Source organism: Ipomoea triloba, chromosome 14, assembly GCF_003576645.1.
Source record: "Ipomoea triloba cultivar NCNSP0323 chromosome 14, ASM357664v1".
Taxonomy (NCBI): domain Eukaryota; kingdom Viridiplantae; phylum Streptophyta; class Magnoliopsida; order Solanales; family Convolvulaceae; genus Ipomoea; species Ipomoea triloba.
In genome coordinates, this window is record NC_044929.1 from 2,883,584 (window position 1) to 2,955,672 (window position 72,089).

The following is a 72,089-nucleotide window of genomic DNA, read 5'->3' on the forward strand; positions in this document are numbered from 1 at the left end:
AGTGCTGTGTTTATCTTCCTCCTCCCATCTCTTTACCCATTTTTAATCTTCTTATCTTTTCTTCATTATTCTCCCCCCTCTCTCTATTTTTTTTTCTATACTGACTTGCAAAGAAAATTTGTTCACTATACTTGACGACGCAAGCAGCAATCCGGCCGTATTCTTGTATTTTCAGTTCCCAGTCTGTTTGTTTTTTTTAAAACCTTTTTTCCCAAAATAAAAAAAAAAATAAAGTTGCGAGTTCATTTTCGGATTTTTTTAAAGATAGTGCAGTAAATTAAGTTCTTAGTAGGAACGTTCTTCGGTTCAATATGGGAGACGAATTCTTCGGCCGACGGAACTTCGTTGAATGTTTGAATGCGAAGAGATTATCCACTTCCATGTCTCGCGGACCTCTACAGTTTCCAGTTTGCTTATTCTTGTATATATAGAATACCAGTATTTTATGTGAAGATAAATAAATTGTTTATTGAAGAAAGATTAACAGAGGTGAAGAAATGTAGAGATGAGATAAAGAAATTCTTTACTGGAGGAAGATGAAGAAATGCATAGAATGAGATGGGAAATTGCAAAGTTGTCAGGGCGTTTGAGGGTAAAAACATGGGAAATTGCAAAGTTGTCAGGGCGTTTGAGGGTAAAAACGTAAAGAGGGAGAGTTTCTTTTAACTGTTTGAGGGTAAAAACGTAAAGAGGGAGAGTTTCTTTTAACTGCCTTAAAATGCGTGCCAAAAGTAACTAAGACACATAATTCGGGACTGAGGGAGTATTAATCATTGTGGCAAGATGCATAGTATCGCTAGTATAACTAATAATATATAGTTTTAACATTTTACAATCACAAGCCTTAATTAAAATCAAACATTATTTTTTTAGTCTCATCAAATCAAGAAATCATTGAAATGGATGCAAATATGCATATAAACATATATGGTGCTTTGAATATCAACTTTTCCCTATAAACATAAATATCTCCCATCCAACATAAAGGATGGCCAGAGTTTGATTCACTACGTACTAGCCTCTTTATTACTCAATGCTTTAAATTAATATCTTGTAAAGTTGATACGATGGTGGTTCGTCAGGGTTTGAGCCCTTCGGAACCAACCTCTTCATTGCTGCATTTCCCATATTAAAATTATGTTGAAATTGATGATGGTGGTTGACCAGGATTTGGACCTATAGGAACCAATCTTTTCATTGCATCATATCTCATATCAAAATTATATGTTGAAATTGATGATGGTGGTTGGCCAGGATTTGGACCCGTAGGAACCAACCTCTTCATCACAACAATTGATGATGGTGGTTGACCAGGATTTGGACCTGTAGGAACCAATCTCTTCATTGCATCATATCTCATATCAAAATTATATGTTGAAATTGATGATGGTGGTTGGCCAGGATTTGGACCCATAGGAACCAACCTCTTCATCGCACCATATTTCATATCAAAATCATCTGTTGAAATTGATGACGGTGGTTGACCAGGATTTGGACCCGTAGGAACCAACCTCTTCATCGTAACAATAGATGATGGTGGTTGACCAGTATTTGGACCCGTGGGAACCAACCTCTTCATCGGTCCATATCTCATATCAAAATCATCCGTTGAAATTGATGATGGTGGTTGGCCAGGATTTGGACCAGTGGGAACCAACCTCTTCATCCCTCCATATCTCATGTCAAAATAACCTATTGAAATTGATGATGGCGAGTGGTCAGAATTGGGACCACTAGGTACTAGCCTCTTCAGTGCCCCATATTTTGAATCAATATCCCTTGTCGAAGTTGATGATGGAGGACGATTGGGTTTTGGACTCCTAGGAGCAGGTCCTACCCTCTTCACCATCCTATATCTCCCATCAATATTCTCTAACGAAGTTGATGATGGAGGGCGATTGGGTTTTGGACTCCTAGGAGCAGGTCCTACCCTCTTCACCATTCCATATCCCCTATCAATATTCTCTGACGAAATCAATGATCGTTGGAATGACAAGCAATGGTGGATTCTCTTGAGTTGATAACATATAATAATATCAGAGTCTTGATTCTTATGTGGATTATCATTTGTAGGTGATGATGAAATAAGTACAAGTAAGAGAGAGAATGTAGACAAATGGAGTTGATATTCAAACTTCATTCTTGAAGACCAAGAGGTAGATATTTTAATGGTGGGTTTTCGAAAATATAACAAAAAGGTTTTAGCTTTGCTGTGGTAGTTACAAGCACCAAAAAGTGCCCTATATATACACTCACTTGAATGGGCATTGAAATGCGTAGATATTTGTTTTTATGAATTTGATAAGATTTATTTACTTTCTTGAGTAGTATAGCAGGTACAATTAATCCATATCAATGGAATTGAATGATTAAAGATCAAATAATAAATCGTAACTATATATGATTCTTAAATGGCTGCCACAGCATCCTTTTTAGAAAATCCCAATAAAAAAAATGTATCTCAATCAATTTCCTGGATTTTCATTATTTCATTATTTAAAAATTTTCTATTTTGTACATAAATTTCCATTTTGTTCAGATATGGCAAATTATGCTGTGGACCCAGGTCCACCTTGCAAGGTGGACTTGGGTTCAAAACTACGTCGTTTTTATCTCTTTTTTTTTTTTTTTTTTTTTTAAATTAGTAAACATATTGCTGAATATAGAGTTGTCCAAAAATGTGTGAATGTAGAGGTTTCAAAGTGTGAATGTAGAGTATAGGAATCGTGAATGTACAGTTATGATTGTGTGAATGTAGAGTTGCCCAGAAATGTGTGAATGTGAAGGTTTCAAATTGTGAATATAGAGTATAGAAATCGTGAATGTAGAGTTATGCATGTGTGAATCTGTAATAGAGTTAAGAAGTTCTAGCAACTTGTAGCCCTGTAATGTGTGAATGTGAAGTTTTCAAGTTGTGAATATGGAGTATAGGACCTGTGAATATAGAGTTTTGAATGTGTGAATGCATAACAGTGTTAATATAGTTACTAAACATATAATCTTGTAATGTGTGAATGTGGAGTTTACAAAGTGTGAATGTAGAGTATCATATAATCATGTAATGTGTGAATGTAGAGTTTACAAAGTGTGAATGTAGAGTATAGTGTATGTGAATGTGGAGTTTACAAAGTGTGAATATAGAGTATAGTGTATGTGAATGTAGACCCAGGTCCACCTTGCACGGCATAACAATCCTTCAGATATCTCTCCTTTTTCTTTTTTTCTTTTCCAAAATTCTCCATTTTCAGCATTTTCCATTTTTCGTTTATTAAAAAGTTTGTTATTTTCACTCTTTAGTCATTAATGGGTTGGGTCCATTATTAATTTAAATATTTCATTATTCTACATTCTTTTCTGAAATTTATTTCTTTTTTCAATTTTCTTTATTTCAGAATATTACTTCCTGTTTTAAATTTATTTGATTCCGAAAAAAATTAATATATAATTCTTATACACAACTCATTTAATAAAAGGTATATATATATAAATTGGGTAACACTTGTGTGTGACTGTCTCACGGGTCTCAGTCCGTTAGACGGGTCGGATCATTATTTAATGGGTCAAATCTTTGATTAATGGGTCGAGTCTTTGACTTCATTAATCAAAATTCTGACCCGTCTCACGGATTGAGACTCGTGAGATGGTCTTACACAAGTTTTTGCCATATAAATTAGTGTTATCAACATTTTACAGAGAAACAAGAAAAAAAGTGTTATCCATTTTTTAAAGAAGTGTTGATAGTAAACCAAACTTTTCTTTGGGTGATTTTTCTTAACGTATATATTTAAAAAGGGAACTTGTATTTTTGTCCTTCAATTATATCCGTTGTACAGACTCAATCCTTGAGTATCGTGTATATATATATATATATATATATATATATATATATATATATGTATATAAACAGGTCAGGCCTTTGCATATTGGTTTGGGCCTATTTAAGTAATAGGCTTAGGCTTGACATTTTTACTAAACAAGCCAGGCTATAGGCCGCTATGGAGGGGTCTGGCATATTCTCACCCCTAATTTACAGCGGTGCACACGACCGCCTACCCATCCTGGCGAAACTACCCACCAGACGCTCAGTCAGTAGAAAAAGAAAAAAAAAACATTGTCACCTACGTTACCTATCTCCATTGTTGCACTCTTCCAGGGTGTATGACGGTTTGTGAATACTGCCATCCTGGATGCAATCCTACCATAATTAGAACTTCTACAAACATGAAAAATATATTGAATCAATTTTAATACAATTAAAATTCCTTTCCCAGTTTCTTGGGTGCCCCCTTCCATTAGATCCAAACAATGAACATTATATTTTGAAAAATGACTCTTAAATCTAGTGTATATCTCAAGAGGGTTTTATCAGTAACTTGAAACAATTTCCATTACCATAAATAATTATGTGCTTTGAAGTTATAAATTTTCTTTTTGAATTGATCTAGTTTTTTAAAATTATTTTCGCATTAATCTTTTTCAATATAGTCATCATTATTGTGTTGCAAAAATAGATATTAATCATTGTGGCAAGATGCATAGTTTCGCAATAACTAATAATAGTTTTAACATTTTACAATCAAAAGCTTTAATTAAAATCAAACATTATTATTAGTCTCATCAAATCAATAAATCGTTGAAATGGATGCAAATATGCATCTAAACATATATATTGCTTTGAATATCAACATTTCCCTTTAAACATAAATATCTCCCATCCAACATAAAAGATGTTCAGAATTTGATTCACTACGTACTAGCCTCTTTACTACTCAATGCTTTAAATTAATATCCTGTAATAAAGTTGATATGATATATGGTGGCTCGTCAGGGTTTGGGCCCTTCGAAACCAACCTCTTCATTGTTGCATTTTCATTGCTGCATTTCCCATATTAGAATAATGTTGAAAGTGATGATGGTGGTTGACCAGGATTTGGACCTGTAGGAACCAATCTCTTCATCACTCCAATTGATGATAGTGGTTGGCCAGGATTTGGACCCGTAGGAACTAACCTCTTCATCACTCTATAACTCATATCAAAATCATCTGTTGAAATTGATGACGGCGGTTAACCAGGATTTGGACCCGTAGGAACCAACCTCTTCATCGCTCCAATTGATGATGGTGGTTGACCAGGATTTGGACCCGTAGGAACTAACCTCTTCATCGCTCCATATCTCATATCAAAATCATCTGTTGAAATTGATGATGGTGGTGGGGAATTGTTGCCAGGATTTGGACCCTCAGGAACCAACCTCTTCATCACTCCATATCTCATATCAAAATCATCTGTTGAAATTGATGAAATAAGTACAAATAGGAGAGAGAATGCAAACAAATGAAGTTGATATTCAGACTTCATTCTTGAAAACCAAGAGATAGATATTTTCATCCTAAATTTTTGAAAATATAACAAAAAATATTTTAGATCTTGTAGTTTTAAGCAACAAAATGGTCTCCTATATATATACACCCACTTGAATCGTATTGGCATGAATATGTAGTAATTTTATGAATTTGGTAATAATATTTTTTTACTTTATTGAGTAGAGCTGTTTATAGTAAGTAACTTGAATCGTATTGACAAGAATATATAGTAGCTTTATGAATTTAGTAAGATTTATTTACTTTATTGAGTAGAGTTGTCTAAGTAACTTGAATCGTATTGACATGAATATATGATAATTTTATGAATTTAGTAAGGTTTATTTACTTTATTGAGTAGAGTTGTCTATAGTAAGTAACTGGAATGGTATTAACATGAATATATAGTGATTTTATGAGTTTGGTAATATTTATTTACTTTATTGAGTAAGCTGTCCATAGTAAGTATAATCAATATTAATGAAAATGACAAATTCAAATCAAATAATAAATATTACTATATATATGAATCTAAGACCACGTTTCGCACAACATCCTTTTAGAATATATACCAATCATAAATATATTTCGATCACCATCGTCCAACGTAGAAGTTATTTTAAGAGAATATGAATATTATTTCATTAAGAATTTAATAAACAATGAATAGAGTACAAGTTCAATTCCATTGTTTAATTTACTAAAGGATATATGCTTCAAAAATTGTATTCTACATTTGATTTTTTTTAAAATAAAAATCATGGAATAACATTACAAGTTATACTAAAATAGTTTACATATGCGGATAAATAATAATAATAATAATAATTATTATTATTATTATTATTATTATTGTTATTATTGTTAGTGGTGTTGTTTTTAAAAGTTAGCCTGGTGCCAATTTTATGTGATTGTAAGCTCAGAACAATATAGAAAGGAAAAGGAAGAAGAATAAGATGAAGTCAAGAATTCAAGAATCGCCCTTTCATAATATAGGATAATGGCCATAACCCATATTTACAAGCATGGTTGCAGTAGGCACTAGGCGCTAGTCGGACGGTAGATTAGCGCCTAGCGCCTAAGCGGTGCCTAGGCGATACCTAGGCGGCGATCTATAAAAACAAAAAAATAATGCATATGTGTGGGTGTATGCCATATTATATATATATATATATATATATATATATATATATATATATATATATATATATTACTTCTCTTATTTATATAAATAAATAAATTTAAATATATATAAATATAATAAAAATTTTAACAAGGTCGATTCGCCCAAGTTAACTCGGCCGCCTTACCTAGGCGGACGCCTAGGGAGCAATTTGTCTCTGTCTAGGGGCGCTTAGCGCCTAGGCGGTGCATAGGCAGCCTACGGCGGGGACTTTTGCAACAATGTTTACAAGAACAACACAACAATTATTATTATTACTAATTTTACATGCACATTGCACGAATGGGTTAATGCACAATGTTTATATTTAAATAAATATTTAAAAGTATATTAATATAAGACTATATTGGAGAAGTTTATACATATGTAATTGAATGTCGAATTTGTTTATTTAAATATGTAACTCAAAGTATATGAATCCAAGATAATATAAGAAAATCATTATAATTGTAACTAAAATAAATGTTTGCAACTTTGTAAAATCGATAGTCTAAATAAATACTACTTTTGGTTTCAATTTTTCTAATAAGTATTTTTAATTCTCTTTGGATCGAAGTAACATTGCCATTGTCTTCATCTTCACTATTTGTCGTTTCCTTTTTGTTGGTAGTGTGTTATTTGGAATTGAGTTACTGTTGGTAGCATAGATGACAATGCCACATGCTCAACTTCGGCTTCCACCTCCGGCCTCCGGCCGAAGCTCTAATGGAGCTTTGAGCTGGCGGTTTTGGTCACCTTCTATGTTTGCTCTTGCTCTTCTTCCGCCCCAACCACCATCGCAGTTCCGTCCGCCTCCGACCACCGCCACATATCTTCTTCTTTTGTTTTCTCTCCCTTTGATTAAAATAATAGTAGGTAGGTATTGGGTTTGTGTTGGTAGTCTTGAACTCCCAACCCTACTTTGACTTTACCCACTTTTTATTTTCTCTATTATTGTGTTTTCCTCTCGTTAGTTTCACGAGCTTTTTTCCTCTCGTTAGTTTCACGAGCTTTTTTCCTCTCGTTAGTTTCACGAGCTTTTTTCCTCTCGTTACTTTCACGAGCTTTTCATTTTCATTAGCATAAATCGTTTAGTTTGGTTTCGACAAGTGTTGATCTTATCCTGGGCGAGCAAAAAAAAATGATGACGAAGACCCAGATCTTTGATGAAGCTTTAAGCTCCTTGAAGAAACATAGCTTCATAGTTATAAAACAGTCTGCGATTCAAGTTTCCTATAGCATAGTTAGAAAAGTTGTTTCTATGTCTGACTGTAAGGAATGGTTTACCATTTATTGATCATTGATGTAAACGTTTTATGTTATGAATTAATGGAATAGCTACGTTTACCTTCAAAAAAAAAAAAGATGACAATGCCATACAATGTGATTATGATGTAGAAAGCTATGAATTTTCCTTTAGGTGTTTTGGTCGGGGTTTATTTGGTTCAACCATTATTGTTGAATGAGTTATATTGGATAAAGAAATCCTTAGTTTAATGGATAAGATTAGATAAAGTAGTAAAAATTTGAACATTTTAAATATGATGTAGTCCAAAGATATTATGAAGTAGTTTCGCGCTTCAATTTGTTGGGGTTATTTGAATACTCTCATTTTCAACAAATTCCCCAAGTAGCTAATATATGATTGGCTTCAAACTATTATTATTATTTTTTATTTTTTTTCATGATATTAATAAAATACTTGGTAAATAAATATATAACATCATTTTGTATTATAACTTTGATATTTAATTACAAGATAGTGTAAAAAGAACACAATATACAATGTAATGAATATCAATTGATGAATTTGAATGCAAAGAATTTTTGCATTAGAGAAAATAAAGACAATATAACTAATAAAATTATTTTTCTTATTTAATTTATTGATAATGAATACATTTTTTAATAAATAAAGGTATTGTAGACACATAATTCTAAAATAAAGAAATGCATAAGTATCATTTCTTGTTGTAACTACTAATTTATTTAATTTAATTTAATAAGAGTAAAATAGAGTGATCCCGCTCCAATTTGTTGGGTTATTTGAATACTCTCTTTGTCAACCAATTTCTCAAGTAATTAATATAATTAGCTTCAAACTATTTTTTCTCATGGTATTAATAAAGTACTTGATAAATAAATATATAACATTATTTTGTATTATAACTTTGATATTTAATTACAAGATAAAGTAAAAAGAAGATAATACAATGTAATGAATATCAATTGATGAATTTGAATGTAAAAAGTCTTTGCATTGAAAAAAATAAAGACAATATAACTACTGAAATTATTTCTCTTTTTTAATTTAATTTATTGATAATGAATATTTTTTACAAATCAAGACATTGTAGACTTTAAATAAGAGTAAAATAGGATTTCAAATATTGTGAAATATCCTTTTAATTCTTGTGTTAAAGTGCGGTGCACAATATCTTTAACACTAATCTTGTAGAGAATTCGACTGCAATGAAAGTTAGGTCGGCATTCCAAAGCCCCATATATCTCACCATGTAACTTCATTATTCCTCTATGAAAATAGGAAATTTGAGGCACTAGATTGCTTGGGCCTGGTTGAGAGGTATAGAGATAGCAAGTAAATGCTTTATTACGAGGAAGAAGAGAGCTTAAATAGTCTGTACACAACACAAATAAAACTAAACAAACTGAACTAATATACACTACTCCTTTACAAGAGGATTGATGCATCATGACAATGGGACAATCCTCGCCATTCAATTCAGTACGTCTTGCATAGATCACGAAAGTGGCATGTTAGCCCCCGAATTGGCTATTGGTAATCTCTGAACTCAACATTGAGTTTATCTCTCCTTAATCACAGGTCATGGCATGTGAATCATGCGGTACCTCATCCCAAGTCTTTAAAAAAAAATTGCAATTTATTTATGTTGATTGATATCCTCCAACTTCAAATTATTGCTTAGCTTCAGCCGGTTTTCTTATCCTTGTGTCTAGATTCTTTTCATGACCATGTCTAAACTTCATCCTAATGAATGATAAAAACAAAATTTTTGGTTTGATTATCACCCGGATCAATGCTCCAAAGGTGAGAGATCCAAAAAAAGTCCTAAAGACATGTTTACAAAAATTAGTCAATTTTCCTTAGATTAAAATGTAAATTTTCTATCAACTTCATTTTCCATAGTGAACTAAACAATGAACATTTTGAAAAATGACTCTTAAATCTAGTGTATATCTCAAGAGGGTTTTTATCAGTAACTTGAAACAATTTCCATTACCATAAATAATTATGTGCTTTGAAGTTATAAATTTTCTTTTTGAATTGATCTAGTTTCTTAAAATTATTTTTGCATTAATCTTTTTCAATATAGTCATCACTATTGTGTTGCAAAAATTAGATATTAATCATTCTGGCAAGATGCGTGCATAGTTTCGCTAGTATAACTAATAATACATAGTTTTAACATTTTACAATCACAAGCCTTAATTAAAATCAAACATTATTATTGATCTCATCAAATCAATAAATCATTGAAATGGATGCAAATATGCATCTAAACATTTATGGTACTTTGAATATCAACTTTTCCCTTTAAACATACATATCTCCCATCCAACATAAATGATGGTCAGAGTTTGATTCACTACGTACTAGCCTCTTTACTACTCAATGCTTTAAATTAATATCCTGTAAAGTTGATATGATGGTGGTTCGTCAGGGTTTGGGCCCTTCGGAACCAACCTCTTCATTGTTGCATTTTCATTGCAGCATTTCCAATATTAGAATAATGTTGAAATTGATGACGGTGGTTGACCAGGATTTGGACCCGTAGGAACCAACCTCTTCATCGCTCCAATTGATGATGGTGGTTGACCAGGATTTGGACCCGTAGGAACCAACCTCTTCATCGCTCCAATTGATGATGGTGGTTGACCAGGATTTGGACCCGTAGGAACCAACCTCTTCATCGCTCCAATTGATGATGGTGGTTGACCAAGATTTGGACCCGTAGAAACCAACCTCTTCATCACTCCATATCTCATATCAAAATCATCTGTTGAAATTGATGACGGTGGTTGACCAGGATTTGGACCCGTAGGAACCAACCTCTTCATCGCTCCAATTGATGATGGTGGTTGACCAGGATTTGGACCCGTAGGAACCAACCTCTTCATCACTCCATATCTCATATCAAAATCATTTGTTGAAATTGATGACGGTGGTTGACCAGGATTTGGACCCGTAGGAACCAACCTCTTCATCGCTCCAATTGATGATGGTGGTTGACCAGGATTTGGACCCGTAGGAACCAACCTCTTCATCACTCCATATCTCATATCAAAATCATCTGTTGAAATTGATGACGGTGGTTGACCAGGATTTGGACCCGTAGGAACCAACCTCTTCATCGCTCCAATTGATGATGGTGGTTGACCAGGATTTGGACCCGAAGGAACCAACCTCTTCATCACTCCATATCTCATATCAAAATCATTTGTTGAAATTGATGACGGTGGTTGACCAGGATTTGGACCCGTAGGAACCAACCTCTTCATCGCTCCAATTGATGATGGTGGTTGACCAGGATTTGGACCCGTAGGAACCAACCTCTTCATCACTTCATATCTCATATCAAAATCATCTGTTGAAATTGATGACGGTGGTTGACCAGGATTTGGACCCGTAGGAACCAACCTCTTCATCGCTCCAATTGATGATGGTGGTTGACCAGGATTTGGACCCATAGGAACCAACCTCTTCATCACTTCATATCTCATATCAAAATCATCTGTTGAAATTGATGATGGTGGTTGACCAGGATTTGGACCCGTAGGAACCAACCTCTTCATCGCTCCAATTGATGATGGTGGTTGACCGGGATTTGGACCCGTAGGAACCAACCTCTTCATTGTTCCATATCTCATATCAAAATCATTTGTTGAAATTGATGACGGTGGTTGACCAGGATTTGGACCCGTAGGAACCAACCTCTTCATCATGCCATATCTCATATTAAAATCATGATTTTGGTTTGTAGGTGATGATGAAATAAGTACAAATAGGAGAGAGAATGCAAACAAATGAAGTTGATATTCAGACTTCATTCTTGAAAACCAAGAGATAGATATTTAGATCTTGTAGTTTTAAGCAACAAAATGGTCTCCTCTATATATACACCCACTTGAATCGTATTCGCATGAATATATAGTAATTTTATGAATTTGATAATAATATTTTTTTACTTTATTGAGTAGAGGTGTTTATAGTAAGTAACTTGAATCGTATTGACATGAATATATAGTAATATTATGAATTTAGTAAGATTTATTTACTTTATTGAATAGAGCTGTCTAAGTAACTTGAATCGTATTGACATGAATATGTAAAAATTTTATGAATTTATTTAGTAGGATTTATTTACTTTATTGAGTAGAGCTGTGTACAGCAAGTAACTTGAATCATATTAACATGAATATATAGTAATTTTATGAGTTTGGTAATATTTATTTACTTTATTGTGTAGAGCTGTCCATAGTAAGTATAATCAATATTAATGGCCATAAACCCATATTCACAACAACACAAAAATTATTGTTATTACTAATTTTGCGCGCACATTGCACGAATGTGTTAATGTCCAATGTTTATATTTAAATAAATATTTAAAAGTATATTAATGCAAGATTATACTGGAGAAGTTTATACATATATAATTGAATTTCGAATTTGTTTATTTAAATATGTAACTCACAGTATATGAATTCAAGATAATATAAGAAATTCATTATAATTGTCACTAAAATAAATGTTTACAACTTTGTAAAATCGATAGTCTAAATAAATATTCCTTTTGGTATCGATTTTTCTAAGTATTCTTAATTCTCTTTGGAGTAACATTGTCATGCATTGTCTTCATTTTCACTATTTGTCCTCTTTCTTTTCGTTGGTAGTGTGTTATTTGTAATTGGATTACTGTTGGTAGCATAGATGACAACGTCATGCAATTGAGATTATGATGTAAAAAGCTATGAATTTTCCTTTAGGTGTTCTGCTCGGGGTTCATTTGGCTCAACCATTATTGTTGAATGAGTTATTGTGGATAAAGAAATCCTTAGTTTAATGGATAAGATTAGATAAAGTAGTAAAAATTTGAACATTTTAAATATGATGTAGTCCAAAATATTACGAGGTAGTTTCGCGCTTCAATTTGTTGGGGTTATTTGAATACTCTCATTTTCAACAAATTCCCCAAGTAGCTAATATATGATTGGCTTCAAACTATTATTATTATTTTTTATTTTTTTTCATGATATTAATAAAATACTTGGTAAATAAATATATAACATTATTTTGTATTATAACTTTGATATTTAATTACAAGATATTGTAAAAAGAACACAATGTACAATGTAATGAATATCAATTGATGAATTTGAATGCAAAGACTTTTTGCATTAGAGAAAATAATATAACTAATGAAATTATTTTTCTTATTTAATTTATTGCTAATGAATACTTTTTTTTTTTAATAAATAAAGTCATTGTAGACACATAATTCTAAAATAAAGAACTGTGTAAGTATCATTTCTTGTTGTAACTACTAATTTATTAAATTTAATTCAATAAGAGTAAAATAGAGTGATTCCGCTTCAATTTGTTGGGTTATTTGAATACTCTCTTTGTCAACCAATTCCTCAAGTAATTAATATAATTAGCTTCGGTATTAATAAAATACTTGGTAAATAAATATATAACATTATTTTGTATTATAACTTTGATATTTAATTACAAGATAAAGTAAAAAGAATATAATGGACAATGTAATGAATATCAATTGATGAATTTGAATGTAAAAAGTCTTTGCATTGAAAAAAATAAAGACAATATAACTACTGAAATTATTTCTCTTTTTTAATTTAATTTATTGATAAATAATAATTTATACAAATAAAGGCTCTGTAGACATATAATTATAAATTAAAAAATTACATATGTATCATTTTTTGTTGTAGCTACTAATTTATTTTATTTATAATTTAATAAGAGTAAAATAGATGAGGAACTTAAATATGCTAAATTTGATTGGGTTGTGGTTTGAACCAAAGACCTTTCTTATCGAAATCAATGAGTAAGTTAATAATTAAGGATAAATTTGAAAATCTTAATGAAAAATAAAAATCTAAACAAACATGAACCATCTATTTTTTTTTTTGAAAACCAAAGCAAATACTTATATTAAACTTCAAAGAAATCCGAAATACAAATTTGGGGGTGGAATCTCAAACATTCAGAATAGAAGAAGAACCAGTCGCCCGTGTCAATTCATCAGCTACCTGATTCGTTGATCTCTTGACATGACGAACAGATACATTACCAATGTCCCTAGCAATGTCACGACATTGCTTAATAATAAGACCAACATAAAAAAAATCACGTTTAGCAAAATTAAAACTATTACAGAAATTAAGACAATCAGTTTCCGCAATGATGTTATTTGTACTACGACCCTTGAGTCAGGTTAATACCTCCTTTATTGCGATAGATTCGGCTAGATAGGAATCTCTTTCACAATACAACCTTCTACCAAGAGCGGCCACAAAATGCCCTTTTGATCTCGTAGAACAGCACCAAACCCCATCGAGTTTGCAAGCAGGGATGCATCGACATTGCATTTGACCAAACTGTCCTTCTCAGATCTTCCAAACTCCACACCTTGTCATTCCATAAACGATCATTACAAGCAGACCAAAAAAAAGGTGTCTATTTGATTTAATAATGTGTCTGTCAACTTCAATAAATTTTTTTTTTTGTTTAAACAAAAAAAATTGTGTCTGTCAACTTCAACGATTACATTTAAAAAAAAAAATTGACAAAACAAACTTCACATTAAGATAGTAAATGCGAGATACAATACGAGAGAACAAACTCCTAAAAGGAATGATCAAACTGAGAGCTAGATGATCTAAGACATGAACAACCTGGTTCGCAGACCTATTGATAAAAAGACAAGAACTCCTTTGAAAAGACGACAAAAGGATACGACAATCAGCCGTGACAATTTCTTGTGTGTATAACATATTAAATTTCATTTTATATACACTGCAGTTCTTTCAACACGTACAACTACAGTTTCATTCGATATAACTACAGTTTCATTCGACATTATACACTCAAATATGTGAAATTGTTATTCAGTTTCATTTTATATACACTGCAATTTCCTTTCAACATAATTACATTTTTCATTTTGATATAACTACAGTTTAACTTTGAGTACCTTCCACTTTTAGTCATCCACTATTATGACAATGTTACATTTAGTCATGTGCTTTTAATTTTGACGTATTACATCTATTACTTTCATTTGATTGCTTCCATTAATATTCGATCCGTTACCATTATTTTACCGTTAGAATTGACAAATAACAAAGGAAAAAAAATATTTACACAATCGTAACTTACATTTCGAACACATTAGAAATATTGTAAATATCAAAGGATGTAATATCGTAACTCATAGAAATATGAGTTACGATATGTATAAGGATTTTTTTCCATTGTTATATGTCAATTTAAGGATATCACTGTGTTTCAATATCGTAACTTATATTTCAAACATATTTCTAATTTGTTCAAAATATGAGTTACGATATGGGTAAGAATTTTTCCTTTGTTATTTGTCAATTCTAACGGTAAAATAATAAATTTTTAACGGAAGATTAATGTTGCAATCTAATGAAAGTCATGGATGTAATATGACGAAATTAAAAGAATATGACTAAATATGGCGATGCCATAATAGTCGAGAACCAAATATGAAAGTTGCTCAAAGTCATGGATGTAATATGGCAAAACTAAAAGAATGGGACTAAATGTGACGTTGCCACAATAGTCAAGGACTAAAAGTAGAAGTTGTACAAAGTCTGGGATGTAATATGATATGACAAAATTAAAAGAATATGACTAAATGTAACATTGTCACAATAGTCGAGGACTAAAAGTGGAATTTGATCTTTATATTTTGAATATTTTTTAAAAATACTCATGATTCTTAGGTAGTATATGTTCTATTTTATAATTTCTCAAACATTTTTAGCCCAAAGAATCTAAGCCCCTGCCCCCACCACCGAGATTAAAACCTATGATCATCCATTTAGAATGGTAACCGAGATATCATCATACTAGCTACATTGGTAGTTGGCTATTTTTTCAATATTTATTCCATTTCATCCTTAAAACAATCAAATATATAGTACAGAACAATTTTTGAAATCTATATTCTACAAACAATCAAACAATGAGATACGATGCTTATTATATTCATTGTTTTTTACAATTAGAAATAACATTTATATTCTTTACATTTATATTCTTTTAAAATAAGTTCTATGAACCAAACATTCCACGAAACTAATAAAAATATACTTTTGATTAGTATTTCCTAAAAAGATGTTGTGACAACTGTCTTAAAATCATACATATCTAGTGATATTTAATATTTGATTTCAATTTCATTAATATCAACTATAATTACTATATACAGCAATACTCAATATAGTTATATAGTAAAAAATAATCTTTTCAAATCCATACAATTAACTAAATGACCATATTTTCGTTTCAACACCATTAACGTGACCGTAGAATTGTGTGTGCGCGCGTGTATATATAGGAGAACATTTTGTTGCTTATAACTACAAGAGCTAAAATTTGTTTTCATTATATTTTCAAAAACCCACCATATATAAAAATATCTACCTCTTGATTTTAAAGAATGAAGTCCCAATATCAACTTCATCTGTTTACAATCTCTCTCCTATTTGTACTTATTTCGTCATCACCTACAAATCATAATCATTTTTATATGAGATATGGCGTGATAAAGAGACCGGCTCCTGAGGGTCCAAACCCTCGCGAACCACCTGCATCGATTTCAAATGATTTTGATATGAGATATGGCGTGATGAAGAGACCGGCTCCTGAGGGTCCAAACCCTCGCGAACCACCCGCATCAATTTCAAATGATTTTGATATGAGATATGGCGTGATGAAGAGACCGGCTCCTGAGGGTCTAAACCCTCGCGAACCACCCGCATCAATTTCAAATGATTTTGATATGAGATATGGCGTGATGAAGAGACCGGCTCCTGAGGGTCCAAACCCTCGCGAACCACCCTCATCAATCTGAACAAATGATTTTAATATATGATATGGGTGGTAAAGAGATTAATTTCTATGGGTCCAAACCCTCATCAATCACCATCGTCAACTTTAGAATAGTAAAGTACCTAGTACCTTGTAGTTCTAACCTTGACCATCCAATAAGATGGAGGGGAGATAACGTTTAAATGAAAGGGAAAAGTTAATATTCAAAGCATTATATATGTTTCAATTAATGCATATTTGCATCCATTTTAATGATTTCTTGCTTTGATCAGAACAATAATAATATTTGCATGACCTCCCATATGGAAATGTCGCTACGTGCCATTTGAACACAAGGTGTTTAACCTAATAATTGTGATTTTAAAGTATTAAAACTGTTATTAATTATACTTGCAAAAATATGCGGCTTGCATGAAAATTAATATATATTTTTCCAACACAATTATGATGGCTATATTGAAAAAGATTTAATGAAAACTAAAAATAAATAGATCAATTCAAAAAAAAATCACAAATTCAAACACATAATTATTTATGGTATGAAAATTTATAAATTTCAAGAATCTCCTCCTGATATACACTTAGGTCCCATTTGATTGGACACTTTTGTACCTTACTTTGCCCGGAAGGCTGGAAACTCTTTATGTTATGGAAGGCTGGACACTCTTTAGTTTAGAACCCACTGGCACGAAAAAGGTTTATGTTATTCCTTTTTTTTTTTTTTTTTTTTTTCTCTCTCAAAATGTTAAACCCATTTTTGGCGGGAAGCATAAATTGCAAATGTTTGTTGTCGGATTTGCGATGAAGAGATAGGATTAGGCATGGGATCCACGATCCCATTATTCGGCTCTTACCGTTGCAACTGCCGAATTCTAGCGAATTATACATCGCCTTTGATTTTCTTCTTTCACTGTTTTCTGACATCTTATCCGCGCCCCATCTCTCTGTCACCTTCGCAATTTTGTTATTTCTTCGAGATTTATTGATGTAATCAGTAACATTTCTCTCGAAGAATCGGAGTTCATAATCGTATCCGATCGATCGACTCGAGAATTGCCTGAAACTATGATTGGTGTTCGGAATCCAGTGGTTTTGTGCTGTGCGTTGAATCTGTTTGCGTTTTTGTCTGTATGTTCTTCGGACGTTTCAATCTCCGTTTCTCCGAAGACTTTGTTGAGATCTCGTGATCCGGTGGCGATATGGTGGTCCGGCGTGAGTTCTCCGTCGAAGCTCGATTGGGTTGGGATTTACTCTCCGGCCAATTCCTCGCATGACGATTTCATCGGCTACGTCTTCCTATCGTCCTCGCCCGGGTGGGAAAACGGGTCGGGTTTCATCTCCATCCCTCTGATCAATCTCCGGTCGAGTTACCGGTTCCGGATCTTCCGATGGAACGAATCGGAGGTCGACGTGACTCGGGTGGACAAGGATCATAATCCGTTGCCGGGAACGGAGCATTTGCTGGTTGAGTCGGAAGAGATTGAGTTCAAACCGGGTCGGGGCCCGGAGCAGGTGCACTTGGCATTGACGGGTAGGGCTGGTGAGATGCGGGTCATGTTTGTGACTAGCCACGGAGAAGAGAGTTTCGTGAGATATGGGTTGGCCCGGACCCGGAAGGGTTTGGATCAGGTGGCGGGTACTCGGGTCGAGCGGTACGAGAAAGAGCATATGTGTGGCGCTCCAGCTAATCAAAGTGTTGGTTGGAGAGATCCGGGTTACATACATGATGGCGTTATGATCAATTTGGAAAATAAACAGAGATATTTTTATCAGGTAATTTTTCTTAAATACAAATATATGATTATGTGCATAAAGTTTATTATTTGAACATGTATAATCTGATAATTGAATGTTGATCATTTAGACATATATATATTATATATTCTAGACTCTAATTTTCATGACATATACTATTAGTCAATAATTTACATTGATGACTAAATTAGATATTAATTAACTCATAGTTAATATATAGTTGATTTTAGAGTTAATACTTAATTCAGTCCTTGACTTTAGTGGGTTTTCTTGATTTAGTCTTAATTCTTAAACGATTTTTTTGTGCTTAATTAGGTCATCGACTTCGATGGTTTTACCAAATTGAATCATCGGCCGTTAGAATCAATGACTAAATCAAAAAAATTAGATAAAATCACTATAGTCGAAGACTAACTTATATAAAATTACTATAGTTAATGACTAAATTGAGTATTAATAGAAGTGAAATTACTAAAGTTATCTTAACAAATTACTCAATTGCGTAAAATAATCAAAGTCAAGAACCTAATTAAGCACAAAAAGTTCTTTTAGTACTAAATCCAGAAAAATCACTATGATCAAAGACTAAATTAGGTATTAAGTTCGATGAGTTAATTCCAGCAATGGTTTTCCGACTATGTTGATTTTTTAAAATTAGTCCCTGACTTTTAATTTGGACAATTTAGGTCCCTTGACTTTCAAATTATTTCCGATGTTGGTCATTTCGTCAAATTTTGATTAAATTGAGGTCAAATGAAGGGGTAAAATTGTCTGTTCACTTGTATACTCGTATTTCTTCTATTCTATACGCTATATATATGAATATAATATCAGTCGAAAAGACATTGACTGAGATTATATGGCTTCGATTGAGACTTCGACTGAGATTATATTCATATATACAGCGTATAGGACAGGAGAAATACGAGTAATAATACACTAAACAGGTGAACGGACAATTTTACCCCTTCATTTGACCTCAATTTAACGAAAGGACCATCATTGGAAAGAATTTAAAAGTCAAGGGACCTAAATTGTCCAAATTAAAAGTCGGGGACTAATTTTAGAAAATCAACACAGTCGGAGGACCATGGATGGAATTAACTCTAAGTTCGATGATTTTATTTGCAGGTTGGAAGTAATCAGGAGGGATGGAGCAATATTTACAGCTTCGTCTCCCCAGACAGCAACTCAAATGAAACAATTGCCTTCTTGTTGGGGGACATGGGGACTTTCACACCTTACACCACCTTCCAAAGAACCCAAGCTGAGAGCAAATCAACCATCAAGTGGATCAGCCGCGACCTCCGGGCCATCGGCGACAGGCCGGCAATAATCTCTCACGTCGGAGACATCAGTTACGCCCGAGGCTACGCCTGGCTATGGGATACCTTCTTCACCCAGATCGAACCCATCGCCTCCGCCGCTCCCTACCACGTCTGCGTCGGCAACCACGAGTACGACTGGCCATCGCAGCCCTGGAGACCGGACTGGGCCGCCAATATATACAAACAAGACGGCGGCGGCGAGTGCGGGGTGCCCTTTAGTCTCAGGTTCATGATTTACCGGAATCCCGTGAACTTATGATTACACTGATGAAGTTAGACCTAAGTAATTTTTTTAAAATGGCCAAACAAGTCCATGAACTTTATCCGAAAGTTGATTAAATCTTTATTGAAGTCCAAAAATAGATTGATGACCTGTAATTGTTGGTCACTAGGGTTCCAGTGAATCTCCAACCAATTGCGGAAATTGATCGGTGGTTTGAATCTTAGTGACCTGCAATTACAAATCACCAACTGATTTTTTGGTTTCCATGCTTCAAAATAAAATGTTCATGGGCTTAATTATAACTTTTGAAAGTTTAAAGATCTAATTGACCTTTTGAATAGCGTTGAGGCAGTCGTTATACCGTGGACCATGGTCCACAATGCATTATGGATCATGGATCATGACTGATACTGCAGTTGTGTTGAAAGGGAACTGCAGTTGCGCAGAACAGAGTCAACTGATACTATAGTTGTGTTGAATTGATACTACAGTTGTGTTGAATGGATACTGCAGTTATGTTGAAATGATACTGCAGTTGTGTTGAACGGATGAACGGTCTCTATTCCGCGCAACTGCAGTTTCCTTTCAACACAACTGCAATATCTTTTCAACACAACTACACTATCCGTTCAACACAACTGCAGTATCAGTCATGATTATGGTCCACAATATAATTTGCGACGTTGAGGGGTCTATTTAATCCTTTTTAAAAAAAAATGAATTATAATAGCTATTACTAATAGAGCTGTCAAAACGGTTCACTATTAGAGTATGATTTAGTGTTTAAAATTACGTTTATTTCAAGAATCGAACTCTTAACCTTTCAATTTCAGGTTCAACATGCCCGGAAACTCTTCGGAGCCCACCGGCACCGCCGCGCCGGCGACACGAAACCTATACTACTCGTTCGACATGGGGCCGGTCCACTTCGTGTACATGTCAACGGAGACAAATTTCCTTCCGGGGAGTAACCAATACCAGTTCTTGGAGCAAGATCTGGAGCAGGTGGATCGAGGAAAGACCCCTTACGTGGTATTCCAAGGCCACAGGCCAATGTACACAACCAGCAGCGGCCACAAAGACGGCGCCTTAAGGCAAAAACTCGTCGAGCACATAGAGCCATTGTTGCTAAAAAACAAAGTGAGCTTAGCGCTCTGGGGACACGTCCACCGATACGAAAGGTTTTGCCCTTTGAACAACTTCACCTGCGGGAGCCTGGAGAAGAACGGGAAATTTTGGGAGGCGTTTCCGGTGCATATTGTGATTGGGATGGGCGGGCAGGACTGGCAGCCGACCTGGGAGCCACGGCCGGAGCATCCGACCGACCCCGTTTTTCCGCAGCCGGTGAGGTCGGAGTTCCGGGCAGGGCAGTTTGGGTACGCGAGAATTGTGGCTAACATGGAAAAGTTGAGGTTTTCTTATGTGGGGAATCATGATGGGAAGGTGCATGATTCGGTGGAGATCATGGCTCCTGATCCCAGCGTGTTTGACTCTACTTCTCACTCGCTCTATCATGATTTGTAACCACGAAAGACTGCACCACCTTTTTTTTGAGAATTTCAGGTTTCTAATTAGCTTGTTGTCCAATAACAAAATTGTATTTGTATTAATTTTAAATCCAATTTGTTATCAAATTTCATTTGCATTACTATAATTTAGTCTGGCGACTTAAATGCTTTTGAGGGGTTGTTGCATGTAATATATAAACATAGACGTGTAATTCAATTATTATAAAGGGTCAACAGTTCAACATACAGGTTGAATTAAATCTTGATGCACTTGTAGTTTCTTTGAACTTGATAAACGGCAATTGAGATTTTTAGTGTTTCAAACATAACGGGTTTGGCTAGTTAATAGTATTAGAATAATAATAATAATAATAATAATAATAATAATAATTATTATTATTATTATTATTATTATTATTATTATAGAATTTATATTTAATAAAAAAAAGTGACCACTAATTAAAAATCACATGTCTTGTTGCTAATTACCTTTACCGTAAGACGAAGAGAATTACATTTTATTCCTAATTTAGTATTACATTTATTTTTATCCAATCTATTCCACGCACAAAGATACAGTATTTAGACAAAAAGCTACAAATGCATAAGAAATTTTCAGAAAAATGCAAATACAAAATGACAAAACATACATGGGTCCCAAAAGTTGGAAGAAAAAAAATATCTGAAAGACCAGCACTTAATTTGCAGTTGTCCATACCGTAAAGACAATATCAATGGGCTCATTTTCAACATGCAAAATAGCCACTCATATATACCACCACTCACAGATAAGAAGCTAAAACCACCCCTAACCCCCCTCCCAACTCTTCTCTGCTCTCAATCATTACTCCAATCAGAATATATATCATATGTAAACATAGCTTCTTGAATCTATTCTGAACATAGTTGATAATGGCGGCTCCAGCATTTTCTTGGGTTGGGGTGAACTCAATTTCACATTCAAGCTCCATTACAAGCAGCATTCTTGGTTTCAATGGCTTCAGGGGTGAAAACCCAAACTTTTTCTCCAATAGAAGGAGGGGTGGGTTCCATTTGATTCATTGGCGAAGAAGAAATCTACTTATCAGCAATGTTGCTAGTGATCATCAACAAAGAGTTATAGATTATTCATCTGATAATGAAGGTATGAACTTTTTTGTTCTTTTTCTTTAGGTTTAAAATTGGCTATTCCTTTAATGCAGAGTTCAAATCCCTTTCTAGTTTCAAGAAATTTCATTTTTCATACTTCTCATATCTGTTAAAACTGTAGTTTTTACAATCGCTTATCACTACACCAAAACTATAGCTCTTAGCCCTTTAGGCGTCCGTCGATCTTGGCCCTTCACTTGTCTCTGCCCAACAATTCTCCAAGCATGCCAGCCTTAACTGCACAGTTTACTCTAATAAAGTGTTTACCATTACGCCAAAAGCTATAACTGGTAACAAAAGCGCAAACATATTTGAAATACAGGGTATTGGACTTGACCCTTCACCGAGGTCAATAATCACTTGGCCTTTTACTGGCCTCCGCCCAATATGATGCTATCCTTCACTTGTTCATTTCAAAAGTTTCTAAGGAATTAGAGTTCTTGTTCCATGAATTTGGCCTGCTATTTATTCAGAGCTGAATTGAGATGCAGGGTCCTTGAGGTCTACTAGAAGAGAAAGAAAGAATATACATTTAAGTTCTCAACCAAAGTTACAGAATTTGATTTTGTACTTTCAGGGCTGGCATTGGATGCTTTTCAACCAGATTCAGCATCCCTTGCATCAAGTATAAAATACCATGCCGAGTTCACACCATCATTTTCTCCTGAGCGGTTTGAGCTCCCAAAGGCATTCAATGCAACTGCAGGGAGTGTTCGTGATATGCTCATTATAAATTGGAATGCTACATATGATTATTATGACAAGATGAATGTCAAACAGGCATATTATCTTTCTATGGAATTTCTCCAGGTTGGTCTAATTAAAGCATATGCTCCATCTCAATTAAAATTCTAAGCTGATAGTTAGATTGCATATTTATGTTTATACATTATATATGTGCTCAACATGCCCCCAATTGAAGCATGTGTTCCATCTTAGGCCGAAACTGATAGTTGGATTGCACATTTATGTTTATATATTATATATGCTCAACGTCTAGACTATATCTAGGTTCTCAGTATATGAAAAAATATATTCCAAATTCATCAGCATAGCTAGGCTATTGTGCTATAATGTTTGCAGGGTAGAGCACTGCTCAATGCAATTGGTAACTTGGAGCTAACAGGAGCTTATGCAGAGGCTTTAAGAAAGCTCGGGCACAACCTAGAGGATGTAGCTAAGCAGGTTGGGTCTTTTGCAACACTGGCATTCATTAATGCGAATATATATACTCTAAATTCATTCTTTCACCCTTCCTTGTGAGGTGCTATTGTTTCTTTCATATTGTTGATTCAATCTTGTGCATTAAAATAATTTACTTTTTGCCATCATCCTCTAGTTTCATGATAACTTCTGCAGCCTTGGTGCTCCTAGCATTATAGTTGTTGTTAGAATCAAGCGCTTACCATTACGCCAAAAGTTATAGTTAGTAGCGAAGGCACAACTTTATTTCCTTATACCGCCACATTTTCGAGAGGCAAGGTGCTGGAATTGGCCTTTCAGGCCTCCGCCCAATAGTTGTAATAATGGCTTTGATGATCCTTATGTTAAGGTTCTTCCAGTTTGTATTGTATCATAACTTTCAGATAGAGCCTCAGCACGTCCTCTTCGGCTGTGGAGATATGAAGAATTTCCCTTGAGTTGTTTACTTGATGACTGACAGGAACCAGATGCCGCTCTAGGGAATGGAGGTTTAGGACGGCTTGCCTCATGCTTCTTAGATTCAATGGCTACACTTAATTACCCTGCATGGGGTTATGGACTTAGATACAAATACGGCCTTTTCAAACAGCTTATAACGAAAGATGGTCAGGAGGAAGTTGCTGAAAATTGGCTTGAGGTATGACATTTATGAGTTTTTTGCTGCTTATGTAGACTTTACTCGTGTAGGAATATTTTGATCCCCATGTTTTATCAATGTTTTTTTCTACATCAATAGCATTGGGAGATATCCTTGTTATTCTATCTATTCACAGAATCAATGTTGTATGTATCAGATGGGCAACCCTTGGGAGATTGCTAGAAACGATATCTCATATCCTGTGAAATTCTACGGGGAAGTGATTGAAGGTGCTGATGGAAGGAAAGAATGGGTTGGAGGAGACGATGTAATAGCGGTTGCCTATGATGTCCCAATCCCAGGGTACAAAACCAAAACCACTCTTAACCTTCGTTTATGGTCAACAAAAGTTGCTTCAGAAGCTTTTGATTTACAAGCTTATAATGCTGGAAACCACGCCAAAGCATACGAGGCCCTTAAGAGGGCAGAAAAGGTCTGTATTCATTAGCTGTTAATTATAACTTTACTTATTGTTTGTTTCTGTTAACACAATGTATTGTGTGAGTGCACGAAAAAAAGTTGTTATATGCAAGCCCATTTTTACTAACTCATCACCAATGCCACAGATTTGCTATATTTTGTACCCTGGCGATGAGTCGCTAGAGGGGAAGACGTTGAGATTGAAGCAGCAATACACACTATGTTCTGCTTCCCTTCAGGACATTATTGCACGGTTTGAGAAGAGATCAGGAGTGGAAGCGAACTGGGATGAATTCCCTCACAAGGTTGCAGTACAGATGAATGATACTCACCCAACACTATGCATACCAGAATTACTAAGGATTTTGATTGATGTGAAAGGATTAAGCTGGAAAAATGCTTGGGAAATCACTCAAAGGTACATAATTATTTCCTTATGCCGCCACATTTTCGAGAGACATGGTGCTAGACTTGGCCCCTCAGACCTTCATCCAACAATTTTCTTAAACCCATGACCTGACTCTAATACTACTTGTTAGGATCAAGCGCTTACACTACGCCAAAAGCTATAGCTAGTAACAAAGGCGCAACTTTATTTCCTTGTACCGCCACATTTTCAAAAGCAGGGTGCTGGACTTGGCCCTTCAGGCCTTCACCCAATAATCCCCTAGCCACCTGATGCTAGACTTGACCCTTCACCAGTCTCTGCCCAACACGTAGACTCTGAGATTTGGAGTATACACAGGCTAACACAGCAATCTAAAAGGCCAAGCACTACCATCTGTTTTAACTTAATTTATTAGGAGATTTATTCACTTGCTTTCTTGTAGCTGCAACTAGATGCTATGAAACAGTTCCAATAATGCTATTCTCTGCGATTTTGATTACTTTCCAGGACCGTGGCATACACCAACCACACTGTCTTGCCAGAGGCTCTGGAAAAATGGAGTTTGGAACTTTTGCAAGAACTACTTCCTAGGCATGTGGAGATCATAAAGATGATAGATGAGGAGGTGACATGGCCATAATTGAAACCAATCCAAGCCCCCCCCCCCCCCCCCCGCCACATCCCCCACATCCTTTACCCCAAAAAACAACCAAAAAATAAAAGAAGAAAGAAAACAGATGACAATTTCTTTGTCCTTTTTGATACCTATTTATGTACTGATTCAATAGAAACATGTTGCAGCTCGTCAATACTATTGTTGCTGAATATGGTACTGCAGATCTTGAGCTGTTGCAAGAAAAGTTGAACCGAATGAGAATTCTAGAAAATGTTGAATTGCCTGGTATGATTATGGAGTTGCTTCTTGAGACACAGGAAAGCATTGCTGATACAGTTGAAGAAGAAGAAGAAGAAGAAATTAAGGATGAATCAAAAGATGAATCATCCGAGACTAGTGCTGTAGATGAGAATGAAGAAGAAACGGAAGCTGAGAAAGTAGAGGATCCTGGAACAAAGATAAAGGCGAAATTTGAACCAGATCAAAAGAGGCCAAAGATGGTCCGTATGGCTAATCTATGTGTGGTTAGTGGACATACAGTGAATGGTGTTGCTGAGATTCATAGTGAAATAGTAAAAAAGGAAGTCTTTAATGAATTTTATGAGGTAATTGGCTTATTTTGTCTGCCTGTTTTTCTCTCCTTCATCTCTTGACTTTAGAAATGAATCCATCATGCGGCATAACTCACTGGTTCAGTAGGCAGTATTTGGGGCAAGAAACCAAGTTCGAAATTTGGCAGCGACAGTGTATGGATTATGCCCAAAGTGGGTAGATCCCTTGTGCGCACCGGCATTTGGTCCTGTTTAGTTATCATGATTTATCTCCTCCCAAATGCTCTGTCAGGCTGGGATGTGGGGTGCGCACGCATTTGGTCCTGTTTGCTGAGCCACTTAGTTACCGTGATTTACCTCCTCCCAAATGCTTTGTTGGGCTGGGGTTGGGGATTCAACCATTTGGGGCGACAAATGAATTCTTCATTTTGAGTGTTAAGGTTGTGGAAGGAACTTTCACTAATCTAAAAACTCCTTGGTTGTTTGGCAGTTGTGGCCAGAGAAATTTCAAAATAAAACAAATGGAGTAACCCCAAGAAGATGGATTGGCTTTTGTAACCCAGAGTTGAGTGAAATAATAACGAGTTGGACTGGATCTGAAGATTGGTTGATAAACACCGAAAAGTTGGCAGAACTTCAAAAGGTAGCAAGTTGGATATGTTCAATTTATAAGTAGCAATGCATAGTATTATTTAAAAATACATGGTTGATTTCCTTGATAAGAAATGTCTGCTTTTAACAGGTGAAATATTTAGGTCAGGGGGATCATTTACTTGCTTGATATTTTATCTCTCTTTGCATCAAAACAAAAATCCATAAACTTTAAAAATCATGTTCTTGCTTTGCCAATAGTTTGCCAATAATGAAGAGCTACAGTCCCAGTGGAGGGAGGCAAAACTAAGGAACAAGATGAAGATAGTGTCCTTCCTTAAAGAAAAAACTGGATATCTTGTCAGCCCTGAAGCCATGTTCGATGTGCAGGTGATTTTCTATTTATCAGAAATATTTCATTGGGTATAAGGAGACAAATGAATCTGTTGGGTGGAGGCCAGTAAAGGGCCAAATCCAGCACCAGGTGGCTTGGGGATTATTGGGCGGAGGCCTGAAGGGCCAAGCCTAGCACTCTGCCCTCGAAAATATGGCGGTATAAGGAAATAAAGTTACGTTTTCGCTACTAGCTATAGCTTTTGGCGTAGTGGTAAGCGTTGATCCTAACAAGTGGCATCAGAGCCAGGTCATGGGGGGAATTGTTGGGCGGAGGCCAGTGAAGGGCCAAGCGCTTGATCCTAACAGAATCTTGATCATTCTGGCTTGTTAGTCCATCAGCTACCATCGAGTAGTTTATGTTATAATTGTAGAAAACATTATTATGCAATGTATACTCTATTAGATTGATCATTTGTTCACAGTTTCTTTAATAGTATGTCTTTTTCTCATTATGTGGCCAACTAAATGGCTAAAACACACATTCTTTACCAAATTTGTTGCTTTACCCTTTCTCTATTGTTCCAGATGCACAAACATGACCAAACTATCTTTCTTCCAGGTGAAGCGCATTCATGAGTATAAGAGACAGCTCTTGAATATTATGGGAATAGTTTATCGGTATAAACAGATGAAGGAAATGACTGCAGAAGAGAGAAAGAAAAAATATGTTCCTCGGGTTTGCATATTTGGAGGAAAAGCATTTGCCACATACATCCAGGCTAAAAGGATTGTGAAATTTATCACTGATGTTGGGGCTACTGTAAACAACGATCCTGAGATAGGTGATCTCTTGAAGGTACCATTTTGACCATCATATTTTCCACAGATTATCCCCTTTCATATTCCGTTAGAACATTGTTTAGCACATAAACATCCACTATTAATGCTAATTTGATGAATTATCGTATTGGCGCTTGCTTCTCTTTGCTTTCAATTAGCTTTCGGGGCCGTTCATAATATCTTGCCCCAGTTGTTGGGTAGTATAATCCAGTCTATCCCTTTGCAATTCAAGTATAACATTCATTCACAACATTTGTGTATTCCTTTTCTTCTTTTCAGGTCATCTTTGTCCCAGATTACAATGTCAGTGTGGCGGAAGTGCTAATCCCCGGCAGTGAGTTGTCCCAGCATATTAGGTATGTGTTTGATCTAAATGCAACATGCACATCCCTCTTCTCAATAAACTTACAGCATGTTTGGTTTGCGGAATAGGCCTGGAATGGAATGACATTCCTGGGAACATGCCTATTCCACTGTTTGTTAATGCATTTTGTTCCCGAGTTGTTCAGTGAACCAAACAATAGAATACAATTCATGTTTTATTCCTTTCCTATTCCATTTCTTATGGAATAGCATCATATTCCCTTAAAATTCATTCCGTAAATCAAACATATTGTTAGTGGGTTGGAAAAGTTTTTTCATTTAGAAATCAGTCAGATTATTCCAACAGAAGTTATAGCATGGCTGCAACATATTTCTGCTATGCTTAATCAATCATTTGCCTTCTTCTCTATGGGAAAATTCGTTACTAGTTATAACTTTTGGCGTAGTGGTAAGCGTTTGATCCTAACACTCTGACATTCCAAAATTTGCTAGCACTGCTGGAATGGAGGCCAGTGGAACCAGCAATATGAAATTTTCCATGAACGGATGCATCCTGATTGGAACATTAGACGGGGCCAATGTTGAAATAAGACAGGAGGTTGGGGAAAACAACTTCTTTCTCTTTGGTGCTCGTGCTGATGAAATTGCTGGTCTACGCAAAGAAAGAGCCGAGGGAAAGGTGAGTTAGCCACGGAACAAATAAGTCGTCTATCTGTTCTGCATTCTGGGCAATCAAGAACCTAATGCACCTATGACTTCAAAAACTCTATATATGCAGTTTGTGCCAGACCCTAGATTTGAAGAAGTGAAGGCATTTGTTAGGACAGGCGTCTTTGGCCCCTACAACTACGACGAGCTGATGGGGTCCTTGGAAGGAAACGAGGGCTATGGCCGTGCTGATTATTTCCTCGTTGGAAAGGACTTCCCAAGTTACTTAGAGTGTCAAGAGAAGGTTGACGAGGCATATCGTGACCAAAAGGTACATATATATATATATATATATATATATATATATATATATATATATATATATCTGCCATCACCATCTTTAGCAAACGTCAGGGGATCGATACTTGACTTTGGATATAAAACAACCTTAAATTTTCAGGCCAGTTGTCTCACACTTAGAGATGCATATAATTCAGTCAGGGGATTAGTTACTGTGTCTGAAACATGACGACAATTCAATTTAGTACTATATGACCATTCTTTCATCCATAATACATGGAAACAGCCATTATATTTGTGATTTGGATCTAATGTGTTGGTGGTGGATGATGCAGAAATGGACCAAAATGTCGATCTTGAACACTGCGGGATCGTTCAAGTTTAGCAGTGACAGGACAATCCATCAATATGCAAGAGACATATGGATGATAGAACCTGTAGTATTACCCTAAGGCTTGATATGATGAGGATTTGTATGAAGTGGTGAAGCTTGTTTTTGGGAGATATACCTCACCCTTGCCTCTTCAAGGTATATATATATAGAGAGAGAGAGATTTGCAGCAAAATTACTGTTTCAGATTAGAGTGCAGGGATAGATAATGTTATCTAAACTGCCTTGAAGTTCCATGTGGAAGTATATATATATATATATATATATAGTTGTATATCATTTGTCATGTATTGCAGCATGGACTTAACATTCTTATTGGGGAAGTGTTGCATTGTCAAAAACTTGTTGGAAATTAAGAGTCTCACGTTGATAAAATAAATGAAAACATATGAGTTTGGTCATGAGTTAAACTGGTTAATTGATTGAATTCAGTCTTTTAATGTGTTTGACTTATGTGCATTATAGATATTGTCAAATGAAATTGACCCGTGGATGTTTAAATACTTGAAAACATAAAATAATTTTTTTTTTTGGTTAGACCATGTGGTGTCCTAAACCTAATTAAGGGGCAAAGTGCTGGCCAAATTGGTTTTTTCCATACAATAGGAAAAATAAAAATTTTATTTAGATTTAACTAACTCACATTTTTTGCTTTCTAATCTCAATTTTTAAGGCAATAAAAATGATATCAATATTATTTCGAAAGTATCAAAATTTACTGTATGGTTAATAATATTTATAGAAATACTTGTATATTTTAATTTTTATTCTTTTTACAAACTTTTTATCCATAATTTCGAAACTTTCTTTATGAATTTTTTTCTTCCTAAATACCTAAACAAAATAAACTTTGCATCTATCACAATCAAAATTTACTAATGTTTCATAATTTTTGTATAAAATTGCATTATTCTAACACATAAAATGCATTATTCTAACTCATAAAATACGTTATTTTACCTTATAAATTTCATTAGTCTAACACATAAAAGTACATTATTATAATACATAAAGTATATTATTCTAACTCATAAAATACATTATCTTACATAAAAATATTCATTATTCTAACACATGCGCGAAACAAGAAATTTTTCTTTTTAAACATCGAAATGATATTATTTTAGATCATGGTCCACATAACTGTATGAACTACGGTACACGACATAATTTGCCTATTCTCAAATTCTACTAACTCCATCAAACTCCCATTTTGTAGGCCCAAAGAAATTGTCTACATCACATATTTAAGCATATAGTAAAAATTGAGAATAAATTTGAAAATATATACATATATATTTTCCTTTGTAAAATAGGAAGAAAGTTTCACCCATTTTACTAGGCACAAATTTTGACCAAGGATATTTTAGTATTTATATTAGTAACTAACACGTGGCATGTGCAAACTGGTCAATCGGAAAATTCTTCTCCAAAAAGCTGTTAGCTCGATGCAATCATCATCTTCTCCATTCTCATCTCCGTTGCTCAACTGAAAAAACAGCTCGAATTGGAGGAATGACGACGCGCCACCTCTTTTCTTTCACGCGCCGCTCTCGGCACCTGACTGCGCCATGCCTGACTCAACACACGCGTTTCGCCTCCCAGTTAGCTCAGGCTGCGGAAGCTCCGGCACCGCCCTCCCCACCTCCTCCGGACCTCATGATCTACGATCGCTTAGCCGAGCGGGTGAAATCCAAGCTCCGGAAACTCGAGAGACCCGACCCGAGGTTCCTCCAGCACAATTCCCCCCACCCGATTCAAACCGATCACACCTCGATCCTCTCCGTTCCGGAGACTAGAGTCACCACTCTCCCTAACGGCTTGCGTGTGGCCACGGAGTCTAATCTCGCCGCGAAGACCGCAGCCATAGGTGTGTCGATCGACGCCGGGTCTCGGTTCGAGACTGACGACAACAACGGCGTGGCGCATTTTCTCGAGCACCTGATCTTCAAGGGGACCGAGAAGCGGATACCAAAGGCCTTTGAGGAGGAGTTTGAGAACATGGGAGGGCAGATTAATGGTTCCACTTCTAGGGAAATGACCACGTACTGTGCCAAAGTCCAGGGCAAGGATGTGACCAGGGCGCTCCAACTTCTGTCTGACATAGTGCAGAACCCGAAGTTGGAGGATGAGAAGATTAATCACGAGCGCAAAGTCATTCTCCGAGAAATGGAAGAGGTACGAACGGTTTGTTTTTGCTTCATTTTTAAACTGCACTCAATCTCTTGTACTTTTATCGAGATTGAAATGATTATGGAGTGACTGGATTATACTAATCATCCATTCTATTTTATGTGTCTGATTCCGTTCGAGGTTTGTCTAATTTTATTTTTATTCAGTTTTTTATAATATTAAGTTTTGTATTAATATACAAAATTTATATATTTAAAAACTACACTGAAAGTACTATTAAACATAATAAAATCAAATTTAAAAACAAGTAAAACATAATAATAAAAAATAAACAAAGAAAAAAAAAATTAGTTTGACAAATGAATAATAAGGACAGATAAAGGGGTAGATGGAGTATTAATCCTAGCCTTAAAATGACTTGAATACAAAATTACTCTGTATAAGGGAACAAGGACCCATGAGTTCAAGCTGGTTCCTTGGAGGGAAAGAACAAGAATTTCGAACTGGCTCTTTAATGTTGACAAAATTCTATTTTTTACGTTATTGTTTTTCCACTAGATTGGCTTACATTTTTAAATAGGATACCCAGATTTAACTCTACACCAATTAAACAAGCTATTACTCCCAGGTTGGATTCTTGTTTCATTGCTATCCTTCTTGTGATGGTTGAAGATGGAATTCTGTTATGCAATCAAGTGCTTGTTTTTTTTTTTTCAGAAATATTTAAGACAGTATTTCAGCATTCATTACTTTATGTTTCCTTTTTGTGGACAAAGGGAAATTGTTTTAGATCTCGACTAGCCTCGATGTGATTTTTTGAAGAATTTTTCATGTAGGGAGAAACGGATCCCAAGAAAATCATTTTTGACCAGTTACATGCAACTGCATTCCAGTACACTCCTTTGGGTAGAACTGTTACTGGATCTGCCGAGAACATAAAGAAAATTTCGAAGGAGGACATTCAGAATTACATTTCAACCCAGTATGCAGCACATAGAATGGTATTGGAATATTGTTTTCTTCTTGTCTGTATGTTTCCTAAGTTCTTTGTGAATCTGGCTGTGCTTCATACATACCATATTTGCTTTAGGTGATTTCTGCTGCTGGAGCTGTTAAACATGAGGATTTTGTTGAACAAGTGAAGAAGTTTTTCACCAAACTATCGGCTAATCCTGTTACCACGCCTCAGTTGGTTGCAAATAGCCCGGCAATATTCACTGGTTCAGAGGTGTGCTAGATACCTAGAAGAATTATGATCTGCATATTCAATATCATGTATTCTTGACCTTTGACATGCTGTATTATTTTGTAATAATAGGTCCGAATTATTGATGATCTGCCTCTTGCTCAATTTGCGGTTGCCTTCAACGGAGCATCATGGACAGACCCTGATTCCACAGCTTTGATGGTCTTGCAACAAATGTTTGGTTCATGGAACAAAAGCTGTGGAGGGGGGAAGCACATGGGGTTGGTCTTTCTTATTGCTAAAACCATCCACATATTTTTGCTCTTTTGCTTGAGTAGTAAGGTGTTGAGGATAATTATAAAATAATAAATATGCATTATCACCAACAACTTATGCTTTTAAATATATGGAATTATTCATAGGTTTGAATTCTATCTGCTGCATCTCCCCATAAGATGTAATGAAAAAAAAAAAAAAGGAAAACGAAGAAAAAAGTATTGAGACATTACTGAGAAATTTATATTTTGTTTTCACTTTGTGGTTGTGTGTGGCTTGACTATTATTCTAATTGCACTGGTATATTGTCTGTTAACAGTTCAGCGCTTGTACAAAGAGTGGCCATTAATGAGATAGGTGAGAGTGTGATGGGTTTTAACATCAACTATAAAGACACGGGGCTTTTTGGCGTCTATGCTGTTGCCAAGGTGAGTGCAATCTGAGGAAATGGTATGCTATGGTCTTCAAAGAACAAAGATAATATTCTGCTTTAAACCTAGTTTTCCAATCATGAAAATGAGTTGTTTATTCCCATAATCCCATTTTTTAATCATTTTGTGTGTGTGTTCTTGGTGTACCATTACAATCTCTTATATTTATCTTGATCAAGTTTTCATTTGTGAACAAACAATACTAAGCTTTACAGTTTTTGTATAAGTCGGTAAACTCTAGTATCTAATTTAATACTTCTAGAGCTAATAAATACTTTGGAAAAAATGAGAATAGGAAAAGAACACATTCTTTATATTTATTTGGTTCTGTTTTACTTCCTATAAGATGTTTCTTTTCCTTGTACATTTTGATGTAGCTTCAAACATTCTTTAGCTTCATGCACATCTTTCTCTGCTGATCATAATTCCATACATCCACAATAAGTGGCTTGCAAAAGAGTGAAGGGTGATATATGTTTCTCAGTGCTGATGACTTGTGATGGATTCACATGATGGGAACTTACTTTTGGATTTTGTGCTTTACTAGCCTGATTGCTTGGATGACTTGGCTTATTCAGTAATGTATGAGATATGCAAGTTATGCTACCGAGTATCTGAAGCTGATGTTATTCGTGCTCGTAATCAGGTTCTTATCACTGATTAGTCTGTTGACTTCTTTCTTTTGTCACTATTATCTGCCCCCCATGCAATAACTGTGTCTTTTGCAGCTAAAATCTTCCTTGATACTCCAAATTAATGGATCAAGTGCTACTGCTGAAGAAATTGGACATCAGGTACTCAATAATGTGGTAGTCACAGTATTAGATTTATAGATGCTAGTGGAAGTGTTCTGGCAACATGTTTGTCTCAGAGAACCTCTACATCTTCCTGTAGTTGATCGAGTCAATTGCTTTGGCATATAAGAACCCTTTTTTTTTCTGATTGCTGCATCCCAATTTTTTTCTTAATGCTTTGTTTTGTCACAAAGTTGTTTACTTACATTTCTGGTGTTTTTTGTGCAGTTAATAACCTATGGCCGAAGAATTCCATATGCTGAGTTATTTGCCAGGATTGATGCTGTGGATGCCAGCACCATAAAAAGAGTTGCCAACCGTTTTATTTTTGACCGGGTAAGCCCACAAGGCCTCTCAGACATGTGTTTCTGTCACTACTTTGTAGTTAAGTGCCTTTAGAAACTTGGGGTGCATTAGCCATTAGGTCTGGAATCTGGAATGATCATATGATTGATTACAAACAAGCATGTATGCACCAGAAGAAAATGTCTCTGCTGTGATAGTGCATTTGCAAAAAGTTTTGTTATTTTTTCTCTATGGCGTGAAATTCTTGAAGATTAACGTTTTACCATTACAGGAAATTGCAATTGCAGCAAGGGGAGCGATTCAGGGATACTTACCCGATTATAACTGGTTTAGACGCAGGACATACTGGCTGCGCTACTAAACCTTTATTCCTTTGCCCGCTTTCTTTCTGTTATTTCTGTAACGCGGTTTTTCTTCAAGAGCCTGTGTTAGGCATCATAACACTCAGAGTCTGCACAAGTTTTGGTGGAAATAAGTTGGTTTTTTTTGGGATCACCTTCTAGCTTTTGTACAAATGGTGATGTATCAAGTCTCATTAATGAGGCATTATATTGTTTCTTTTGCAGATCTGGTAGCAATTGGGTGATTGTATGTTTTGGTGCTATGAAAATGTAACTATTTATAGCTACTGTGAAATAAGGGCAACTCATTTCAACACTTCATTTATGTGTTTGTTGGTGCTGTGAAAATGTAACTATTTTATAGCTACTGTGAAATAAGGGCAACTCATTTCAACACTTCGTTTATGTGTTTGTTCTTTGCACTTTGTTAGTAGTAAGTAGAAGTAGTTAGATATGACCCCAGTTTAGTTTCGATTGGTTCTGAATCGTTAGTTTATGATTTTGAAAATTGATAAATTAGAATCGGAACCTTTAATTTTCTCAAAAAAAAAAAAAAAGAATCGGAACCTTTAAGAAGGTTTAAATTTCAGTTTAAACTGACGGTTTGAATTTTTTTTCCTTCTTCGGTTTGGAACCTGTGACCAGTTCCGATTCTCAGCTTTAATAAACTGAAATCAGAACCTTTTGAGTTCCAGTTTTGGACCATAATTGATTTTAATTGGTCGCAATAGTATTCGGTTCGGATCAAACCTATTGGTCGAAATTGTGATATTATTTAAGGTAAAATGATTAATGATAAATATTGTAATATTTATAATTGAAATTGTGATACTTACAAAATGTAATTCTAGTGTAAATATTTTAATACTTATATCTGAAATGTTACTTATAAGAGAAATTATAGTACTTTGTAACAAATTTAATGTCAATTTTAAATGAAAATAAATTGTTAATTATGATAGATATTACATTATTTATTATGTAAAATTACAATATTATATAAGATAAAATTGATTTTTACTAATAATAAATATTGTAATATTTATAATTGAAACACTTACAACCCGAACCTTTTCACAAACAAAGATTCGGTAAGAACGTCTCCCAAAAATTTGTGTCAATTTTTATATTATCATTGGTTAATCAAAATCAAACACCAAAAATATCAACTTAACTTCAATTATTTTTCTATTAACAAACGGCCATTTTTGTCAAGAGGCCTGAAATATTCCATTTCTGTCAAAACCCCTACGTTTCCGAGAGCCCATATTGCGTCTTAGAACTAGAATAAGCTTTTTCTCCAATTTTCCATTTTCCTTTCTCGTTTTCGCCTCGCTTCCCGGTTTGGCTGCGTTATTTGTGAAGCAAAATCAGCCGTGTTCTGTTACTCTCAGGTAAGTAATCCAGTTTGTTGTGCCCACACAGTTGGGATATTGTATAATCTGCAGTTATTTTGTGCCCACCAACTGTTCGATGAAAGACTTGGATTCACAAACTAACGGGTAAAGAGAGATAGAGTGGGGGAGGAAGTGGCAATTCTATAGAGCTGCACTTTCATTGAAGGAAACACAAAGGGAAAAGAAAATTGGAGTGTAGGAGGGTTAAGGGAGTTCTGCAATCTGTACTGATTGTCTGACATTGTTTTGTTGGGATGCTTAAAGTTAATATTGGTTGGAATTATTTTCTTTTTAAGAAAAATAATGATCCTAGGTATGCTTTGGGTAAGGTGGAAAGGCAAGAAACCAATTTTGGAAATGAACTGATATTTTTTGATTAAATATGTTAAATTAATTTGACGAAATATAGTGTGAATTTGTTATTCTTCCAAGAAAATATACATTCCATGTAGTATAGAAAAAAAGAAGGGCGTGAAATGTGCATACCAAATGCATGAAATGACTTAGAGGTCAAAATCACAATTCCTTTCTGATATGATTATTTCATATAGAAAAAAAGAAGGGCATTTTGGTTTTTCTCTATTATTCTTTTGCTTGGTGATCTAAGGTGTTTCCATGTTGCAATTTTTACTATCTAAATATCAAAATTAAGAACTTTAATGTAGCTTAATATTGGTGAAAAATTTTAAATTTAAAAGGGTCCAGTTTGAGCATTTACGTGTGACTACTCTTATTGGAGTGGGTGGAGAAACTGGCTGTATTATGTAATAAATACAGTGTAACTATGGAAGTAATCTTTTAACCGAGTAGAGTGTGTGTTCCTATGTAGTTGACCATCTCATGTGCAGTCATCTCTTGCAAAGTAAGGTGTCAGGATGTACATCAATTAGCACTGTGCTCACACTTACATAGTTAATTGTTTTTTACTTCTTTGCAAGTGAAATTGTGCTTCATGAATAATCTCTACAGTAAGTGTATCTTTTTATATCTTCAAGCAGATAAGAATAGACTTAAAAGATTGTATTTCAGATTTTGTGCATGGCATTAACCAACTGATGCAGCCTGCTTTTTGTCATTTTATGATTCAAGTAGTTATGTGCTTTCTATTCATATGCTTCTTCTCTATTTCTGTTTTCCTTTTATTTTCAGTGTAATGGAGGAGCAAACCCTTTTCAGTAAATTGATGATAAATCTTCGTGCTACTTGCAAGTGAGTATGCCTTTCAGATTCCAATTACATTACCTGCTTTTTTTTTTTTTTTTTTTTTTTTTTTTTTTTCCCTAAAAAACTTAGCCAAAACCTTCATTTGTGCGAGTGAAAAATACACTCACACCTCTCTCTGCCAACAAGGAAAAAACCTGCAAAAAAATAAAAAAAAATGTCAGTGTTGGTGTTGCTCTAATTACATAATACATACCCTTAAATTAATTCACCCATCAATTGTATATCAAATTAAATAAAACCACACCCAACACACATTAAATTTGATGAATTTTTTAATAATAGCAATACCCTTCGCCCAATCATTATTGCGTGGACTGTGATCCACATAGCTATTTGAACTATGGTCCAAAAATATATAAAATATATTATTCTAACTCATAAAATATATTATCTTACACCAAAAATTTTATTATTCTAACACATAAAGTACATTATACATTGTTCTAACTCATAAATACATTTGTCTAACACATAAAATACATTATTCTAACTCATAAAATACATTATCTTACACTAAATATTTCATTATTCTAACACATATAAAGTGTATTATTGTAACATATAAAGTACATTATTTTAACTTATAAAATACATTATCTCAGGGCCGTTCTAAAAAAAACGGAGGTCCTGTACGACATCGTAATTTGGGCCCCCTTTTCAAGTATATACATTATACTACTTTAAATTAAAGAAATTCCTTACTTTGTCACAACTATTTGCAAATATTAGACAAAGTCAAGTTAAGACTGTGACTATCACAAGAAATATAAAATACTCGATCCCTTTTGAGATTGAGTTAGTTGCTCAATTCTTGGCATCATCCTTTTGCTCATCTATTTGATGTAGTAATGGAAAGAGCTCCCTTTCGAGATTGAGTTAATTGCTAAATTCTTGTTTTCTTTACGAGAGTAATATATCATATTTTTGTAATAGAGAATTATTCTACGTGGTTACTGTAATACTGCGCTAGTGAGTTGATATGCAAATCCTCATATAATATATCATATATGTACATAAATATCAATCATTATTACATGAACCATGATCCACACAGGTGTGTGGACCATAAATAAAAAATAAATTTGTAATATACTAAAAGTACATTATTTTTGTACGTAAAGTATATTATTTAAGTAGTGAAAATACAGTATTTTATATATACTATCAAATAATGTACCTTCAGTACAAAAATAATGTACTTTTAGTATATTAAAAATGTTCTTTATATTCATAGTCCACACAGCTTTGTAAACCATGATCTACACAATAATTTCTTTTTTAAANTAGTGTAAAATATTAGCTTATGGGCATATAAACAAGAAGTATAGCATTTATTCTGTATTTGTAAAATGCAGATTTTTTTCATATTATCTTCTGATTCAGCATGTTCTACCTTGTGTGCAGTGGATTTTCATTCTTTTCTAGTCTAGTATAAAAAACTTGGTTGTATTAACTTTCTATTGGTAGTAGTTTTAATGTGATAAGCATGGCCTAGGGAGTTAATTTGCTTATAATTTGTCAGCTTCACGGGAATTAATACTAATTGGAAAGTTTATACTGACTGTGTATTCATATTTCATTTTGACGTCGCAGTCCAATTAATTAGTCCTAAGTAACTTAAATGTATTTATTAAATTAAAGGTACTACACTGGCTACCCGAAGGATCTTGGACCATCAAAGGTTATTCACTTTACCTCAGAGCGGGAGTTTGTCCAGCTTCTTCATCAAGGACATCGTGTGGTTGTTGCATTCACTGTCAAGTAATTCCAAGTTGATTCTTCCCATCCCTTTCTTTTCCCTAGTTTATCATTGTTATTGCTAAATCCCAAATCTTTATATATATATATATACACACATTTCTTTTCATAGGGGTAACTATACTAGACATCTTGACAAAGTGTTGGAGGAAGCTGCAGCTGAGTTTTATCCGAATGTAAAATTTTTACGTGTAAGTGGGTTTTTACTTATAAAATAGGTGTAAAACAGATGAACAGGTGTTTTTCTATATATTGAATGAAGCTGTACAAGGTCCGATTTATACGCACTAGCTAGGAAATGCAACAACAAGATTCAAAAATTAAAACCCAAGGCTAGGAAAAACATCCTCTAATTTCCTCTTGATTTTCTCTAACAATAAGCAATGGGAGGCTAGAGACATTCATATCCATAGCACTGCAACTATTTGCTCTCTCTCTGTCCTTCTCTCCTCCTCTCCTCCCACATGGGTGTGACCTATTGCCCCCTTAGTTCACTTGATCTTCCTGTAGACCTTAAGTAGAAATGTTTTTTTTTTTTAACAATGATGACATCCAACAACTGTATCTTTGATTCTTGTTCATCTAAATTTTTTTTTTCCCACATTTAATTTCATATTTTTCTTCAGCCTGCCACTACTCCTCTAATCTCTGACTTTCTCATGTCTAATATTTAAAACATTAGCATCAGTACTCAAGTTTTCTAGCATGCCTTAACTTTGTTGAATTTCTTAACATTTTGGTCTTTTGTTGGAATTTAGGTTGAGTGCCCAAAGTATCCTGGGTTTTGCATAACACGGCAAAGGAAGGAATATCCTTTTGTAGAGATATTTCATAGCCCAGAACAAGTACGTTTGACTTGACATTCTTTGTTGGATACTTCGCCACAATTTGATGAAAATTACTTTGTTTTCCTTGCTATATATGTATATATAAGATGACATTAGTAGTGATTGTGGTTTGTGGATTCATAAAACATTTCTAGTTTGTTGACATATGTGGATTGGATGGTTATACTGCTATTTGCTATACTTCAGAAGGTTGTGTAGTATAAATCTAAGTTANTTTTTGCCCTAGAAACATTTTAGTGTAAAATATTAGCTTATGGGCATATAAACAAGAAGTATAGCATTTATTCTGTATTTGTAAAATGCAGATTTTTTTCATATTATCTTCTGATTCAGCATGTTCTACCTTGTGTGCAGTGGATTTTCATTCTTTTCTAGTCTAGTATAAAAAACTTGGTTGTATTAACTTTCTATTGGTAGTAGTTTTAATGTGATAAGCATGGCCTAGGGAGTTAATTTGCTTATAATTTGTCAGCTTCACGGGAATTAATACTAATTGGAAAGTTTATACTGACTGTGTATTCATATTTCATTTTGACGTCGCAGTCCAATTAATTAGTCCTAAGTAACTTAAATGTATTTATTAAATTAAAGGTACTACACTGGCTACCCGAAGGATCTTGGACCATCAAAGGTTATTCACTTTACCTCAGAGCGGGAGTTTGTCCAGCTTCTTCATCAAGGACATCGTGTGGTTGTTGCATTCACTGTCAAGTAATTCCAAGTTGATTCTTCCCATCCCTTTCTTTTCCCTAGTTTATCATTGTTATTGCTAAATCCCAAATCTTTATATATATATATATACACACATTTCTTTTCATAGGGGTAACTATACTAGACATCTTGACAAAGTGTTGGAGGAAGCTGCAGCTGAGTTTTATCCGAATGTAAAATTTTTACGTGTAAGTGGGTTTTTACTTATAAAATAGGTGTAAAACAGATGAACAGGTGTTTTTCTATATATTGAATGAAGCTGTACAAGGTCCGATTTATACGCACTAGCTAGGAAATGCAACAACAAGATTCAAAAATTAAAACCCAAGGCTAGGAAAAACATCCTCTAATTTCCTCTTGATTTTCTCTAACAATAAGCAATGGGAGGCTAGAGACATTCATATCCATAGCACTGCAACTATTTGCTCTCTCTCTGTCCTTCTCTCCTCCTCTCCTCCCACATGGGTGTGACCTATTGCCCCCTTAGTTCACTTGATCTTCCTGTAGACCTTAAGTAGAAATGTTTTTTTTTTTTAACAATGATGACATCCAACAACTGTATCTTTGATTCTTGTTCATCTAAATTTTTTTTTTCCCACATTTAATTTCATATTTTTCTTCAGCCTGCCACTACTCCTCTAATCTCTGACTTTCTCATGTCTAATATTTAAAACATTAGCATCAGTACTCAAGTTTTCTAGCATGCCTTAACTTTGTTGAATTTCTTAACATTTTGGTCTTTTGTTGGAATTTAGGTTGAGTGCCCAAAGTATCCTGGGTTTTGCATAACACGGCAAAGGAAGGAATATCCTTTTGTAGAGATATTTCATAGCCCAGAACAAGTACGTTTGACTTGACATTCTTTGTTGGATACTTCGCCACAATTTGATGAAAATTACTTTGTTTTCCTTGCTATATATGTATATATAAGATGACATTAGTAGTGATTGTGGTTTGTGGATTCATAAAACATTTCTAGTTTGTTGACATATGTGGATTGGATGGTTATACTGCTATTTGCTATACTTCAGAAGGTTGTGTAGTATAAATCTAAGTTACAGAAAAAACTTGTACTAATGAATTCCAAGTTGTATACCTGCATTGGAAACCTTTAGAGTTACACAAGGATCATGCAATAATAAGCAACAGACATGATATGCCAGGTGGAAGGTTTGGATGCTATATTTTCATGAGTTTTTTACTGCTGGCACTGTGCCATCATACTCTTTACTTGCTACCTAATGTTAGCTATTGCTACAAGTTGTTCTCCATTATCTGACAATCAGTGCTCTGTATAATAGTTCCATTTATCTCTGTTGTTGTGAAGAGGCATGGATGCATTTTACTGATGTGAACATCTATCCATTAGATGTCTGTTAGGTTTAACACTTCTTACTTCCTTTTGTATCTTAGATTCTATGCCTTTTCATTTGATTTATAAGATACCAAGCCATCTAGTTGATAATATTTTTGTGTGTGTGTGTGTGCCAGGCACTTAATCAGGGTAAGGCTGCAGATCCAAATATAACAAGATACTCTGTAAAAGTTTTACCGGTAAGTTTCAATGTTCGTTTAGGGTTTAGTATAACAAGATACTTTTCAGTATTATGCTTTGTGTGCCAAACTACTTTGCTGCTAACAAAACATGAATGCCTGTTAGTGAACTGACTAAAATTCCCCCATCCCAAATGGCAGGATACTACTGAAATCAACTAAGTTTATTCCCTATGTAGTTGGTATTGCTACATGGATTCTAGCTTCATCAGTCCTATTATGCACCAAAAATGAAAAAGCCTAAACATAAAATATATGCAGAACCAAATATTCTTTATTATTTACCAATAAGTGAGCTCTAGAGAGGATTCTTCTTGCACTTGTAGGATTTTTCAAACCTTCCCTGTAGCGTACTTGCATTACCGTGCTCATTTCCCCCTTGATGAACTATTTATTTGGTAGATCGAAACATTCATATGATGCATTTTCACTATTTGTTGAATGCCTCTTTTCACACAGTGTATATCAAGAAGAGAAATACAGAGTAATTTTAATTTAATCCTGTAAAGAAAAAAAAAAGGATGAGAAAAAGAATTTTAAGAAGTTTTGAAGATCATGTGCTAGGTAGCATGGAACTGGGAAATGGTGGCATGGGACATGGTGAAATGACAATTTAAAAAAATATAGGACATAGAACCTGGGGAAACGTGCATATATAAACTATATATAGATGGAAGCATTAATGTGATGCATTTTCACTTTTTGTTGAATGCCTCTTTTCACACAATGTATATCAAGAAGAGAAATACAGAGTAATTATAATTGAATCCTGTGAAGAAAAAAAAAGGTTGAGAAAAAGAATTTTGAGAAGTTTTGAAGATCATGTGCTAGGTAGCATGGAAATGGGGGCATGGGACATAGTGAAAGAATTTTGTCCAAATCTTATTTCTTTAAGATTTTCGATTTTATGGGAAAGGGGACAACACATTTCAAAGAGGAAGCTGAGATTGTTCTCCAGACATCACTTTTGTCTGCTTTTATATGTGTGTGTGTGTGTGTGTGTGGTCAGTATGTGACAATCAAATGCATGACTTCAGAAGAGTTTAGTGGGTTAAGGTTTTATGTGATTCTATATTTTGGGTTACTAATGCTATTATATTGTTCTTATTAACACTTATTTTCTTGTCTAATTTCCCTGTTTCAATTTTCCAGTTCAACTATGATCTCAGTGCATATGGATTTAGAGAGTTTTTCAAGCGCCATGGAATTCAATCATCTGATCCTCAGTGAATTTTGTGGAATGCACTGGTATATATCCAATTATCCATCTTGATATGGCATAACTCCATCTATTTGTTTACACTCTACATGGACTTCTTTTTGGAGCCTTAGTGAAGACTACAATATTATTTAGAAAAGAGGGTAATTGTAAAAATCGGCCTAGGCGGCCGCTTAAGCACTGACTAGGCGCTAAGCGCTCCTAGGCCAAGGGGATTTCACCCCTAGACACCTTTTAGTCGGCTGGCCAATTAGACACCCAACTCGGTGCCTAACTTGGTCGAGTCTGCGACCAACCCGGCCGAGTGTTTTATTATTATTATTATTATTATTATTATTATTATTATTATACTCGGCCTGCTAGGCGCCCCAGCCGCCCGACTACCACCGACTTGGCCATATTATATACGGAGTACTAAATTATATATTGACTAGATTATATATCGCTGATTTTAGACATAGAGAGCATTTCCCTTCACTGTTTTGTAACTTATCAGTTTTCCTTGCAAATCAAGTCTTTTTTTTTTTTTTTCCTGAAAAGCATCATCTTGTTTTTGCAGAGTTTCTATTTTATGGGAGCTGTATAAATTCTTCCATTTCAACGCTGGCGGCAAGGATTTGCAGAAACGGGTAATTAGTGTTTAAACGTTGTTGAAGTTGCATCAAGTGAGACAGCCATATTAAAGCTTCTCACTGTCAGTTTTTCATTATTGTGCTGAGTGATTCCCTGGTAGTTCAATAACTGAAACATAATACAGTAGCATTTATTCATGTGTACCAATAGGATATAACATTTTCCTGGTCAATGGCCATCAGATTAGCATTTATTCATGTTTCAATAGTTTGGAAGTCGTGTGTGCTTCTTTTGTGAACTATGTGATAAGTTGGGTATAAATGTTGTATGAGGTGGGATGATGTGTTTGAATAATTGGAAACCCTAATCATATTTCTTGGTAGGCTTAATTTCCCAATGTTACTATAAATATAGGATTTTCAATATACAGAGACACAAATAGATAATTTATTGTAATTTTTTTTATTATAATATATTTTCTCTAATTTTTTTTTTTTTGGTTTTGTTTTGTTTTTGTTGTTTTGTTTGTTTGCTTGTTTTTGTTTGCTTGTTTTTGGTTTTTTTTTGTTTTTGTTTTTGTTTTTTGTTTTTTTTTTGTTTTTTGTTTTTTGTTTTTTTGTTTTTTTTTTTTTTTTTTTTGTTTTTTGTTTTTTGTTTTTTGTTTTTTGTTTTGTTTTCTCTCACCTATTTTGTTTTCGGGTGGGGACTATTTTTCACCTGCCAAGTTTTTCAATCTTTTAATGTTTTAACAATATGCAAAACTAAAGGCATCCTAAATGCTTTCATCGTACTTTTTTTTTGGGACAGAAATAACATTATGTGATAATTTATTTTCCTATATGATTTAATCTCATGTGGGTAAGGATTCTCATAGATCACAGTCATAGGAGCATCACTATATATATATATACACACACACACACCCCACTCATAAATAGTACAAAATCTATCCTTAAAACAAATCTTACATATACTCAAATCTAAAAAAGTAAAAGCAAAATTTGAAATAGTCATACAAGGAATCAAAGTCAGTAAAGGTAATTTCAAAATGGCTCACCAAGGAAAACAAAGTAATAGATTAACAAAAATATTATAGGAAAATCACATCAATCTTAAAAAACCCCTATCATTTCAACTGATGAACAAAGAAATCTAAAATATATAATTGCTAAAAAAAATCTCAACCTATAAGTCAATATGTATTAGACGTGAAAGAGGTGAAACATAATACCTAATTCTATGCATTTCACAAAATAAAAAATAACGAGTGAGAAAACAACCTCCATACCTATGTGTTTAAGTGCAAGTATAGAACTGAAAATAAATAGATCTTTACAACAAAATCCCAAGAATGAATCAACAAGCAAATTTTTGATTACTTGTATGGCTAAAATATCAAGGCGACGCATAGAGAACAACGAAAGGCAAGCCGAAAATAATCTCACTGAAAATTTATATATATAATAAGATTTAAAAAATAAAAAATAAAAAAACAAAAGAAAACAACTAAAGAACAAATCAAAGTCGTGAAAGATATTCTTGATACATCTCACCGAGAAATTGAAACAAAGTTCAAAGAAAACATCAATGGGGTTAAATAAATAACAAGTAAAAGTTCAATCTTAGAACTTACAAGACTCATCATAAAAAAAAATTGGAACAAGGTTGTCTCCAATTTTAAGATTGTGTGTAATTGCTGATGTGTTGAACACTGAATTTTAGTCAATGTTATATAGGAGAGAGGTGTTGAACACTGAATTTTAGTCAATGTTATATAGGAGAGAGATGTTGAACACTGAATTTTAGTCAATGTTATATAGGAGAGAGAGATAGCTCTGAATAACGTGAGCTCTTGCGTGGCATTTTCGTATATAGAAATTCTCAACGATCAGATTTTTTTTCATTGGAGAAATATTTTTGTCCATAAATTTTTGAAAACTTTATAAAATGTCTAAAATTTTTAAGGTGCGTTACTTTAATGCTTAAGGTGCGTGATTTGTATGCTTAAAGTGCATCAACATTGAAACTTAAGGTGTCCCATTTTAAAACTTTAGGTGCGTGGTTTGTGTGCTTAAGGTGCATGGTTTGTGTATTGAAGGTGCACCATTTTAAAACTTTACGTGTGTGATTTGTGTTCTTTAGGTGTTTTGTTTGTGTTCTTTACGTGAGTGATTTGTGTACTTAAGGTGCGTCATTTTAATGCTTAAGGTGCGTACATAACTGTACAACCGCATGGGAAGACTTATCATAAAAAAAAATTGGAACAAGGTTGTCTCCAATTTTAAGATTGTGTGTAATTGATGATGTGTTGAACACTGAATTTTAGTCAATGTTATATAGGAGAGAGATAGCTCTGAATAACGTGAGCTCTTGCGTGGCATTTTCGCATATGGAAATTCTCAACAATAAGATTTTTTTGTTTGGAGAAATATTTTTGTCCATAAATTTTTGAAAACTTTATAAAATGTCTAAAAATTTTAAGGTGCGTTACTTTAATGCTTAAGGCGCGTGATTTTTATGCTTAAGGTGCGTCAGCATTGAAACTTAAGGTGTCCCATTTTAAAACTTTAGGTGCGTGGTTTGTGCTCTTAAGGTGCTTTGTTTGTGTGCTTAAGGTGCATGGTTTGTGTATTGAAGGTGCACCATTTTAAAACTTTACGTGCGTGATTTGTGTTCTTTAGGTGTTTTGTTTGTGTTCTTTATGTGAGTGATTTGTATAATTAAGGTGCGTCATTTTAATACTTAAAGTGCGTAACTATACAACCGCATGGGAAGACTCATCATAAAAAAAAAATTGGAACAAGGTTGTCTCCAATTTTAATATTGTGTGTAATTGCTGATGTGTTGGACACTGAATTTTAGTCAATGTTATATTGGAGAGAGAGATAGCTCTATATAATGTCAGCTCTTGCGTGGCATTTTCGTATATGGAAATTCTCAACAATAAGATTTTTTCCATTGGAGAAATATTTTTGTCCATAAATATTTTGAAAACTTTATAAAATGTCTAAAAATTTTAAGGTGCGTTACTTTAATACTTAAGGCGCGTGATTTGTATGCTTAAGGTGCGTTAGCATTGAAACTTAAGATGTTCCATTTTAAAACTTTAGGTGCGTGGTTTGTGCTCTTAATGTGCTTTTTTTGTGTGCTTAATGTGCATGGTTTGTGTACTGAATGTGCACCATTTTAAAACTTTAGGTGCGCGATTTACGTTCTTTAGGTGATTTGTTTGTGTTCTTTACGTGAGTGATTTGTGTACTTAAGGTGCGCCATTTTAATGCTTAAGTTGCGTAACTGTACAACCGCATGGGAAGACTCATCATAAAAAAAATTGGAACAAGGTTGTCTCCAATTTTAAGATTGTGTATAATTGCTGATGTGTTGAACACTAAATTTTAGTTAATGTTATATAGGAGAGAGATAGCTCAGAATAACGTGAGCTCTTGCGTGGCATTTTCGTATATGGAAATTCTCAACAATCAGATTTCTTTCCATTGGAGAAATATTTTTGTGCATAGATTTTTGAAAACTTTATAAAATGTCTAAAAAGTTTTAGGTGTGCTTCTTTAATGCCTAAGGTGCGTCAGCATTGAAACTTAAGGTGTCTCATTTAAAACTTTAGGTGCGTGGTTTGTGCTCTTAAGTTGCTTTGTTTGTATGTTTAAGGTGCATGGTTTGTGTACTGAAGGTGCACCATTTTAAAACCTTAGGTGCATGATTTGTGTTCTTTAGGTGTTTTGTTTGTGTTCTTTACGTGAGTGATTTGTGTACTTAAGGTGCGTCATTTTAATGCTTAAGTTGCGTAACTGCACAACTGCATGGGAATACTCACCATAAAAAAAATTGGAACAAGGTTGTCTCCAATTTTAAGATTGTGTGTAATTGCTGATGTGTTGAACACTGAATTTTAGTCAATGTTATATAGGAGAGAGATAGCTCTGTTTAATGTGAGCTCTTGCGTTGCATTTTCGTATATGGAAATTCTCAACAGTAAGATTTTTTCCAACAGAACAGTATAGACCAAAACGGCCCCCTACACGGCCCATGTAGGGGGCCATTTTGGTGACGCGGAACAAATATCAGGAGGGACCCACATGGGCCGTGTGGGTACCCGTTTTGTTTTTCCCAGTTTGCTTCGTGCTCCGTTTTGCACTCCGCTACTCCTCTCCCTCCTTGAGTGGGATTCTAAATTATCAAAATTGATCCAAAGCAATCCAATATGCTTATTTCACTACTCCTTGTGGAGAATTTCACCTATAAACACAAAAACACACAAACGAGTAATAAATCCCACTCAAGTATCAACACTGTACTTAACTACAAAAATAGATGAAATAAGGGGTGAAAAGGTGTTTAGAAATAGAGTTATCAATGTGCTGCAAGAAGAAATGTTCTGACTGCTCTTCAAAGGTTAAACATTGCTATTGATGTAGCTTCAGCATTGAATTATCTTCACAATGATTGTGAACCCATTATTCATTGTGATTTGAAACTGAGTAATATTTTTCTTGATAAGGACTTAACTGCTCATGTTGGAGATTTTGAATCATTAATGTTTTGTTTACCAACAATTGAAGATTCATCTAGTACTGTCAGATTAAATGGGACCATAGGCTACGTTCCACCAGGTAACTAACATATTTTTAATTAAATAAAGCTTTACCATGTAGTCATATACTAGCTAAATAAGGATAAATCACATTATTTCTATAAACTTCCAGTTATGGTTTAGTTCTTTACCAAACTATAATAGATGCTTTATTTTTACGTTTGATTTAATTTGTTTTTTCTTGGCAAATTATTTTGATCTAGAATATGCGACAAGCATAAATGCACCAACATTTGGAGATATATATAGTTATGGAATTCTTTTGTTGGAAATATTCACTGCAAAGCGAGTCATAGATTTATTCAATGATGAATGTAGTCTCTATAAATATGTAGCATCAGCACTGCTAGAGCAAATGATGAAGATCGTAGACCCATTGCTTCTAATATACCTAGAAAGAAACCATGTATGGATGTGATAAAATGTTGGACAGTGATGGAAATTTGCTTTAAATTAAGGAGAGAGATGCGTACTTTCTTTTTCTCCATCTTCAAAACCAGGCTCTCTTGTGCTTCTACATCCCCATTGGATCGAATACTTATGAAAGATGTTATCATCGAGTTACAGAATATCAAAAAGAGCTTCATGTATAAGAACAAGCAAACACCCTCTATTGCATAGAATATCTCTAGATTTTTTTGTATTGATATTGTACTTTCCCAGGATTCATCTTTTGTTTTGATTTATGAATATCCTAATATCAAGTGGTAAATTATTTTAACCATGCATAATTAAAATATTTTTTAAAAAATGAATCATTTTCTAAAAATTATTTTTTGAAAAATATTTTTCAGGATTTCAAAGTGACATTTAGTGTAATATAAAAATATAGAGAATATTTGTTGCTTCATATTACAACAGAAGAATCCAAAAAAGTTTATAGCAAAAGAAACACAGAGTAACATTTATTAGTCCAAATAAATAACAAACTTAACATAATTGCTAGCTCACCAGCAGAAACATTGTTAAATCACAAGACATATATGTTTGTTTAATTTTATGCAAAGAAGGTTTTCTTAATCTTCTGTAATTCCCTGCTCACTTCATTCATATGCATGCGATCCATTGGTGATCTTGAAGCACAAGTGAGTCCAATTTTGAAGATGGAGAGGAAGAAGTTATGCACCTTGCTCTCTTCAATTTCTACCAAATTGTCATCATTCTCCAACTCTTCATTTTGTCTTATTCCAAGGTTGCTTTCATGGCATGCTAGAAGCAATGGGTCAACAATTTTCATCACTTGCTCCGATAATGCTGCCTCAACATACTCATAGAGACTCTCACATCCACCATTCATGAATAAAGCATCTGTGGGTCTTTTACCTGTGAACATTTCCAACAAAAGGATTCCAAAGCTATACACATCTCCAAAAGTTGATGCCTTTGCTCCTATGCCGTACTCTAGATCCAAATTATTTGTGAAAACAAACAAAATCAAATGAAAAAAAATTAATCGAGCATTTTAATTTTTTGGAAAGAACTTCTTCAACATAAGATATGATATATGAATATGACTTTTTCTCTTAAGCTAGCTAACTATGGAAACAAGTGATAAAGTTTATGACAATATTCTTACCTGGTGGAACATAACCAATTGACCCCTTTAATCCAATGGTACTACTTTGTTCACCAATTGGATCTCCAACTGTACGTGAATAAAGTCTTGATATACCAAAGTCTCCAACATGAGCAGTTAAGTCTTTGTCAAGCAGAATGTTACTTGGCTTTAGATCACAATGAATAACTGTGGGTTCACAATCATCATGGAGATAATGCAATGCACAAGCTACATCAATTGCAATGTTTAACCTTTGAAGAACACTTAGAACAGTTGTCTTTGCATTATATGAATGTGTATGCAACCACATATCCAAATCCCCATTTTCCATGAACTCATAAACCAAAGCTTTGAATTGATTACCTGCAAAATCACAACTCGAGTAGCAAGTCAAAATTGGAACAAGATTTCGGTGGCGTATGTTCTTCAACACTTTACATTCTGCAAGAAAGCTCTTTGTAGCTCCATTTTTTAGAAGGTCAAGTACCTTCACCGCAGTTATATGTTCTCCTCCACCTTGATTAAATCTTCCTTTGTAAACAGAGCCAAAACTTTCCGAACTGATCAAATTTGTCTCAGAGAAACCATCAGTAGCTTGATGCAGGTCTCTATAAGGGATTTTGGAAAGCTTTTCAACTTTGGATGGCTTAGTTGATTCCGCCCTTTTTTGTTTCCTCCAACACAATGTTAGAAAAACAATGAATGATGCAAACACCAGAGCCGAGCAAATACATGTGAAAATAATAATCATAAGCTTTAAATGCTTTCTGTGTTTTCTTTTCTTCACAGGACATGGAGGCAACTTTAGCTCAGGTATACCACCACATAGCTTTTTGTTTCCAAGCAATGATATATTGGTTGCCACTGCAAACACTCCAACTGTTGGTACCTCCCCCTCTAGATCATTGAAAGAAATGTTCAAATATTGCAATAGAGAAAGCTTTTGGAGGTCTCTCGGTATCTCTCCAGTCAACTTGTTGTTTGAGATATCCAAATACATAATGCTTTTTAAGGAAACCAAAGAAGGTGGGACTTTACCTTCAAAGAGGTTATCATGCATATCAAGATATTCAAGGCTCAAACAATCTCCAATTGTATCTGGAATTTTGCCTGACAATTTATTTCCAGAGATGTCTAAAGCATTTAGTGTTTTCAATTTGCCCACAGCAGGAGATAACAGACCAGTGAAAGAATTACGGGAAAGGTAAAGGTACTTAGACAAAGATGGCAAATTAAAAACTTGTTGAGGAATGGTGCCATCTAGTTTGTTATTGTTCATGTACCATTCATTCAAGTACCTGAAGTTTTCCACATTTGATGGTATATTGCCTTGAAAATTGTTGTTACCCAAATCAATTGCAACTAGAGAAGTAAGGTTAAAAAGAGTGAGAAGTAAGGTTAAAAAGAGTGAGTGGCAATTTTCCAGATAATTGATTTCCATCAAGACTCAAACCTTGCAGTTTATGCAATTCACCTATCTCACTAGGAATAATACCTGATAATAGATTGACTCCTGCCCTAAAAGCGATCAAGCTAACTAGATTTTTTATTCCTTTAGGTATTGTACCAAATATCTTATTATCCTCTAGATTTAGGGAATGGAGTTTGGATGAGAGGTTAGCTATGGTGTTTGGCAATTTACCTTCAAATCTATTTCCAGAAATGGAAAATACATTTAAATTACTACAATTGGACAGAGATGCTATAAAAGCCAAGTCATTGAGAGGATCATTGCTACCAAGAAGATTGCGCCCAAGGTTCAAACGTTGAAGATCTTTTAACCTTCCAATATTATCTGGAACTTTACCTACAAGATGGTTTCCTGGTAGCGTAAGAATTTGAAGCTTAGAGGCGTTGGGAAATGAAATTGGGATGGTTCCATGGAATTTGTTGGCAGCAAAATAAAAGCCTTCCAAGTTTGGCATGGTGTCTCCTATGTAGCTTGGAATGGTCCCTTCAAGTGAGTTTAGGTTTACTGAAAAAGTTCGTATAGAAGTCATATTGAAGAAAGAAGGAGATAGTGTACCAGTGAAATTGTTGATGGCAAGTGAAAGGACATTTAAACCCCAACACCGCGTAATCTCATGTGGAATACGTCCCTCCAAATGATTCATCCTCAAGTTCAATACACGAAGTGATGACAAATTCCCAATAGTGGGAGGAATTCCACCTGTCAATCTGTTTCTACCCAGAGAGAGGTTTTGTAGCTTCTTCAAGTTAGCTAGGAATTGGAATGCAGTAGGGAGGTTCCCCTGGAGGTCATTTCGATTAAAATAGAGTTCCCTAAGGTGTATGCAGCTGCTGAGATTAAGCTTAGCCACTTCTCCCGTCAGTGCATTCCTGGACAGGACGAGAGATCTTAGTCGAAACAGACCACCAATCTCTCCTGGAATTTCGCCGTACAAATTATTGTCACTGAGATGAAGAGCCCTGAGGAAAGTGAGATTTCCAATATGAGGAGATATGGTTCCCACCAACCCCATCCTAGGAAGCTCCAAACCCACAACTCGTCGGTGTCGATGGTCGCAGCTCACTCCTTGCCAACCACAATGGTGCACAGAGTGATTCCAGGAGTTAAGAACTTCTACTCCATTGGGATCATCAGAAGAAATGCGGTGTTTAAACTCTAAAAGAGCAAGTCTATCGGTTTCATTTGATGATGCAAAGGAGGAAGTGGGAATAAGGGTAACACCGCAAAACAGAAGAAGATGGAGAGTAGAAAGAGCAGCTGATGAGAAATAAAAGAATGAGAGGGTTTTGTGATGCCTCATCTTCAATTCTCTCAGCTATATACAATTCAAAAAGATGGATTATTTAATTAGATAAACAAGAGAGTGGGATATGATGTGTGTTTTTGTCACAGTACAGGGTGTATGTATATTATATTGTTTATATAGAGATCCTAAATGAAGATGGAATGTGATATTCGTACTGTTAATTGGTAGGTAAGTTGAAAAGCGGAGGAGGAAAATCTCATAGTGGAATATGGTGGATAGAGTGTGTAACAAGATCGGGTCATAGCATCTTGTGAAAAGAAAAAGGACAAATTATGCTAAAGTGGACGTGTCTATGTTCACAATTTTAAAAATGACCTAGACTATTCGTAATAGCGGGAGCTGAATGCTTGAACGGTAGACTGTTAGCCATATTTGGTTCATACTTGACTCAGAATCATAGATGGTTGACCGTTAGTCATATTTGGCTCATACTTGACTCAGAACTCTAGATGGGGTGTATTGGTGTCTACTAAGCAGTATGAGTACCGTAAACTGTATGTACTATATAATGAATATCTCGTATCCCATCAATTCAGGTTTATATAGGCACATAGTCTGATTGAATAACAACTTCTAGTTAAAACCAATGTTAAAACCCTTTTTAATAAAATTATAAATTTATTTAATATTTTGACCTTGGATTTGTAAAAAATCAATGTTATATGTCCAACGTTGTAGGTGATTTCTGTAGTAGTGAAAGTTGTTGTTTTGTTATATTTGTTGTAGTTGTTGTTGGTGAAACTTTTTGTATTCACTCAAAACACGAGTAACGACCCATGCAATTCGGAACATCTGTGGACCCTATAAACATTTGTTAAATATTCAGAATGGCTTAATGCCATAGATCAGGAATTTAATACTCTCTTACATAATCAAATATGGTCTCTTGTACATTCCGAAACAAATATGAGCATCATTAGGTGTAAGTGGGTCTTTCGTACCAAACGAAAGGCAGACGACTATATTGAAAGACACAAAGCAAGGTTAGTAGCAAAAGCTTTCAATATACACATTGTACATTGTACTGACATAGTTGAAACTCATTTATGTTTGTTTTAGTGTTTCTGACGAGTAATTCTACATGTACTCCCAATTTATATACTCTCATTTTATATTCCCTATAATTTAGCATATTTTAATTGCTTAATTTAGTAGGGAGTCATGATGCTTATTTATTCTTTTTTTCTTCCTCCAATCAAATTTGAATACAAATGGGAGTAAAAATGGAAAGAGATTTTAGGAGTAGATCAAGTATTTTTCTTTTCTGATCATCAATAAAGTAAATAGAAATTTAAGATATTATTTTTAAAACTTTTCAAACTATCACTTGGTACGTGGTGATTTCAAAACTAATATATATACGGATACATGATCACCCAAGTAATAATATTTTAGAACAATTAAAACAAAAATGTTTAGAACTATTAAAACTAAATTTTGAAGAAAATCCTATTACCTTATGGGATAAAGAAAAAATATATGCTGATATAAAATTAATAAATCCAAATGATATTATAAGAAGTAAATCTATAAGATATAGTCCAACCGACCAAAAAGAATTTGAAATACAAATAAAAGAATTATTAGATTTAAGAATAATAAAATAAAGTAGTAGTCCACATAGTAACCCTGAATTTTTATAATAGTTCTACTATTGATAAGAGACAACATTTATAAATAAAATAAGAGACAACATTTATAACCATGTAATAATTGAGGGGCTAAAACTAAAATTTTTGTTTTTGTTTTTATTTTTTTTTATTTCAAAGTCAATAAGATAGATCTATTTTGTTGTACTCAAAAAAAAAAAAAAAAGATAGATCTATTTTTTTGTTTTTTATTTAAAAAAAATTCTATTGTATACTATCAGTTGCTTAATATATTTTATCATTGGATATTTTGAACAACACGTGGAAGAATGGAATATGATGGTTAGAGAACTATATTCATTTTATGCTGATTTAAACATTTATTTCCAACCTGTTGGATTACGGGTATGAATGCAATTATTTGAGGTGGGGCTACTCGTGATGGACGGAAGGTAAGAAAGCAAGAATTGAAGACTGAAGACTTTCTATTAATTATTAATATAGCAGACATATATACCTCGGTTTTCATACTTCATCTTCATCACCTCATGTTGGGTTTAGATAAGCATGCCGTATTTTAAGACGTGCAAGATAGGTAATTACAGATGGCAACGGGGCGAGACAGGTGTGGGGGAGTATACTCTCCATCCCCGTCCCCGTCCCCAACGGGGAATGGAAAATAATCCATATCCCCGACCTCGCGGAGAATTAGCAATCCCTGTCCCCGGTCAATTCTTAGTTAAAATTTTAAATTAATGTAATTTTAATTTTAAAAAATTATATATATATATATATATATATATATAAAATTTTTAATTATTATAATTATTCGAGGAGAGGACAGGGCGGGGAAGGATATCCTCGTCCCCGTCCTCGATGGGAAATTTCACAAATTTTCCGTTCCCGTCGGCCCCAATGGGAACGGGGCACATTACCATTCCTATAGGTAATTCCATTTTCGTACCTAAAGGCACAAGTTCTTGAATTCTTGACATACCCTTATAACCTTATTGAGTAGTGGTTAGGAATTTCTCTCACCCAAAAATATTGTATTGATTGGATAAATACTAAATAATAGTTATGTATTTCCTTTTGTAAGGCAAAAACTTGTGTGAGACGGTCTCACCATGAGACGAGTCGGATCGGGTCGGGTCAATATTCAAATGTAACACTTATATGCTCAAATGTACTACTAATCAAGAATAAAAATTTTGTTACTTAAATGTAATACTTTAATTTTAAGTGAAAATACAATACTTTTACATTTCGATTTAAAAATATTACATTTTTCCTCAAAAGTATTATATTTGCTCTTATAAGTAAGGGCCCTTGTCAACATTACTTATTATGAAAAATGTATTACTTTTTCTCTTATAAGTAACAAAAATTGTATTCTTGATTAGTGTTATATTTGATCATATAAGTATGACATTTGCACATATAAGTATGACATTTGCATGGTGATTTGACCCGACCCGACCCGTCTCACGAATAAGGATCCGTGAGACGGTCTCACACAAGTGTGACCCATTTCGTAAAACTTGGACCATAAATACCAAATTATAAATCCATCAATAAATATCAAATCTATAATAACTTTGTTTTCTTTTAGGGATGTGACTAGCTTAAGTTGACTTGACGTCAAGGAAAAAAGCTAAGATAAATTAAACCACATAGTGGAAGACTAGGAATTTGGTGGTCAAAATTCAAAAGCACTTTGGAAAAAACAAACCTCGTACATCATGGATGTGCATGACTGGAATTTGGTGGTGAGAAACTGGCGAGCTTATTACACAAATTCAAACATTTGCAATAAATTTAGTTCATAGAAAATATTGGCTGGGAATAGAATAACAACTCTAAAAAAAGACCTTTTACATTGCAATTTTGCAAACAAGATATAATATTAGTAGGTTTTTTTTTAATTAAAAATTCAATTGCAATTTATTTTTGTACGTAACTGAAAAAATACTTCAATTTTTAATGGAAAATGGGGATTCACTATTATTCGATCTAAATCTAATGTGAAGAGTGTTTAAAATTTAATAATTTGATTTCTCTTTCACTTATTATCCTTGTTAGTAAGTGTACTAATGTGAGGTTGGGATTCAATCTGGCTAGCTATCTATATTTTCAGGTCTTCTGGCAAAAGGCTTTCCAGATGGATCAGAGCATACACTATATATCAATCGGATAACATCAAACTAGCTTCTAAACAAAACTTCTGGATTAATGATTATGATATCATGTCTTTAATTAAATATAATGTTTAATTTTAAATCAATTGATTGAGGTGGATTAATGATTATGCATATATGTTCTTTCCACGCAGATTTGCTGTTAGCTTGCCTCATACTAATAAGAAAGTAACAGATAGGGAAAATTGTAATTTATGCCCCTCACAAATATATCAATTATCAATGTTACCTTTCCCGGGGTAACACTTGTCCTCATGATAAAAAAAAATCATATAAAAAAAAATATCTCTATGGTTGGAAATTCCATTGATGTAGTGACACTCTATCAAAAAATCACTTAAGTCTATATTTCTAGACCTTTTACAGTTTATTGAAATTTATAAATTCCTATACTATAAAATATAAATAATTGCCAAGACCTTGTGGTCTAGTGGCACCCGATTACACTTACATAAGGGGGTGAGTTCAAGTCCCAGTGGAGGCGATTTTGTATTTTTTTAATTTATTAATCATTTTCAATATATCCATCATTATTGTGTTTGGGAAAATAGATATTAATTTTCATGCAAGACGCATACTTTTGCTAGTATAATTAATTATAGTTTTAACATTTTAAAATCACAATTATTATTAAAGTCAAATATTATTATTATTATTATTATTCTGATCAAAGCAAGGACTCGTTAAAATGGATGCAAATATGCATTAATTGAAACATATATAATAATTTGAATATCAACCTTTCCCTTTAAACATTATCTCCCCTCCATCTTATAGGATGGTCAATGTTAAAACAACTAGGCACCTATCTATTCTAAAGTTGATAAGTTGATGAGGGTGGTTGGATAGGGCTTGGACACTTAGGAACCAATCTTTTTACTGCCCCATATTTCATATGAAAATCATCTGTTGAAATTGATGAGGGTGGTTGGATAGGATTTGGACCCTTAGGAACTAATCTCTTCACTACCCCATATCTCATATGAAAATCATCAGTTGAAATTGATGAGGGTGATTTGATAGGGTCTGGACCCTTAGGAACCAATCTCTTTAACACCCCATATCTCATATCAAAATCATATGTTGAAATTGATGAGGGTGATTTGATAGGGTCTGAACCCTTAGGAACCAATCTCTTCAACACCCCATATCTCATATCAAAATCATCTGTTGAAATTGATGAGGGTGATTTGATAGGGTCTGGACCCTTAGGAACCAATCTCTTCAACACCCCATATCTCATATCAAAATCATGAACCAATCTCTTCAACACCCCATATCTCATATCAAAATCATCTGTTGAAATTGATGAGGGTGATTTGATAGGATCTGGACCCTTAGGAACCAATCTCTTCAACACCCCATATCTCATATCAAAATCATTCGTTGAAATTGATGAGGGTGATTTGATAGGGTCTGGACCCTTAGGAACCAATCTCTTCAACACCCCATATCTCATATCAAAATCATTTATTGAAATTGATGAGGGTGATTTGATAGGGTCTGGACCCTTAGGAACCAATCTCTTCAACACCCCATATCTCATATCAAAATCATTTATTGAAATTGATGAGGGTGATTTGATAGGGTCTGGACCCTTAGGAACCAATCTCTTCATCAACACGCCATATGTCATATCAAAATCATTGTGATGTTGATTTTGATTTGTAGGTGATGATGAAATAAGTACAAATAGGAGAGAGAATGCAAACAAATGAAGTTGAGATTTTGACTTCATTCCTGAAAATCAAGATGAAGACTTTTTTATGGAGAGTTTTTGAAAATATAACCCAAAAAAATAGCACTTGTAGTTATAGGCAACGGAATGCTACCCTATATATATACATATACAATAAATAAATAAATATATATATATATATATATATATATATATATATATATATATATATATACACACACACACAGAAATGCTAGTTTAGCCTTCCTTTATCATTCCTTATTTATATGATTTCATTTTATATTATACACGGAAATTAAGAAATATTTTATTTAATTCCATTCCTGAATTCCTTATTTATTAATGAAATATAAATAAACGACTNATATATATATATATATATATATATACACACACACACAGAAATGCTAGTTTAGCCTTCCTTTATCATTCCTTATTTATATGATTTCATTTTATATTATACACGGAAATTAAGAAATATTTTATTTAATTCCATTCCTGAATTCCTTATTTATTAATGAAATATAAATAAACGACTGGCGGTGCTGAAATAAACGGTCAAATTAATGAAATATTTTATTCAAATTACTATATGATGTATATTCTAGTATTAAAAAAAATATTACTATATTATGTTAATGTACGTAATTAAATTTCTCTCATGATAATATTCAAAAAATAAAAATAAAAATTCCAACAATCAAATTACTATATGATGTATATTATAGTATTAAAAAATATTACTTTATTATGTTAATATACGTAATTAAATTCCTCTCATGATAATATTCAAAAAAAAAATTCCAACAATCAAATTACTATATGGTGTATATTATAGTATTCAAAAAAAATATTACTCTATTATGTTAATGTATGTAATTAAATTTCTCTATAATATTCAAAAAAAAATTTCAACAATCAAATTACTATATGATATATATTATAGTATTCCAAAAAAATATTACTATATTATGTTAATGTACGTAATTAAATTCCTCTCATGATAATATTAAAAAAAATTTCCAACAATCAAATTACTATATGATGTATATTATAGTATTAAAAAATATTACTATATTTTGTTAATGTAGGTAATTAAATTCCTCTCATGATAATATTCAAAAAAATAAAAATAAAAATTCCAACAATCAAATTATTATGTGATGCATATTATAGTATTAAAAAAAACTGTATTATGTTAATGTACATAATAAAATTCCTCTCATGATAATATTCAAAAAAAATAAAATTTCCAACAATCAAATTACTATAAGATGCATATTATAGTATTCAAAACAAAAATATTATATTATGTTAATGCACGTAATAAAATTCCTCTCGTGATAATATTTAAAAAAAATTCCAACAATCAAATTACTATATGATGTATATTATAGTATTCAAAAAAAAATATTACTATATTATGTTAATGTACGTAATTAAATTCCTCTCATGATAATATTCAAAAAAATAAAAATTTCAACAATCAAATTACTATATGATGTATATTATAGTATTAAAAAAACATTACTATATTATGTTGATGTACGTAATTAAATTCCTCTAATGATAATATTCAAAAAAATAAAAATTCCAATAATCAAATTAATGTTAATGTACGTAATTAAATTCGTATCATGATCATTTTCAAAAAATAAAAAATTCCAACAATCAAATTACTATATTTTACGTACATTAACCTTTCAAAAAAAAAATCCAAAAAATTCCAACAATCAATTTAATTTCACGATAACCTTTCGCCCCGTCTTACTTTTAAAGTATCTATTTTACCATCCGAATTTATTTTTCTTTTAAAGATCAATTTACACCCAATAGATACTATACTTTCACGATGATCTACTAAAGTCTAAACATGGTTTCAATACATAGAATCCATTTCAATTACAGTATTCTACTAATTTTTTCCAGAATAGAAATGCTATTTTATTTAAAGAAATATAAATGCTATTTTTATTACTAAAGTTTTTAATATAAATCATCCATGCACATTTTGTAGAAGTATGTGCATAAGAATGTGTAGAAATCTCGAATTTGAATATAAAAAGTTTTTTAGGATTATATTTTTACTATTTTTTTTTACTGATTTTATAATGATAGCACAGGTTTAACGAAATATAAATGGAATTATATTTTTATTACTAATTTGTTTTACTGATTTGATAATTATAGCACAATTTTAAAGATAAAATGTAATTTTACATTCCAAAAAAGAAAAGGATAGTGCAAGTAATAAATAAATACAATTACAGTTGAACATGAAAATAGAGCAATATTTAATGCAGATAAAAGAGTTGTCATGACTTGTAAAAAATTATGACCAATTATATACACAGTTGAGTATAAAACCGCAAAGCATAAAACGCTGCAGACCGTCACGCGTTAAAGGCACACAATAAATCCAAGAGTGCACACAAAGTTAATTATACAGGCACACAAACAGACTTGGTGAAGTTCTGGTTGTTTTTATAAAATGAAACACAAGTGCACACCAAAAAACTAGACCTGATGATTCGAGTATATGTTTTTTTAAACGGGTCGACACGATAATGACATGAACACGATAAGGCTAAACACAGCCTTAAGGTTAATGGGTTCAAATTTTTAACATGAATACGAATACGATTTGTAACGGGTTAAGCAGGTTGACACAATAGACACGTTTTGTTAACAGGTTCACCGTTTCACATAAATGAAGTAGAAATCATTCATTCTGGAGTATTTGTATCAAACTCATCTTTGTAAGCTACAAATCTTATTTAGCCATTACCATTCTGCAGAAATAAGTGCACATTCTGTAAACTTATCAAATATAGCATACTCCGAAAAGGAATACCTATTTCACGTTTGCCAGGGCTGCCACTTCCATGCACCACACTGCACTGAAAATCACAACAACAATATCAACAACAACCAACAAGTTAAATTCAAGCTCAGGCACACATCGCAAACCGTGCATACAAAACATTCTAATTGTGCACACAATGTATTAAAGGCTCAACCAAGGATAAATACATGCCAAAAATCATGTATTAAAACTGCAAAAAAATTGTTTGAACATACACTGATACACAGGAATCACAACCACTTATGAAAATTGCCATCCATGTAACCTATGTGTGTTTTGGCATCTATAAAGTGGATGAGTCTTTTCTTTTCTTGTTTTAACATTTGGTAGTTCTGATCAATTTGTACAATCTGATTCATCATCAACTAACCCAAAACTTTTCCCCATTCCCTTCTGAGCCATATACACCAACACAAAACATAAAAAACGTCAAAAAAAAAAAATGAACGAGAAAACATCAATCCAGACAGGAAAAAAAAATAAAAGAAACGCAATGGAGGAAGAACCCTACCTCGTCCGGCCGCCACACACGACTCCCCAGCTCTCTTAGTTCGCCGACGACCACCACCTTCGTCCGCCATAATGCTCCGTCGACTTATAACATGTTAAATTCAAAAAATGGTTTGAGACTATAAGAAATCAAATGGAATAACTTTATAATAAGCCATGCATTTAAATCTAAACTTTTGAGTGTGATATTTATTCAATTAAATTAATCTATGATGCATGTGGAATTGATCCAATAAATTTATAACCTATTTAAATCTAAGTTGAAGGGGTATTTTTGTGTTTCAAACCAGTTTCAACATTTGGAGCTCATCAAACATTTCTCTATAACTTTTCTAGACCATTTCACTAATCAAAAGAGTTTTAGACATAATTTTTGAAATGAATACGTTTTAGGGTTTAATTGAAAATATAATTATTTTTTTTGGTCAAAAGATATGAATTAATGACAGGTGGATTATGGGTTGTGTGGGGTCACCTGACCCCACTAATTATTGCGTTAAAATGACCTTTAACAGACTCAATAAATATTTCATAAACCAGTTGAAAGTGTATTTTTTTTTTAATTTGTTTCAAACCAGTTTCAAAATTTGGAGCTCATCAAACATTTTCCTATAACTTTTCGAGACCATTTCACTAATTAAAAGAGTTTTAGGACGTATTTTTTGAATTAAATGTGCTTTTGGGTTATAATTGAAAATATAATTTTTTTGGGTCAAAAGAAAATATGAGTTTAATGGTAGTTGGATTATGGGTTGAGTTGGATCACCTGACCAGTGACCCCACTAATTATTGCATTAAAACGGCCTTTATAGAGAACAGACTCACTAAATATTTCATAAACTGTCAAGCACCTTGTACTCAAATGGCATGTAGTGACCTCCCCATATGAGAGGTCATAAGTTTTAGCCTCAGTGGAGACGATATCAATATGTATCACATTCACACACGTAAAATTTTAGAATTTAAGAATTTCATACTACAATCATGAAATTTCATTTGTACCAAATTTTTAAACATAAACATATGAAATATTCTATCATTGGTTGTGTATATACACAAACAGAAACTATTAAACAAATGAAATTTCATTGTAGTATGAAATTCTTAAATTTTAAAGTTTTGCATGTGTGAATCTGGGGTTCTGGGATTCGTGATCTGTGGACGGTTGTTTGGTTAGAGGTAGCGGTGTCAATATTGCTAAACTTAGAGGAATAGAGGTTTATAAGTAACAAAATATAGAGGTTTATAAAATCTTTATTGAGTTTGTTCTGTCTAGCCACTTTAACATAATAATTAGTTGGATTAGGTGACGCCACTCAACCCATAATCATGTGCCATTAAAAGACTGCAAATTATATTGTGGACCATGGTCCACAATGCATTGTGGACTATGTTCATGACTGATACTGCAGTTGTGTTGAACGGATACTGCAGTTGTGTTGAAAGGAAACTGTAGGTGCGCCAACACAACTGCAGTATCCGTTCAACACAACTGCAGTATCAGTTCAACACAACTACAGTTCCAGACAGATGAAACAACCTCTGTTCCTCGCAACACAACTGCAGTATCCGTTCAACACAACTGCAGTATCAGCCATGACCCATGATCCAAAATGCATTGTGGACCATGGTCCACGGTATAATGACTGTTAAAAGACATCTTGTGACCAAAAAAATATATTTTCAATTAGATCACTAAAACATATTTCATTTTAAAAAGATGTACCAAAACTCTTTTAATTTGTTGAATGGTCTAGAAAAGTTATTGAGAAATTTTTTTATGAGTTTTGAATGTACTTAGAAAATTGTAAAATAACCACATTTGAAAATTAAACTTGATGTTTTATTTTACCATGATAAAGTGTCAGCACATCAATACAATTTTCAACTAAAGAGGTATTATCTATTGATGTGTTGACACTCTATTATGGTAAAATAAAACATAAGTTTAATTTCCAAATGTGATTATTTTACAATTTACACTGATAACACATTAATTAGAGTCTTCTTATTACATAAAATTAAAAATAGAAAAGATTAAAAATTCATCTTCAACATTAAATTTACGGGGATGTATTAAGAATTTCTTCTCTCTCTCTCTCTCTCTCTTTTTTTTTTTTTTTCAAGTGCATAAACTAAGAGAATTTTTTTTTATGTTTCTAAACTTCATCAGCTTCCTCTTAATGGTGCTAAGAGTATTGAAGCGTCAATTTCCAATAATACAATGAATTACTAAGATTTATTCGATCACTCAAATAAACCGTATGATCAACTTGAACAAAGAAATAAACTTGAAGCGTCAATTTCCAATAATACAATGAATTACTAAGATTTATTCGATCACTCAAATAAACCGTATGATCAACTTGAACAAAGAAATAAACACTACGAATTTTAGAGAAGTTGGTAGAAGGCTTTTTCTAGGAACTTTAGTTAGGGAGTAATATGGGAATGAAAATCATAAACTTTAAGTGTTTCAAACCATTTTTTTAATATAGGTAATTATAATATACAAAATTTAAGGGTCATCTAACCAATAATTTACAAACATATATTAGGATTTTTACAAATTCATCACATATATGGAAAGCCCTAAAAATTAGGGCTCAATTAGGGTTCATGCAACAATGTAACATCATAATATCAATACTTCATGAAGTTGGAAGCTTAGTAGAACAGACTAACAAGCAACAGTAGTATAGAACATATAAAAAAAAATTAGAATTACGTGTTTTCTCAAATTTTCCCTCTGAGAACTAGGACTTCAAGCAATCAAGCCTTCAAATATCAACTTCGGGCAAGGGAATTCCACCAGTGTTTGCGTCGCCGTCGAATAGCAGAGGTTCAAACAAAAACGGCAACAGCCAACAACGGCGCCTTTGTGACTTGCGAAGCTTCCACCAAAGTCCAGACCAGAGAACGGGAGTTCGGGAGGGACAACTTTTGCATAGAGAGGAAGAGAGAAATGGAGATTGGAGATCAGAGACGAAGAGAGAAGTAGAGAACTCAAAGAGTGAGAGTGAGAGATTGAGAGAATGAGTGAAATGGAGAATGGAGAAGACAGAGAGAACTATGACTGCGCAAATGTGAAGAAATGAGAAACCCTAGCTGATGGATTGTATATATACAAATCCCAAATGACGTTGTTATATATATATATATATATATATATATATATATATATATATACACACACATATATATATATACACACATGTTTCGGATGGGTTCCGATAGGAAATATCCTAACCCTACCCAAATTAATTAAACATACTTTAAATAGCGGAGCGTTTCGAATTTTCGATTTTGGATTCAAATATCTCTTCCGATAGGCGATGGTGGGTTCGAGTGGGACGGATTTTGCAGATCCCTAGATTTAAATTGGTTATAAATTTATTAGATTTTATTTATTATAGCGTCAAAACAATATTTTGATTTTAACTTGTTATAAATTTATTTGAACATATATAATTAAGAGTTAATTCCATTTTTGATCCTAGAATTATAGGTGACAATCCACTTTTATTCTTTTTTTTATCAGAACATTCACTTTTGGTCCTAATATTATTGTGACATGGCCGTTTTTGGTCCTCTATCAACAAAATATTTTAAATTTCATTAAATACAAGGACATTTTGATCTTCAATTATAGATTTTTTCAAAAAAAAAAAAACAAACAAACAAACATAAAAATATAGTGGGTCTACCTACTTTGTATAAAAAAAAAAAAAAAGATCTAAATGTCCTGTATTTAACGATATTTCAACAATTTTGTTGACGGAGGACCAAAAGCGGTCATGTCACAATAATACTAGGACCAAAAGTGGATGCTCTGATAAAAAAAATGATTAAAAGTGGAATGTTACCTATAAATCTAGAACCAAGAAATGGAATTAACTCTATAATTAATTAATTTTTGTACATCAAAATATTTTTGGTTAATATACAAGATAATTTTATCCAATTTTATTTCGCCAACCCTCAAACTTAATTAGTCATACTGCTACTAAAAGGAATCATACTAGGGAAATAATTGAGGAAGCAACACGTGACTGGAGAAGAAGTGAAGGATTGCTATGTGAGTGACTTATCGGGAACAAAACAAGGTCGCAAATGCTCTTGCAGCAATGGGAACCCGGTCAACAAGCAGATTGGTAAATCTTTGGAACCAGCTCTTGAGCAGCAAGGAGACCTATCTTAATGACTTGGCGCTTGATAGTTGTGCTCGCAAAGTGAGGGAGAGTAATTAGTTCATTTTACCTTCTCGGGTAACACCTGTTCACCAGATAAAAATAAAAAAAAATAAAAATAAAATTTAAAAAAGAATCATATAATAAAAAAAAATACCTCTTTGGTTGTAAATTCCATTGATGTACCGACACTCTATCAAAATATCACCTAAGTGTATATTTCTAGACGTTTTACGAGTTTATTGAAATTTACAAATTTCCATATTATAAAATATAAATAATTATCGTGTACTTGAATATGCAATCTCTTTTTTTTTTTTTTAATTGATCTATTTTTTATTCATTAATCATTTTCAATATATCCATTATTATCGTGTCTGGGAAAATAGATATTAACTTTCATGCAAGACGCATATTAAACTCAAATATTATTACTATTCTGATCAAAGCAGGGAATCATTAAAATGGATGCAAATATGCATTACTTGAAACATATATAATGCTTTTTAGGAGTTTATTGATATTTTCAAATCCCTGTACTATAAAATACAAATAATTGACAAGACTTTGTGGTCTAGTGGCACCGAGTTTTACACAACCCTAGATTTAAATTGATTATAAATTTATTAAATTTTATCTAACGGGTAGGGTGGTGAGGGTGATACGATAGGGTATGAACCACTAGGAACTTTTCTCTTCACTGCCCCATATCTCATATGAAAATCATCTGAGGGTGGTGAGGGTGATACGATAGGGTCTGGACCACAAGAAACTTTTCTCTTCACTGCGCCATATCTCATATGAAAATCATCTGAGGGTGGTGAGGGTGATACGATAGGGTCTGGACCACTAGGAACTTTTCTCTTCACTGCGCCATATCTCATATGAAAATCATCTGAGGGTGGTGAGGGTGATACGATAGGGTCTGGACCACTAGGAACTTTTCTCTTTACTTCCCCATATCTCATATGAAAATCATGTTAGGGTGGTGAGGGTGATACGATAGGGTCTGGACCACTAGGAACTTTTCTCTTCACTGCCCCATATCTCATATGAAAATCATCTGTTGAAATTGATGAGGGTGGTTGGATAGGGTCTGGACCCCTAGGAACCAATCTCTTCACAACCTCATATCTCATATCAAAATCATTACGATGTTGATTTTGATTTGTAGGTGATGATGAAATAAGTACAAATAGGAGAGAGAATGCAAACAAATGAAGTTGAAAATACTTCATTCATGAAAACCAAGAGGAAGAAATTTTTATGGTGCGTTTTTGAAAATATAACCCAAAAAGAAATAGCTCGTATTGTTATATAGAAGCAACGAAATGCTCTCCTATATATATACACAATTATACAGTCTTGTTAATGGTGTTGAAATGAATATATAGTAATTTGTATGATTTTGGTGAGATTATATAGTAACTATAATTGATATTTTTTTTTTTGAATACTACTGACTCTATTACAATGCAGTATATGTTCATAAGTACTTTCTCAACCTATTGAAGCAAAAGGGAAGGGTTTGATACCACTAGACCACAAGGTCCTTGGCATAATTGATATTTAATAAAATTGAAATCAAATAATACATATTACTCTATATGATTCTAAGACAGTTACGTTGTCACAATATTTTTTTTTTGGGAAATACTAATCAAAAGTATATTTAAATTAGTTTCCTGGAATGTTTGGCTTGTAAAACTTATTTTAAGAGAATATAAATGCTGTTTTGGAATGTAATAAATAGGAATATAATAAGAATTGTATTCTATTGTTTAATTTTTTGAAGATATATAGATTTTAAAAATTGTATTATATATACTATTTGATTGTTTTAAAGAAAAAGGATGGATTAAATATTCGAAAGATAAAAGTACAAATTATATATTTATGTGGGTGTATGTGTGTGTTTCTAATAATAATAATAATAATATAATTATTTTCAATAATGATCTCTTAACTATTGACATTTCTCTCTTCTTTTTTTTTCTTTGTTTTAATATCCGATTTTGTCCATTAAATATTGATTTTTATAAATTTTTATCATCGATTTTCAATTTTTACTATAAATGAAAATTTGACAACTAACTTTTTTCAAATTTGGTCCAACAGTTAAATATCAATTTAGTAAATATTAAATTTAATGATAATGTTCAACAAGTTGGGTTCTACACATTTCCACTAATAACGAACTAAATGTATTAAGGGTCTGCTTTGAAACTCGAAAAATGACTTTTGGAAGTCATTTTTACGTGTTTGGGTACTCAAGGAAAAATAAAGTCAAAATAAATATTCATTCTATTCAATATCATACCTTAAATTTCACGATAACCGCCACCAATCTTGCCTTAAAAGTCTCTAACTTACCATCGGAACTTATTTTTCTTTTGAATATCTCCTTACACCGAATAAATATGTTAACATATAGTGTGAATTTGTTGTTCTTCTTTGCGAGGGAACAAATATTCATTCCATGTAGTACCCAAAAAAAAAAAGAGCTATGAAATGGGCATACCAAATGCATAAAATGGCTTAGAGTTCAAAGTCACAATTCCTTACTGATACGATTCTTGCATTCTTAAATGGAGCCTTTTGAGTTGCCTTGATTTCAGATAAAGATATCCCTTCCGATATGCGATGGTGGGTTCGGGTCCGATGAGTTTTACACAGCCCTAGATTTAAATTGATTATAAATTTATTAAATTTTATTTAATATAGCGTCATACAATATTTTGATTTTAACATGTTATAAATTGATTTGAACCTATATAATTAATTAATTTTTTTACCTCAAAAAAATTTTGATTAAAATACAAGATAATTTTATCCAATTCAATTTTCCCAACACTCAAACTTAATTAGTCATACTACTACTGAAAGGAATCATATTAGGGAAATTATTGAGGAAGTAACACATGACTACAGAAGGAGTGGAGGATTATTATCTGAGTGATTTATCGCGCAGATGCAATTCCAGCAATGGGAGCCGGTCAACAAGTAGATTGGGAAATCTTTGGAACCAGCTCCTAAGCTGAGGAGACCTATCTTAATGACTTGACGATTGATACTTGCGCTCGCAGAGTGAAGCAGAATAATTAGTTCATTTTACCTTTCCTGGGTAACACTTGTCCCCCTGATCACAAAAGGAAAAAAAAAATCATATAATCAAAAAAAATACCTCTTTGGTTGGAAATTCCATTGATGTACTGACACTCTATCAAAAAATCACTTAAGTTTATATTTCTAGACCTTTTAGGAGTTTATTGAAATTTACAAATTCTCATACTATAAAATATAAATAATTGCCTGAGACCTTGTAGTCTAGTGACACCCGGTTACACTCTTTATTGTGTTTGGAAAAATAGATATTAATTTTCATGAATGACGCATACTTTTGCTGGTACAATTAATAATAGTTTTAACATTTCAAAATCACAATTGTTATTAAAAGTCCAATATTATTATTATTCTGATCAAATTAAAACAAGGAATCGTTAAAATGGATATAAATATGCATTGATTGAAACATATATAATGCTTTGAATTACAACCTTTCCCTTTAAACATTATATCCCCTCCATCTTATAGGATGGTCGAGACTAGAACAACAAGACACCTAGCTATTCTAAAGTTGATGAGGGTGGTTGGAAAGGGTTTGGACCCTTAGGAACCAATTCAATTTCTTCACCAGGGTGATGAGGGTGATACGATAGGGTCTGGACCACTAGGAACTTTTCTCTTCACTGCGCCATATCTCATATGAAAATCATCTGAGGGTGGTGAGGGTGATACGATAGGGTCTGGACCACTAGGAACTTTTCTCTTCACTGCCCCATATCTCATATGAAAATCATCCGAGGGTGGTGCGGGTGATACGATAGGGTCTGGACCACTGGGAACTTTTCTCTTCACTGCCCCATATCTCATATGAACATCATCTGTTGAAATTGATGAGGGTGGTTGGATAGGGTCTGGACCCTTAGGAACCAATCTCTTCACAACCTCAAATGTCATATCAAAATCATTATGATGTTGATTTTGATTTGTAGGTGATGATGAAATAAGTACAAATAGGAGAGAGAATGCAAACAAATGAAGTTGGTATTCCAACTTTATTCTTGAAACCAAGAGGAAGAAAATTTTATGGTGCGTTTTTGAAAATATAACCCAAAAAGAAATAGCTCGTGTTGTTATATAAGCAACGAAATGCTCTCCTATATATTATATACACAATTATACAGTCTTGTTAATGGTGTTGAAATGAATATGTGGTAATTTGTATGAATTTGGTGAAATCTTCTTTTACTATATTGAGTATAGCTGTATATAGTAATTATAATTGATATTTAATCAAATTGAAATCAAATAATGCATATTACTCTTATATGATTATAAGACCGTTGTCACAATATTTTTTTAGGAAATACTAATCAAAAGTATATTTAAATTAGTTTCCTGAAATGTTTGCCTTGTAAAACTTATTTTTAGAGAATATAAATGCTATTTTTGAATGTAATAAATTAGGAATATAATAAGAATTGTATTCTATTGTTTAATTTTTTTGAAGTTATATAGATTTTAAAAATTCTATTATACTATTTGATTGTTTTAAAGAAAAAGGATGGATTAAATATTCGAAAGATAAAAGTACAATTTATATATTTATGTGGGTGTATGTGTGTGTTCATTATTATTATTATATATTATTATTATTATTATTATTATTATTTTAAATAATGATTTCTTAACTATTGACATTTCTCATTTTTTTTTATATCCGATTTGGTCCATTGAATATTGATTTTTATCATCGGTTTTAAATTTTTACCATAAATGAAAAATTGACTACTGATTTTTTTTCAAATTTGGCCCTAAAATTAAATATCAGTTTAGTAAATATTAAATTTAATGATAATCTTCTACAAATTTGGTTCTACACATTTCCACTAATGATGACCAAAATGTATTAAGGGTCCGCTTTGAAACTCGAAAAATGACTTTCGTCCGTGTTTGGGTACTCAAAGAAAATAAAGTCAAAATAAAATATTCATTATAGTCAATATCATACCTTTAATTTCACGATAACCGCCACCAATCTTGCCTTAAAAGTCTCTACTTTACCATCGTAACTTATTTTTCTTTTGAATATCTCTTTACACCCAATAAATATGTTAACATATAGTGTGAATTTGTTATTCTTCCTTGCGAGGGAACAAATATTCATTCCATGTGGTACCAAAAAAAAAAAAAAAACTGTGAAATGGGCATACCAAATGCATAAAATGGCTTAGAGTTCAAAATCACAATTCCTTTCTGATATGATTCTTGCATTCTTAAATGGAGCCTTTTGTCATATTCGGATATCCCATCCCATATGCAATGGTGGGTTCGGGTCGGATGGGTTAATAGGGTGGGACAGGTTTTACACAACCCTATATTTAAATTGGTTAC

General features: G+C 33.4%; 7 protein-coding genes across 7 annotated transcripts; 4 read left to right on the plus strand and 3 right to left on the minus strand.

Moving 5' to 3' along the window:
* Positions 1–1,135: 1,135 nt before the first annotated feature.
* Positions 1,136–1,942, minus strand: LOC116004761 (leucine-rich repeat extensin-like protein 5). Its single transcript, XM_031244923.1, has one exon. The coding sequence runs from the start codon at positions 1,940–1,942 to the stop codon at positions 1,136–1,138; it is 807 nt and encodes a 268-aa protein (XP_031100783.1).
* Positions 1,943–5,066: 3,124 nt separating this feature from the next.
* Positions 5,067–11,507, minus strand: LOC116004762 (basic proline-rich protein-like). The gene is made up of 2 exons (XM_031244924.1): positions 10,351–11,507; positions 5,067–5,391 (listed from the first exon to the last, which is right to left on the minus strand). Exons 1-2 carry the CDS (start codon positions 11,505–11,507, stop codon positions 5,067–5,069), a joined length of 1,482 nt encoding a protein of 493 aa, XP_031100784.1.
* Positions 11,508–17,420: 5,913 nt separating this feature from the next.
* On the plus strand, positions 17,421–21,631 carry LOC116003535 (probable inactive purple acid phosphatase 2). The gene is made up of 3 exons (XM_031243428.1): positions 17,421–18,450; positions 19,564–19,985; positions 20,817–21,631. The coding sequence occupies exons 1-3, from the start codon at positions 17,743–17,745 to the stop codon at positions 21,505–21,507; spliced, it is 1,821 nt and encodes a 606-aa protein (XP_031099288.1). The 5' UTR covers positions 17,421–17,742; the 3' UTR covers positions 21,508–21,631.
* A 652-nt stretch (positions 21,632–22,283) lies between these two features.
* On the plus strand, positions 22,284–30,289 carry LOC116004590 (alpha-1,4 glucan phosphorylase L-2 isozyme, chloroplastic/amyloplastic-like). Its single transcript, XM_031244703.1, has 15 exons — positions 22,284–22,635; positions 23,218–23,450; positions 23,724–23,825; positions 24,304–24,480; positions 24,638–24,913; positions 25,047–25,318; positions 25,796–25,913; positions 26,090–26,509; positions 26,946–27,098; positions 27,308–27,436; positions 28,002–28,238; positions 28,502–28,578; positions 29,039–29,225; positions 29,325–29,525; positions 29,830–30,289. Exons 1-15 carry the CDS (start codon positions 22,404–22,406, stop codon positions 29,944–29,946), a joined length of 2,931 nt encoding a protein of 976 aa, XP_031100563.1. The 5' UTR covers positions 22,284–22,403; the 3' UTR covers positions 29,947–30,289.
* A 1,036-nt stretch (positions 30,290–31,325) lies between these two features.
* Positions 31,326–35,748, plus strand: LOC116004861 (probable mitochondrial-processing peptidase subunit beta, mitochondrial). Its single transcript, XM_031245048.1, has 9 exons — positions 31,326–32,063; positions 32,855–33,019; positions 33,109–33,246; positions 33,337–33,485; positions 33,800–33,908; positions 34,459–34,557; positions 34,640–34,705; positions 34,934–35,041; positions 35,283–35,748. The coding sequence occupies exons 1-9, from the start codon at positions 31,401–31,403 to the stop codon at positions 35,370–35,372; spliced, it is 1,587 nt and encodes a 528-aa protein (XP_031100908.1). The 5' UTR covers positions 31,326–31,400; the 3' UTR covers positions 35,373–35,748.
* Positions 35,749–36,545: 797 nt separating this feature from the next.
* Positions 36,546–45,018, plus strand: LOC116003607. Its single transcript, XM_031243502.1, has 8 exons — positions 36,546–36,746; positions 37,899–37,958; positions 39,615–39,734; positions 39,844–39,922; positions 40,490–40,576; positions 42,782–42,844; positions 43,997–44,092; positions 44,623–45,018. The coding sequence occupies exons 2-7, from the start codon at positions 37,903–37,905 to the stop codon at positions 44,072–44,074; spliced, it is 483 nt and encodes a 160-aa protein (XP_031099362.1). The 5' UTR covers positions 36,546–36,746; positions 37,899–37,902; the 3' UTR covers positions 44,075–44,092; positions 44,623–45,018.
* Positions 45,019–50,242: 5,224 nt separating this feature from the next.
* On the minus strand, positions 50,243–53,574 carry LOC116004763 (probable LRR receptor-like serine/threonine-protein kinase At3g47570). The gene is made up of 3 exons (XM_031244925.1): positions 52,446–53,574; positions 50,783–52,165; positions 50,243–50,646 (listed from the first exon to the last, which is right to left on the minus strand). The coding sequence occupies exons 1-3, from the start codon at positions 53,572–53,574 to the stop codon at positions 50,243–50,245; spliced, it is 2,916 nt and encodes a 971-aa protein (XP_031100785.1).
* Between the last annotated feature and the right edge of the window lie 18,515 nt (positions 53,575–72,089).

Bases quoted from the DNA above. Each gene is read 5' to 3' on its own strand.
- LOC116004761 (XM_031244923.1), bottom strand. From the start codon at position 1,942: ATGGTGAAGAGGGTAGGACCTGCTCCTAGGAGTCCAAAACCCAATCGC.
- LOC116004762 (XM_031244924.1), bottom strand. From the start codon at position 11,507: ATGAAGAGGTTGGTTCCTACGGGTCCAAATCCTGGTCAACCACCGTCA. The intron at 5,392-10,350 runs GTTGGTTCCTAC...TCAAAAATTTAG, and splicing joins TCAATTGGAGCGATGAAGAG to GATGAAAATATCTATCTCTT.
- LOC116003535 (XM_031243428.1), top strand. From the start codon at position 17,743: ATGATTGGTGTTCGGAATCCAGTGGTTTTGTGCTGTGCGTTGAATCTG. The intron at 18,451-19,563 runs GTAATTTTTCTT...TTTTATTTGCAG, and splicing joins AACAGAGATATTTTTATCAG to GTTGGAAGTAATCAGGAGGG. The intron at 19,986-20,816 runs GTTCATGATTTA...TTTCAATTTCAG, and splicing joins GGGGTGCCCTTTAGTCTCAG to GTTCAACATGCCCGGAAACT.
- LOC116004590 (XM_031244703.1), top strand. From the start codon at position 22,404: ATGGCGGCTCCAGCATTTTCTTGGGTTGGGGTGAACTCAATTTCACAT. The intron at 23,826-24,303 runs GTTGGGTCTTTT...GATGACTGACAG, and splicing joins TAGAGGATGTAGCTAAGCAG to GAACCAGATGCCGCTCTAGG. The intron at 29,526-29,829 runs GTACATATATAT...TGGATGATGCAG, and splicing joins AGGCATATCGTGACCAAAAG to AAATGGACCAAAATGTCGAT.
- LOC116004861 (XM_031245048.1), top strand. From the start codon at position 31,401: ATGACGACGCGCCACCTCTTTTCTTTCACGCGCCGCTCTCGGCACCTG. The intron at 33,909-34,458 runs GTGAGTGCAATC...GTGCTTTACTAG, and splicing joins GCGTCTATGCTGTTGCCAAG to CCTGATTGCTTGGATGACTT. The intron at 34,706-34,933 runs GTACTCAATAAT...TTTTTTGTGCAG, and splicing joins CTGAAGAAATTGGACATCAG to TTAATAACCTATGGCCGAAG.
- LOC116003607 (XM_031243502.1), top strand. From the start codon at position 37,903: ATGGAGGAGCAAACCCTTTTCAGTAAATTGATGATAAATCTTCGTGCT. The intron at 37,959-39,614 runs GTGAGTATGCCT...ATTAAATTAAAG, and splicing joins AATCTTCGTGCTACTTGCAA to GTACTACACTGGCTACCCGA. The intron at 42,845-43,996 runs GTAAGTTTCAAT...TCAATTTTCCAG, and splicing joins ACTCTGTAAAAGTTTTACCG to TTCAACTATGATCTCAGTGC.
- LOC116004763 (XM_031244925.1), bottom strand. From the start codon at position 53,574: ATGAGGCATCACAAAACCCTCTCATTCTTTTATTTCTCATCAGCTGCT. The intron at 52,166-52,445 runs GTAAATTGCCAA...TTACTTCTCTAG, and splicing joins TTCTGGAAATAGATTTGAAG to TTGCAATTGATTTGGGTAAC. The intron at 50,647-50,782 runs GTTAGCTAGCTT...ATTTGGATCTAG, and splicing joins CTTTATCACTTGTTTCCATA to AGTACGGCATAGGAGCAAAG.